Below are 69,181 nucleotides of genomic sequence, written 5' to 3'. Positions count from 1 at the left end.
CCCTTCCCTGTGTTGCACTCTGAGTGACTTCTATGTCGCTATTATCAATAGCAATTTAACTTGTGAGGTTACTAATCCTCTTACTGAGTGTTGCTGGACTGACTGTGGTATTGGCACTGGTATTCAAGGGGTCCAGTTGTCCTACCGATTTATTCTGAAATATTATCTACCGGAACACATGATTGGAGCATATTACTAGTTGTATTGTAGTTGAACCTACACATGGCAAGGAATGATTATTGTTGCCATTTGTTTTGGAGGTGGACAAGTCCACTGGACTTCCTTTACGACCAGTGTGGTACACCTCAGAACTATCTTAGATGTGTTCTAAGATAATCCCCGTCTAGGGGCCTGTCTGCTCCTCACTGTTCTCATAGGGGAGTTTACAACTAGATTTGATTTATGCTCTGGCGGCCTCGTACGGTGTTGTCCGTAGTCTCGACCCCCCCACCGGCCTCGATGAGGCTCATCATGGGTCTGGGCTACTATTCCCCCCCCTTTGTGTCTCGGGACCCCCCCACCCTCGGGTGGTGTTGGTGTCCGAGGCGCAAACGAAAAGGTCGGACCCTATGTACGAGTTGTCAGTGGCCGTGTTATTATGAGAATGGCTGTAACCTTTCAACCAAATCTCCTGGTGTTTGTGCTTCAACACCCTCAGTGGCTGTCGAGGTCTGTCAGTCACCACCGCGTCCGCGTGTGGCAACCTCTTCAGTACCTGCAAACTGAGACGAGGATATCGGTCTGTGATATCGCAAAGTGGGAGCCATCGGGTCCGTTGCTGGACTGACGCCATTAGTGTCATTGTAAGGGGGGACAGTCCCCAACAAAGCAGAAGGTGTATCATCGGAAGCAGAGTGTACTCTGCGCATCAATGTTTTTCTTGCTGAGACGGCCGCAGTGCTTGCGGAAGTGTCCGAGGGGCAAGAGAAGTTCATCTCAACTACCGTATTGCACGACTGTAAGAAGGAGGGAAGTTGCTCATTCACAGAGACAGCTGGCTCGAAATCATGAAAAGAATGGTCAATCAGATTGGCTGATGGAATGTGTCGAGATATCGTAATATCTCCTTGGATCGGATTCTGCACCAAGAGGTTTCTAAACGTCTTTTTCCCAAGGGGTGCTTTTGACAGATACCCCTCGTGAATGACTGCATTGCAGCTAGCGTTAGGGGAAGACAGTGTGGTCAGTGGAGAAGGCACTGTGGCCTGTGACCATACCTGGTTGGTTTTCCTATCCATCAATGGGAGTAACCGATCCATCAAGTCTGCTCCAAGTAGCAGGGTTACAGTTTCGAGAATGGTAACATACACAGGGTGAACGAGCGATACGTCCTGGAAGTGTAGTTTCAGCATGACTCTCATTGTGAGAGGCGAGGTAGTCTGAGTGACCCCTCGAAGTGTAGTGTCGCATCGTTCCACTTTTAACCAACGTTTAGTTGGCTTCAAAGCCCTTTTGAGATCATCAAACAATGTTTGAGAGATGAGTGATATTGTCGCACCCGAATCAATTAGCGCATGACAAGCTAAGCAGTCCTCCAGGACTGTTTCCAGGTATGGCCGTTTAGATTCGTGGTTAGTGGACATATTCCCCACAAAGTGGAGTGGTCGTTCGCAACGACGTGATGTGCCATGTCTGTTCAAGATGGAAGCAGATTGACTTTTCCGATTTTGAGTGGGCTTGGCTTTAACTAAGCGTTTGACCTTTATCTTCGCAACTTTTGTATCGGAGTCTATAGACAGAGCCCGGGGGCTTGTTTCTTGATCAAGCGGGCCCTGGATAGGGTCTTGAATGAGAGCGGGAGAAATTTGAACTTTAACGTCCTTGTTATGCGTGTTAATTTCTGCGGACCTGGTGTCCGGTAATTCCCCGTCTAGTCCTTGTGACTTATCTTTTACCCTTTTCTCAAATTGTTCTCGCTTTAGTTCTTCCCGCATTGGGACTTCTGGAGAACATTGGTCTACGTTTTGATCGTCCTTCAACCCTTTGTTACCCGTGTGCTCTGACACTTTTTGTGGGTTGGGTGCAGGAACGTAGCGAACGGGTCGATTGTAGCGGTAGTCATGTTGATGGCTAGGTACTTTACAGTTATTTCGACCGCGGAGGTTATTGGAACCATGGTTTCGTGGTAGAAACTGTTGTTATGCGTCTTCTCTCGACGCTCCAATACCTGATAAATCACCGTCTAACTGGAGTGAGTGCTCCTGGTCAAACTTCAAAACCGAGTGGTCAGGGCTCTTAGTGTTGCGAGCTTTTGATGCCTCAAAAGCTGTGCTTGCTAGCTCTCTGAGTTGTAAGATAGGCAAGCCAACGTGGGCTGCAGGGCCCAAGTAGGTAATGAAGGTGGGATACATGTTCGACAGAAACATTTGTTTGAATGGTAACAGCTCTTCCATTCCTGTTTCCGTGAGTAGGCCAAAGTAAGCTGAATGAAGCCTATGATAGAAAGCTTGTGGGTGTTCGTTCTGAGCTTGTTTGACCGTGTTAGCCAGTGAGCTATCGTGTTTGCGAGTCGCAGAACCACTGAATTCTAATTTCAAAGCTGTGGCAAGTTTAGCGTAGTCATTTAGCACGTGTTGCTGTTGTAGACGAATGAACCTCGTCACATGTCTATTCGACGTTCGCTTCAACAGGTAAACCCTGTCAGAACCCGTAGCGTTCGGGTAGCCATCCAACGCGTCCTCTATGTCAGCTAGGAACGTCTCAGTATCGTTTGGCTGACCTGGAACGGGGTCAAAGGTGGGGAAATTCTTGACGAGTTTGTCAAGGTATTCCGCGCCAAGCGGGCGGAGAGGGTTGGCTACATCCTGTGGAGAGATTGGGGCCGAAAGGCCAAGAGAGGAAGCCAAGCCTTGTTGTTCTTGGCCAAGAGGCGCCATATTACTCAGTGCCGAAGGGCCCAGAGGAGAAGACTGAGGGACACATGAGGGAGGCAAGGTCTGAAACCTATTGTCTTCACTCCTGTGAGTACAGGGCTCCGGTTGCTTGGATGGGTAGTCTCGCTGTAGAGCGTGACCATTCTGGATTTCCTCCAGATGGTACCTAAGGGTGGAATTCTGCTGCATTGCAGAGTCCACTTGAGCGCTTAGAGTACTGATTTTGGACACGTGAGTGTCACACCTGCTCCTTTCGGTCTCAAACTTATCTGTCATGGTTTGCAGATAGAGGTCTTGAGTACGGAGCGAGAGATTCAGTGAAGAGATTTCCTCTGCTTGCTTAGAAATCAATATTTCCAACCTCATGACCTGAGTTCTCTCATCATTCATTTGGTCAGCGACTTCAATAAGTTCTGCTGATTTATCTTCCAACTTTTTCATTGTGTTCATTAACTGATCGTCTTTGGTCTGCAGCGCTTTGAGGAGTACCGTGTTATTTTGAGTAACATTCAACAAAACAGCATGCATGTTGTCAAGTTGAGCGCTCCTGTTTGTAGATAACTCTTCAGATTTATCTAGTTTGGCGTGGACATCATCGTATTTAGTTTTGGCTAAATCGAGTTGTTCCTGTAGCATATGATTTTGTTGAAGAGCTTGTGCTCGTTCATCGTCATAAGTATTTGCAATTACTTTTAATTGTTCCGATTTCAAACGCAGTTCCTTGACTAGCAGAATGTTTTCATTTCCTGCTTTTGTCAATAGTTGCTCAGTTCTCTCCACCTGTGCCCTCATGTTAGCCATGTCTTGCACGTGCTTCAGCTGTGCACTGTGGTATTGGATCGATGCCAAACTTTGATGGCGATACATAAGTGCTAAAGTGGAGAGAACCGTCACAAAGCCTGTGTTTGATGGTTGATTTTGGACAGCGTTCGCAATTTCGGCTGATTTTTCACTAATGGCATAATTAGGGTTGGTATCGCTGCTGGGGTCAGAGATCAATCCTTTTATGGGTGGAGGTTCACTAATTAGCGGAGGAGTGGTGACCACCTCCTTTGGTAGCTTGCACATTATTAGAAAAATTTAGAAGAAAAATGTTCCTATTTCTTTTTCAATGTTTGGGTTTGGAATTCATTGGAAGCTGCAAAGACAAGTTTAATCTATTTATAGATGTTGACGAACCATCAGTACTGTACCAGTAATGTGGAAGTTGGATGTGAATGAATTTGCAAAAGCAAATTGAATGACTTAATCAATGCCGATGATTAATCCTACCTGGGTAGGCTATCTGGGTATTAAACTTGCTTCATCCAGGTTAATATGAGAAGTTTTAAAAGTGTCTCATTTGATTGGAAGAACATTAAGGTTTGTTCAACAATTTAACTTATTAAATTGAATGAGATGATAATCCATACAATCTCCATTGATTGGATGTCATAAGTGTAAACAGTAGATTAAATGTTGGGAACACTCCCCACTATGGTACACTTCTTCCTTGGGCCGAAGCCACATGGGATTCCCGCTGGGGCGGGACTTCTGTCAGTACTGGATTACTGAATGGGTTTGCAAAGACCAAATTTTACTGATTGATCAATTTTAATGATAAATCAAACCTGTATATGCTATTTGGGATTTAAACTGTAATTAACCTGAGAGGTTTATTCATCTAGGTTAATGTGGAAAAAAGATTACAATGTCTCATTTAGAAAACTCATCAATTTGGATATTATTTAAACTTGAGAATGTAAATCTGGCAATTTCCCTTATTAGTTCAATTGAATAAGACATCGATATCCGTCTGGATATCACGAGTAACGACTTGAGTGTCACCTGACTAATTATTCTTGAAGGAAAGGACTGGTGACTCTTCAGAGGTCCCTGCTGGCACACACTGAAATCAAACGAAAGTACCCAGGGCGGGACTTTCGTTCCGCAAGTCGGATGAATTACAATGTGGCACAAAACAACATGGCTGTTTTCCCTTTTGTTAGCTTAGCATCTCGATGCTACTTGATGCCTGAAAAATGCTCACATAGGATTCCCTTGGCAAGGGAAAGGTTTTACTTATAACGTATTATGTTCAAACCCTTTTCGGCGATATTTGACGATGTTTTAACCGGAACTCGCGGTAAACAACAAAATGCACCGTGGTCTACTCGCATCGAAACGCGAGAGAGACAGAGAGATACTTATCGCTGGTCAAGCTAATCTCTCCTAAATTTCAATCGGCTGGCTCTTTGTCCTCGCTCGAGAAATTAATAATGACCTAGCCCACACGCGTCTGAAACGCGCGAGGCAGAAATAGCCCAGCGTTTGGCCAAACGCGCTATTTATCAGATAGCTTTATCAGCCCTCATACAGAACTGTATAGTTTATGCTACCCACTGACTACCTCAGAGCACAACACGGAGGCGATTCTCCAGAGCACACACGCACCAATAATTCCGGTCTACAATTCCCATAATGAAAGTAATAAACTTGGTATATTATGTAATCTGCTTTTCAATTTTATATAGGCTGAATCAAAATGAAAGCTTCATCCTATTTTAGATTCCTCGCACGGGGCGTCATATGTCGTGTCTTTGGCTATGCCGGATTAAGTGATATGACATGCGAACCTATACAATTCTTTCTCTGTAATTAATATTACCTGATTAAGCTAATCATGTAAATGTAATTAACTAGAAAGTCGGGGCACCACGGAATAACGTTTATAGAGCGGTTATCTTACGAATAAACTCTTAAAATACTTAGTAATATTTTACATCGATAGCAGTCAATATTAACCCTTATCTGATTTTCAGTCTCATAATGAAAGTTGTAAATTCTTGGTTGTCTTCACGAACCCTGGCTAACAAGTTGAATCAGCAATACCAAATTGGGTTTAATTATTTATTTACTAAATACCTAAACTTATCACACAGAACTACAAATACACCGAATACAAATGATGTCATACATGATGGCTGGTTACACAAAGGAAAGGGGGTTGGGCTTGAATGAAAGAGCGTGAAGATTTAGGAACAGAGAAACAGCAGCTAGGCCATCGTAAATACATTATCTTATGCATTCTAAATTACGGCCCATTTGGAAAAGGAAAATGCAATAGATATTTACTCTGAGTTGTGCTTCGGTAGATTGGTCGTAGATGCTTGCCGGGTTGGCCAACAGATCTTCCGGTCCTTGGAAGAATGTCTCTGGTGGTAAATTGGATACGTGGTGGTATTTTCGTCCGTCTGTTAGACTGGATCCGTCGTCCTTCCTTTCCTAGCCCACGTCGACAGCGGCCGCTGCTAACTCAACGGTTAGGAAGTATCACTTCTGTAGTGAATAAGCTCAAAGTTCATACCAGTTCATACCATAGCTCACGCCAAGGTTGGCTTAGTTCTGTCCTTGACATGTGTGTCCTTCTAACGTAGAGGCTGCAGACCTCCCGTACTGGAACTACCTGGTTATCTTTTCGTCAAAGGCTTATATAGTGGAGAGGGGGAAGGAGGTGTTTCATCGTTTATAACCCCTGTCTCTTCACAGGGTTGGGCCACTGATCAAGCAGGGCACTTTCCTTATGAAAACCCAAATCTCTCATTTGGAAGCTAAAATTACATTTAATCTCCTAACAAACAATTTCAATATCAAACATTTCAATTGCATAACAATTCCATGTGACTCTGATAACTAGAGGGTGGATACTTTCCCAGGTACAGTTTATGTCGTCCTGTCATCAGTCATAATGTCACAGATAACAACGAACTGACATACATACTCATTACGTTATCAAGCATATTTCCAACTGGTTTTATTACCAAAATATGGTTCCTTTTCCCCATTTGTTTGATGTTCCCAGACTCTCTATATTTAACCTCTCTAGGCTAGGCGGGACGAATTCGTCCCACCTACGTAACAGCCACTGCTATCCTGTGGCGCGATTTTCAAAACCTTAAAAATCCTATTACTTCAATTTCTCAAACATATGACTATTTTACAGCCATTTAAAGACAAGACTCTCGTTAATCTAACCACACTGTCCGATTTCAAAAAGGCTTTACAACGAAAGCAAAACATTAGATTATGTCAGCAGAGTACCAAGCCAGAAATAATCAAACACCCATTTTTCAAGCCAGCATATAATGTCACCAAAACCCAGAAGACAGCTAAATGCAGCACTCACCTTTGATGATCTTCATCAGATGACAACCCTAGGACATTATGTTATACAATACATGCATGTTTTGTTCAATCAAGTTCATATTTATATCAAAAACCAGCTTTTTACATTAGCATGTGACGTTCAGAACTAGCATACCCCCCGCAAACTTCCGGGGAATTCGCTAACATTCTACTAAATTACTCACGATAAACGTTCACAAAAAGCATAACAATTATTTTAAGAATTATAGATACAGACCTCCTCTATGCACTCGATATGTCCGATTTTAAAATAGCTTTTTGGTGAAAGCACATTTTGCAATATTCTAAGTACATAGCCCAGGCATCACGGGCTCGCTATTTAGACACCCGGCAAGTTTAGCACTCACCATAATCATATTTACTATTATAAAAGTTTCATTACCTTTTGTTGTCTTCGTCAGAATACACACCCAGGACTGCTACTTCAATAACAAATGTTGGTTTGGTCCAAAATAATCCATCGTTATATCCGAATAGCGGCGTTTTGTTCGTGCGTTCCAGACACTATCCGAAATAGTAAAGAAGTGTCACGCGCATGGCGCAATTTGTGACAATAAAATTCTAAGTATTCCATTACCGTACTTCGAAGCATGTCAACCGCTGTTTAAAATCAATTTTTACGACATTTTTCTCGTAGAAAAGCGATAATATTCCGACAGGGAATCTCCTTTTCGGCAAACAGAGGAAAAAATCCCAAAGGCGGGGGCGGTCGGGGTCATGCGCATAAGCCAGTGTCCCTTGATCGGCCACTTGAGAAAGGCGATAATGTGTTTCAGCCTGGGGCTGGAATGACGACATTCTGTTTTTTCCCGGGCTCTGAGAGCCTATGGAAGACGTGGGAAGTGTCACGTTAGAGCAGAGATCCTTAGTAAATGATAGAGATGGAAAAGAAGTTCAACAAATGGTCAGACAGGCCACTTCCTGTAAAGGAATCTCTCAGGTTTTGACCTGCCATTTGAGTTCTGTTATACTCACAGACACCATTCAAACAGTTTTAGAAAATTTAGGGTGTTTTCTATCCATATGTAATAAGTATATGCATATTCTAGTTACTGGGTAGGAGTGGTAACCAGATTAAATCGGGTATGTTTTTTATACAGCCGTGTCAATACTGCCCCCTAGCCCCAACAGGTTAAGGTGCTTGATATGATGAAACAAGTACAGCAGTTTTTCCATCATTGTGAACATTTACATAGATGGTCCCTTCTGTCCTTAAGAAATAACTTGGGCTGAACGGCAAGAAGGTTTATCTATCGTGGAAAAGAAAACATACAAAACCTTGAAGGAAACGGAGAGCCTGCATGGAAGAGGCGATGTCTGAGGCCTCACAGCTTGAAGACAGGGATTTGGAGACTGATGGGGGTATCGGGTTACAACAGGCCCCTGAAAAGGAGAGACTGATGGTTTGTCGGGTTACACTAGGCCCCTAAAAAGGAGAGACTGATGGGGATTTGGGTTACAATAGGCCCCTGAAAGGGAGAGACTGATGGGGTGTCGGGTTACAATAGGCCCCTGAAAGGGAGAGACTGATGGGGTGTCGGGTTACAATAGGCCCCTGAAAAGGAGGAAAATGCTGATTCTTCTTTTCCTCTAAGGAAATAATAATAAACAGTCTTTCCTACAAAACATAGTTCTACATATATACTGTACATTTCCCAGTTATGAGGTTTGCATCTACAGTAATTGTTGTATAAAATGAATGATGAAGTATAATAATACTTTTGTGAAGATAACAATGTGATCTTAGCATTCTAGATGAGATGATTGTTTTCCATACTCACTTACTCTCAGTCAGTGGCAACGCCCAGGTGAGCACAAACATGAGGAAACATCAAACCTACATACGGTGTAAGTCGGGTGTTGCAAACGGTTGAATTTACATTAGGCCAGCCAAAGTACAGCGTAAGCATATGGTTTAAAACTACCAGACCAGAAAATGGTAATACCCTCTGAAACTCTATACACAAGAAGAAGAAACTCACTAGACCCCAGGCTGCAGCTGGTACATGTAACATATTCAAGGAAACTCGACCGAAGACAAGAGGAGAACAAATTCCTCCCACCGTGTGAAACTTTGATGTATCGATTTTAATGAACACTCCAGAACAAAAGCCTACTACAACTACAAAAGACGTTGCGAACTCTGGTGGACAACCAGAGACGTACATCAAAGGAGTTTCAACAGAGGGACAGACAAAGACATCCAGGTGTAAATATATGGGTTGCATTTCTAAATCTGAATGAGTGGTTGTTAGGGTGTTCAGTACAGCACAGCTTGCAAACGTCCCCATAGGTGAATTCCTTTGTCTCTCTCTTTCCCTCTCTTTTGAATCCGCCATTTTGTGTAACAAGCCGTCATATCGGTTTAGTCCACTAGGGACCTTTCATTGCATTGTGTTAGTGACCAATAACGATACCGCGTGTGTGTGTTTATGCATTTCTGTGTGACTATTTAGTTCGTTTGTAAATAAATAATTTAGCCAATTTGTATATCTCTGATTCATCATTTAGGCTAGGGTTCGTGCAGATTTGAAGTTAGCGACGTTCAGAATGAGACTGATATGAGGTAAACAATAACTTATGATTGATTGACTGGTATGATATCGATATTCTGATATTCTTGAGTTAATTCGGGAAACAGTAACTCGTTAAATGAACTTTTCCCGTGGTGCCCAGGTTACTAATGAGTTAATTGTTGCATGATTAATTTAATCACGTAATAATTAAAAGTTAGGTAATCGATTTGATAAACAGCATGTCATCACATTAATAGTAGTCTACGTAGCTGCGGTTGGAACCAAAAATCTCACATTTGGGCTCATCAGACCAAAGGACAGATTTTCACTATTCTAATGTCCATTCCTCGTGTTTCTTGACCCAAGCAAGTCTCTTCTTCTTATTGGTGTCCTTTAGTAGTGGTTTCTTTGCAGAAATTCGACCATGAAGGCCTGATTCACACGGTCTCCTCTGAACAGTTGATGTTGAGATGTGTCTGTTACTTGAACTCTGTGAAGAATTTATTTGGGCTGCAATCTGAGGTGCAGTTAGCTCTAATGAACTTATCCTCTGCAGCAGGTAACTCTGGGTCCTTAGTTCCTGTGGCAGTCCTCGTGAGAGCCAGTTTCATCGTAGCGCTTGATGGTTTTTGCACTTGAAGGAACTTTCAAACTTCTTGACTGACCTTCATGTGTTAAAATAATGATGGACTGTCGTTTCTCTTTGCTTATTTGAGCTGTTCTTGCCAGAATATGGACTTGGTATTTTGCCAAATAGGGCTATGTTCTGTATACCACCCATACCTTGTCACAACACAAGCTCAAACGCATCAAGAAGTAAAGAAATTCCACAAATTGACCTATAACAAGGCACATCTGTGAACTGAAATGCATTCCAGGTGATTACCTCATGAAGCTGGTTGAGAGTATGCCAAGAGTGTGTCTCTCCGATCTGTTTATCTCTCTCTCTCTGTCAAGTGTCAGTGTGCAGCGGGTAGGACAGAGTCAGGCGCAGGACACAGAACTGAGTAAAAAATGTACTTTACTTGAATAAATCACAAACTAATTCCATACAGGGAAAACAATCCAGCTCGACACAAAAGAGCGACCACTTAACAAAGTACAAACACGCACAAAACCATGTGGGATCCAGAGGGTTAAATAGGGAATAAATTATAACGTATTGGAAACCAGGTGTGTACAATCAAGACAAAACAAATGGACAAAGAAAAGTAGATTGGTTGGCAGCTAGAAAGCCGGTGACGTCGACCGCTGACGAACGAACAAGCAGAGTGTCATGACGTTGGCCTGTGGGTAAGGTTTATGACCCCCCCCCCATAAATACCTTTCTCCCTTCCCCTCTCTTACTGACCCTACTGAAGGACTGCTGTCCTGTTAAATATAGAGAGTCTGGGAACATCAAACAAATGGGGAAAGGAACCATATTTTGGTAATAAAACCAGTTGGAAATATGCTTGATAACGTAATGAGTATGGATGTCAGTTCGTTGTTATCTGGGACATTATGATTGATGACAGGACAACATAAACTGTACCTGAGAAAGTATACACCCTCTAGTTATCAGAGTCACATGGAATTGTTATGCAATTGAAATGTTTGATATTGGAATTGTTTGTTAGGAGATTAAATGTAATTTTAGCTTCCAAATGAGAGAATTGGGTATTCATAAGGAAAGTGCCCTGCTTGATCAGTGGCCCACCCCTGTGAAGAGACAGGGGTTATAAACGATGAAACACATCCCTCCCCCTCTCCACTATATAAGCCTTTGACGAAAAGATAACCACGTTGTTCCAGTACGTAAGGTCTGCAGCCTCTACGTTAGAAGGACACACATGTCAAGGACAGAACTAAGCCAACCTCGGCGTGAGCTATGGTATGAACTTTGAGCTTATTCACTACAGAAGTGATACTTCCTAGCCGTTGAGTTAGCAGCGGCCGCTGTAGACGTGGGCTAGGAAAGGACGGACGACGGATCCAGTCTAACAGACAGACGAAGATATCACCACGTATCCAATTTACCACCAGAGACATTCTTCCAAAGTACAGGAAGATCTGTTGGCCAACCCGGCCAGCATCTACGACCAATCTACCGAAGCGCAGCTCAGAGTAAATATTTATTGCATTTTCCTTTTCCAAATGGGCGGTAATTTAGAATGCATAAGATAATGTATTTACGATAGCATAGCTGCTGTTTCTTCGTTCCTAAATCTTCCCGCTCTTTCATTCAAGCCCAACCCCCTTTCCTTTATGTAACCAGCTTTCATACAGGTTCCGTCCACCAGGACGTTTTCTGTATGACATCATTTGTATTCGGTGTATTTGTAATTCTGTGTGATTACTTTAGGTATTTAGTAAATAAATAATTAAACCCAATTTTGTATTGCTGATTCAACTTGTTAGCCAGGGTTTGTGAAGATAACCAAGAATTTACAACTTTCATTATGAGACTGAAAATAAGGGTCAAGGGTTAATATTGACTGCTATCGATGTAAAATATTACAATGTATTTTAAGAGTTTATTCGGAAGATAACGGCTCTATAAACGTTCTTCCGTGGTGCCCCGACTTTCTAGTTAATTACATTTACATGATTAGCTTAATCAGGTAATATTAATTACAGAGAAATGATTTTATAGGTTAGCATGTCATATCACTTAATCCGGCATAGCCAAAGACACGACAAGAGGCTGTCACGTCCGTCGTATGAATTGGACCAAAATGCAGCGGGTACGTGAATGCTCATTTTATTCACCAAAACAAACACGAAAAAACTATAAACTGACAGACGATAAACAGTCTTGCAGGCAACACACAGCTATGCTAAGAACAATCTCCCACAATCCCCCAAAACAAACAAACTCCTAATTATAGGACCTTCAATCAGAGGCAACGATAACCAGCTGCCTCCAATTGAAGTTCCAACCCCAATTAACTAAACATAGAACTACAATGGAGTAGACAGAACATAGAAATACACTAACATAGAACATAGACTAACAAACCCCGGACCACATAAACCAAACACCCCTCTACCTAAATACATAGCCCGAACCACATAAAACAAATACCCCCCTGCCACGTCCTGACCAAGCTATAATAACAAATAACCCTTTTACTGGTCAGAACGTGACAGAGGCACCAACTTCTGCGGAAGTCGTGACAATCAGTGACTCCTTGATTCACCAAAGGTTCTTGTTCTCTACAGTTTAACATAAACAATATATCCCTCCCCTCTAAAAACATACTTTTGTATTATAAACATGTAAATTAAAAAGGAATACTAAAATAGCCAATGTATCGTCATGTTGTATACATCATAACTCGAAGGGGGGGTCGAAGTTGTTCAAATGTTGCATATACATTTTTTAGTATCTGGATATTATGTTATATGTTAGAATGTCTAATACACAGCAATATTGTAAACATGAATAATATTGTTTGTCAGAAATACCTGCAGATATGCAGACGGTACAGTTGTGTACTCCATTACCCTGCTGATCAGGATCTATCTGAACTACAGTATGTTTTTGTTATTTGCAGAAAACCTTTATTGACCTTAAATTATTATTGAATAAAAAAGTATTTGTTGTTTTCTAGAGTTCACAAAAATGATTCTACTGATTGAAGTGTACATACCTAGTACGGTGTATCTGTATAGACGTTAAGCTGCCTTTAAAAATATATTTATATATTGATGAGTTAATTAAGTACAGCTGTTCCTGATTGAGAGCCATACCAGCCAACACAAGGAAATACACAACATAGAAAACATAGACAGAGCATAGAACTAAAATACATAGAACATAACCAAAAACCCCGGAATACTCTAAACAAACACCCCTCTACATAAACACACATCCCAACAAACCCCGAACCACATAAAACAAACACCCCCCTGCCACGTCCTGACCAAACTACAATAACAAATAACCCCTTTACTGGTCAGGACGTGACAAAATATTAGATCTCCACCCTCCCACTTCGTGTCTGTCATCCCCCAGTTCTGCTAAGCCTTCCTCTCATTGAACTGGGCCTCATTCTAAATGGTCACTTTGTATTCATAGTCCATACTGGGCTTGACTATGGTTCTACATACAGTACCTGTATTGATAGTCCATACTGGGCTTTACTATGGTTCTACATACAGTATCTGTATTGATAGTCCATACTGGGCTTTACTATGGTTCTACATACAGTATCTGTACCTGGAGGGTTTCTGCTCACATATTCCTTTATCTCCACAACTTTATCTGATTCTCTCTCTCTCCCACTTCCCTTCATGGATTTAAAAGGAAATGACTGGTATATGTAAACTCCCTCTACCCCATGCCAACACCAATCCAATGATTTTACACTTGTGAGGAGTAGAGAAGGAAAGCTACACTTCAGGAGGAAGGAGATATTATTGGGACGCCCCCATGGAGAGATGATAGAGGGATGTGAAAGAGGAGAGAGGATATGGTTGTACTCCCCCATGGAGAGATGATAGAGGGATGTGAAAGAGGAGAGAGGTAATGGTTGTACTCCCCCATGGAGAGATGATAGAGGGATGTGAAAGAGGAGAGAGGTAATGGTTGTACTCCCCCATGGAGGGATGATAGAGGGATGTGAAAGAGGAGAGAGGTAATGGTTGTACTCCCCCATGGAGAGATGACAGAGGGATGTGAAAGAGGAGAGAGGTAATGGTTGTACTCCCCCATGGAGAGATGATAGAGGGATGTGAAAGAGGAGAGAGGTAATGGTTGTACTCCCCCATGGAGAGATGATAGAGGGATGTGAAAGAGGAGAGAGGTAATGGTTGTACTCCCCCATGGAGAGATGATAGAGGGATGTGAAAGAGGAGAGAGGTAATGGTTGGACTCCCCCATGGAGAGATGATAGAGGGATGTGAAAGAGGAGAGAGATAATGGTTGTACTCCCCCATGGAGAGATGATAGAGGGATGTGAAAGAGGAGAGAGGTAATGGTTGTACTCCCCCATGGAGAGATGATAGAGGGATGTGAAAGAGGAGAGAGGTAATGGTTGTACTCCCCCATGGAGAGATGATAGAGGGATGTGAAAGAGGAGAGAGGTAATGGTTGTACTCCCCCATGGAGAGATGATAGAGGGATGTGAAAGAGGAGAGAGGTAATGGTTGGACTTGAATACTTTGAGCATTTCCTTTAGTCTTCCAGGTGGGCGGGGTTTGTTTGTACTTTTAGGACTTTTCTATTGGTTCCATTACAACAAACTAAATCAACCTCTGCTCATTAAGTATTCAACATTATTTAAAATAATATTTGACCACATCTGTTTCCACATGCAATAAGCCTGTAACGTCTTGTACGATCTCAGGTAAAGGTGTTTCAAATGGAAGGGCAAGTCTCACCACTGAGAGGAAAACATCACTGGTCCACCTCTGCATCAGGTCAGCTATGTTGATCAGTACTGTCCCAGGGATCCTGGGAGCAGAGATGAACTCCCCTGACCTGGTACCATCTATGGAGTTGTCATTTTAATATCAGTTTAACCCCATTACTGCTATAACACACATCAACCATGTTAATAGAATGAAATGGATCCAGGTTCCATTTATTCTACAATAGATTTCATCACAGGTCACTTGGTAAGTTTGTTAATATCATCATCATCATCAAATGTATTTATAAAGCCCTTTTTACATCAGCCGATGTCACCAAGTGCTGTACAGAAACAGTCTATGTTATGGAAAGAGCAGGTGTCCTTAATGTTTTGTACACTCAGTATATGTACTGCCTGTGGAACACTTCTCCAAAGTGGTCTGAAATCAAGATGACTGCAGGTCAATCTCCTGGCCCTGATGAACTAGACCCCTGCTTCCTACATCTAGCTGCTGACATCATTGCTCCCCCCTATATTTTTAACCTCACGCTTGACGTTAAGGAAATCCCCAAGTTGAAACCTGTTTGGGAAAGGCATTCCGCTAGTGGCACACCTGGCCAACATCCGATGAAATTGCAGCGCGCCAAATTCAAAAACAGAAATACTCATAATAAAAATTCATAAAACATACAAGTGTTATACATCAGCTTCAAGATTAACTTCTTGTTAATCCAGCCGCTGTGTCAGATTTCAAAAAGGCTTTACGGCAAAAGCATACCATGCGATTATCTGAGGACAGCGCCCAGCACACAAAAACATACATACATTTTCCAGCCAAGTAGAAGTAGTCACAAAAGTCAGAAATAGCGATAAAATTAATCACTTACCTTTGACGATCTTCATATGTTTGCACTCACAAGTCTCCCAGTTACACAATAAATGTTTGTTTTGTTCAATAAAGTCCCTCTTTATTGTTCAGTAATCCATTGGCTCAAAGGCGGTCACAACAGGCAGACGAAAAATCCAAGTAGTACCAATAAAGTTTGTCGAAACCTGTCAAATGATGTTTATAATTAATCCTCAGGTTGTCTTTTGTCCAAATAATCTATAATATTTCAACCGGACAATAGCGTCCACTGTCCACTCATTCAATGTGGTCATTCTTCCTCATTCTTCAGAATACAAGCCTGAAACAATTTCTAAAGACTGTTGACATCTAGTGGAAGCCATAGCAAGTGTAGTCTGAGTCCTAAGCCATTGGATACTGTGTAGACATTCATTTGAAAACTACAAACATAAAAAAATCCCACTTCCTGGATGGATTTTTCTCAGGTTTTCGCCTGCCATATCAGTTAAATGCTCATTGCTATTTTAACAACAGATCCTAAAATAGATCATGATAGGTTTCTCACAGCCTTTTACAGGGCTCTAAAATCCAGAGAGGTTCAGCTACACAAACGTATGGTTGCTTTACTAAAGCGTCAATACAGTCAAGATCTATCCTTCTGGCATAGAACAATGCCCCGCTTGTTAAAAACAAGCGCTAAAAAACTATCTAACATGGATCCTTCCAGAATACCACAAGAACACATATCCTTAATTAATCAAATGAATGAGACAGGGGCAACATCTCCGCCAATAATTCAGACGCTTGAAAATCTGTTATCACAGATACCTGCAGAACTCATATCCTTAATTAACCAAATGAATGAGACAGGGGCAACATCTCCATCAATAATTCAGACAGATGAAAACCTGTTATTGCAGATACCTGCAGAACTCATATCCTTAATTAACCAAATGAATGAGACAGGGGCAACATCTCCATCAATAATTCAGACAGATGAAAACCTGTTATTGCAGATACCTGCAGAACTCATATCCTTAATTAACCAAATGAATGAGAGCACAACATCTTCAACACCCTCCCACACCCACACACCTCCTTTAACTCCCATGTCCGAGGAGTCTGAGCAACCAAACAATGTTTTTGAGGAATTGGAAAATTGTGTAATAAATCAGAGTGGCGATGGTATTGATAGAAGTGTTCGTGTTGTGTACTGAAATAAATACAGCAATACAGAGATTCAGCAGTTTTTTAATTTCACAGGGATGAATCAGAACCTTGATTCAGCAGTTTTTTATGTTGTGATATTGGATACTCTGAGAGAACTTTTAGAAAGGACTACAGATTTTGCCGAACCTCGTGATGTCTGACAACTTGAAATGTGTGGAGATAGTATGCAAAACACCGTATCTCTTGTTTTACCCAATGGCCAAGCAGATCTTGAACAATTTATAGCCCTGCTCAACCCCTAGGTGGAGGGGGTCAGAGAAGGAAACTTGATAGTCTCATGCAATCAGAAATCATAGACAATAAAATGGCATATCTTATAAATTTTCACAATCCTGGTAATCAGTTATGCTTTGCAATAGGCCTATCACATTTACTCAACCCTGGATGTACTGATCTAGAGGCTTTACAAAAAGCTCGGGAGCTCCAAAATGCAGTCGGTCTAGGTATACAGGAGGCTGTGGCTTTCTCTGACATAGTCAAATTTGAAAACTTTCTGAACATCAAGATTGTGGTTTTGTACCACAGTAGAGCTAATTCAGCTCTCTTGAAATTCCAGAACAGCCCACAACCTCATCCTCAGATTCTGTACTTTTATGTGCAAAACAACCATTATTATGCTATTACCAACATCACAGTGTTTTTAGGAGCGCCATGTGTGTGTCCATCATGTCATACAGGCTACACCCGAAAGGGGGGGCACTCTTGTCATTATAACTGTTTAGTATGTCAGGATGAAACATGTCCGATGCAACCCTTAAACCTGACACCCTGTGCGGATTGTCAACGCACATGTCGTTCGGCCTACTTCTACGAAACTGCTAAAAAATGTCCAAAATGCCATTGCAATTACAACCTTAAAATAGACAGCCCTAAATCTCACATGTGTGGGATCATACATTGCCCAATCTGTAAAGGGCCTTTGAGCAGAGACGCTGAAGTGGTTCAAGAAGTGCCACACGAGTGTTATATTCAGCCCTTGGCTGAAGATGAACATTCAGAGAAATATGTGTTTTATGATTTTGAGACTAATCAGCAATCAGGGGTTTATTTGCCTGTTTTTGTATCTACCATGACTTTCAAGGGTGAAAAGTGTTCGGCACAGGGACCCAATTGTGCACTACTCTTTCTAAAACACTTTAGAAAACCCCAGTACAGAAACTTCACGTTTATAGCTCACAATTCTAGAGCCTATGATTCCTATCTTCTTTTGAACCCCTTGATACAACAAGGCGTTGCACCCAGTGTCATAGCTCAAGGTAGTAAAATCTTGTGTTTTGTAAACCCCGCCTTCAACCAGAGATACATTGACAGTTTAAGTTTCTTACCCATGAGATTGGATCAAATGCCTGAGGCCTTGGGCTTTGAAAACTCTGTGAAAGGTTGGTTTCCTCATTTCTTCACTTCTGAGGAGAATCTACATCATATTGGATCTTATCCCAGCCCCGAAATGTGATCAGATGTCTCCCAAAGAGCGAGAGGGATTCATGACATAGTATGAGACAGTACATCATAGCACTTTTGATTTCCATAAAGAGATGGAGTCATACTGTGACAATAATGTGGTTATACTTCGTGACGGATGCCTCAGATTCAGAGAAGAGGTAAACAAAGATGACGGTATTGACCCCTGGAGTTGTAAAACTATTGCATCGGCATGCATGAAAACCTATTGTACACACTTTTTACCTCCAGCATCTATAGCTATTCCATCGCCTGAAAACTACCGACGACAATTCAATTCATATTCTAGCGGGTCCATTCAATGGTTGGAGTACTTGGCCCAGGATAAAACATTTTTATTCAACATGCTTTGAATAGTGGTGAGAAGGCTGTTGAGCCGTATCACGTAGATGGATACACACAGATTGACGGTGTTGAGGCAGTGTTTGAGTACAACGGTTGTTTCTTCCATGGTTGTAAATCATGCTTTGTGCCCCAGGCCATGTGTGTCCTAACCCAAAAGACTTTTGGGGAAATGTACCAGGAGTTCCAAGACAAATTGGAATCTTTACAGGCTACTTATGGGTTGAAAGTGAATGTGATGTGGGAGCATGGGTGGACCAAACTCAAACAGTCTGATCCTCATGTTCGAGCTTTCCTTTCCAGCTTTGACACACCAGAACCCTTTGAACCCTGACAGGCGTTGTATGGAGGTCGTACCAATGCTTTGACGTTACGGTATGTAGTGCAACCTGACGAGACAATAGGATATGTAGATTTTACATCCCTTTATCCTCATGTAATAAGTTCCTCTTGCTGTCCTATGGGTCATCCTGAAATTATTTACCGTGACTTTGACTTACCACAAAACTATTTTGGTCGGATTAAAGCAACTGTTTACCCTCCCCGGGGTTTGTTTCTGCCAGTGTTGCCTTACAAGGAACCTCAAGGAAAATCTTTCTTTCCCTTTTGTCGCACCTGCAGTGAAAACAACAACCAGGAAAAGCCTTGTGATCATTCAGATCAAGAAAGAGCCCTGACAGGTGTATGGGTCACAGTTGAATTCTCTAAGGCTCTAGAGAAGGGATATCGTGTGGCCAAAATCTTTGAATTGTGGAACTTTTCCAGGAAATCAGACAGTCTTTTTAAAGAGTACATCAAGACCTTTTTGAGATGCAAGCAAATGGCTTCAGGCTATCCTGCATCGGCCACAGATCAGGAGAGCAAAGACAAATACATTCAGGACTATCACGACAGAGAAGGTATGCGTCTTGACCCTGACAGAATAGAGGTCAACAAAACCAAAAGAAATCTGTCGAAATTGTATTTAAACTCACTTTGTGGCAAACTTTCCCAGAGAAGCAATATGCTAACAACATCGGTCATTAACCTCTATGGGCTAGGCGGGACGAATTCGTCCCACCTACGTAACAGCCACTTGAAGCCTGTGGCGCGATTTTCAAAACCTTAAAAATCCTATTACTTCAATTTCTCAAACATATGACTATTTTACAGCTATTTAAAGACAAGACTCTCGTTAATCTAACCACACTGTCCAATTTCAAAAAGGCTTTACAACGAAAGCAAAACATTAGATTATGTCAGCAGAGTACCAAGCCAGAAATAATCAGACACCCATTTTTCAAGCTAGCATATAATGTCACAAAAACCCAGAAGACAGCTAAATGCAGCACTAACCTTTGATGATCTTCATCAGATGACAACCCTAGGACATTATGTTATACAATACATGCATGTTTTGTTCAATCAAGTTCATATTTATATCAAAAACCAGCTTTTTACATTAGCATGTGACGTTCAGAACTAGCATATCCCCCGCAAACTTCCGGGGAATTCGCTAACATTTTACTAAATTACTCACGATAAACGTTCACAAAAAGCATAACAATTATTTTAAGAATTATAGATACAGAACCCCTCTATGCACTCGATATGTCCGATTTTAAAATAGCTTTTTGGTGAAAGCACATTTTGCAATATTCTAAGTACATAGCCCAGGCATCACGGGCTAGCTATTTAGACACCCGGCAAGTTTAGCACTCACCAATATCAGCTTTACTATTATAAAAGTTTGCGATCTTTAAAGACAAGACTCTCGTTTATTTAACCACAGTGTCTGATTTCAAAAAGGCTTTACAACGAAAGCAAAACATTAGATTATGTCAGCAGAGTACCCAGCCAGAAATAATCAGACACCCATTTTTCAAGCTAGCATATAATGTCACAAAAACCCAGAAGACAGCTAAATGCAGCACTAACCTTTGATGATCTTCATCAGATGACAACCCTAGGACATTATGTTATACAATACATGCATGTTTTGTTCAATCAAGTTCATATTTATATCAAAAAACAGCTTTTTACATTAGCATGTGACGTTCAGAACTAGCATACCCCCCGCAAACTTCCGGGGAATTTACTAACAATTTACTAAATTACTCACGAAAAACGTTCACAAAAAGCATAACAATTATTTTAAGAATTATAGATACAGAACTCCTCTATGCACTCGATATGTCCGATTTTAAAATAGCTTTTTGGTGAAAGCACATTTTGCAATATTCTAAGTACATAGCCCAGCCATCACGGCTAGCTATTTAGACACCCGGCAAGTTTAGCCTTCACCAAAATCAGATTTACTATAACAAAAATGTTATTACCTTTGTTGTCTTCGTCAGAATGCACTCCCAGGACTTCTACTTCAATAACAAATGTTGGTTTGTTCCCAAATAATCCATCGTTATATCCAAATAGCGGCGTTTTGTTCGTGCGTTCCAGACACTTTCCGAAATGGTAAATCAGGGTCGTGCGCATGGCGCATTTCGTGACAAAAGATGTCTAAATATTCCATTACCGTACTTCGAAGCATGTCAACCGCTGTTTAAAATCAATTTTTATGCAATTTATCTCGTAAAAAAGTGATAATATTCCGACCGGGAATCTCCTTTTCGGTAAACAGAGGAAAAAACAGAAAGACGGGGGCGGCCAGTGCACGCGCCTAAGCCCACTGTCCCTTGATCGGCCACTTGAGAAAGGCGATAATGTGTTTCAGCCTGGGGCTGGAATGACGACATTCAGGTTTTTCCCGGGCTCTGAGAGCCTGTTGGAGCCGTGGGAAGTGTCACGTTACCGCAGAGATCCTAAGTTTTGGAATGAGATGTCAAAGAAAGACAATAAATGGTCAGACAGGCCACTTCCTGTAAAGGAATCTCTCAGGTTTTGACCTGCCATTTGAGTTCTGTTATACTCACAGACACCATTCAAACAGTTTTAGAAACTTTGGAGTGTTTTCTATCCAAAGCCAATAATTATATGCATATTCTAGTTACTGGGCAGGAGTAGTAACCAGATTAAATCGGGTACGTTTTTTATCCAGCCTTGTCAATACTGCCCCCTATCCCTAACAGGTTAACGAGAGTCCTATCTTTAAAATGGTGTAAAATAGTTGATTGTTTGAGAAATTGAAATTATTAGATTTTAGCTGTTTTGAATTTCGCGCCATGCTATCTTGTCAAGCAATCCCGGTAACGGGATGAGAACGGGAAGGGGTCCCATAGAGGCTAATTCATTCAGCTGCAACTAGGCCAGCCTTCTCTGAATGTCTTTTCCTTGTTCAATCTGTCTCTGTTCGTCCTTATGTTTTTCCACAGCATGAATCACATAGTCACAGAACTCTTTGTAAGGTTTTGAAGTAAGTCCCACCACATCCTCCATTCGACTCCTTACCGGCTGGGGCATGGCTTCCATCACAGAAGTTCGGAACATTGCTGTCATTAGTTCATTTCCTTCTGGATCTTGTTCTGTTTCCATTCTCCATCTTTTCAATTGTCCATGTAAGTATGTGGCCGGGTCTTCTGTAGCTCCAATAGCTTCACCTCTCAGAGCTTTGGGGTCAACCATTGTTGGGTATGTTGCCCATAACCTGTTAGGGCTAGGGGGCAGTATTTACACGGCCGGATAAAAAACGTACCCGAATTAATCTGGTTACTGCTCCTGCCCAGTAACTAGAATATGCATATAATTATTGGCTTTGGATAGAAAACACCCTAAAGTTTCTAAAACTGTTTGAATGGTGTCTGTGAGTATAACAGAACTCATATGGCAGGCAAAAACCTGAGAAGATTCTGACCAGGAAGTGGCCTGTCTGACAAGTTGTTGTTCATCTTGGCTCTTTTTATTGAAGACTGAGGATTTTTGCTGTAACGTGACACTTCCTACGGCTCCCATAGGCTCTCAGAACCTGGCAAAAAGCTGAATGACGTAATTCAAGGCCCAGGCTGAAACACACTAGCACGTTTGGCAAGTGCTCTATCAGAGGAGGGCCTTTAGACTGAGGCTCGTGCATGAGGGATAGCATGCTTTTACTTTCTCTCTCGTTGAATGTAAACAGGCTTTGCCGGTCGGAATATTATCGCTTTTTTTCGAGAAAAGTGGCATAAAAATTAATTTTAAACAGCGGTTGACATGCTTCGAAGTACGATAATGCAATATTTAGATTTTTTTTGTCACAAAATGCGCCATGCTCGTAACCCTTATTTACCCTTCGGATAGTGTCTTGAACGCACGAACAAAACGCCGCTGTTTGAACATAACTATGGATTATTTGGGACCAAACCAACATTTGTTATTGAAGTAGAAGTCCTGGGAGTGCATTCTGACGAAGACAGCAAAGGTAATAACATTTTTCTTATAGTAAATCTGACTTTGGTGAAAGCTAAAACTTGCTGGGTGTCTAAATAGCTAGCACAGTGATGCCGGGCTATCTACTTAGAATATTGCAAAATGTGCTTTCACCGAAAAGCTATTTTAAAATCGGACATATCGAGTGCATAGAGGAGTTCTGTATCTATAATTCTTAAAATAATTGTTATGTTTTTGTGAACGTTTATCGTGAGTAATTTAGTAAAAAGCTGTTTTTTGATATAAATATGAACTTGATTGAACAAAACATGCATGTATTGTATAACATAATGTCCTAGGTGTGTCATCTGATGAATATCAAAGGTTAGGGCTGCATTTAGCTGTCTTCTGGGTTTTTGTGACATTATAAGCTAGCTTGAAAAATGGGTGTCTGATTATTTCTGGCTGGGTACTCTGCTGACATAATCTAATGTTTTGCTTTCGCTGTAAAGCCTTTTTGAAAATCGGACTGTGTGGTTAGATTAATGAGAGTCTTGTCTTTAAAATGCTGTAAAATAGTCATATGTTTGAAAAATTGAAGTTTTCGGATTTTAGAGGAATTTGTATTTCGCGCCACGCCCATCATTGGATATTGGAGCAGGTGTTCCGCTAGCGGAACATCTAGATGTAAGAGGTTAATCCTCTACTCACAACTCTGTCTGAAAACACCCTAAGAGATCCAGATCAGTGATTCTGCACCTTGCCTTGCTCAATCTGACCACTTAAACAAACTGATGTCTGTTTCTCACTATAGAGCAAAGTCAAGCCAAGCAGGGCCAAACTGGCCTGGTTACACATCCACCATAGTTGCTGGAACTGAAATATAAAATATCAGAGCCAGTACAGTTGGGGCCCTATTGTGTGAATCAGGCTTGATTGTTGTTGTCCCCTGCAGGTGATGAGAACAGCAGAACCCTGAGGTCTCTGTATTACCCCCCGGTGAGGAGTGACAGGGTGAAGGAGGGCCAGCTGTGCTGTGGAGAACACTGACTACGGCAGCATCACCCTGGTCTTCTAGAACCAAGAGGGTGGCCTGCAGGTAAACAAGACACCACTGAATCCTCTGGTCTTCTAGAACCAAGAGGGTGTCCTGCAGGTAAACAAGACACCACTGAATCCTCTGGTCTTCTAGAACCAAGATGGTTGCCTGCAGGTAAACAAGACACCACTGAATCCTCTGGTCTTCTAGAACCAAGAGGGTGACCTGCAGGTAAACAAGACACCACTGAATCCTCTGGTCTTCTAGAACCAAGAGGGTGGCCTGCAGGTAAACAAGACACCACTGAATCCTCTGGTCTTCTAGAACCAAGAGGGTGTCCTGCAGGTAAACAAGACACCACTGAATCCTCTGGTCTTCTAGAACCAAGATGGTTGCCTGCAGGTAAACAAGACACCACTGAATCCTCTGGTCTTCTAGAACCAAGAGGGTGTCCTGCAGGTAAACAAGACACCACTGAATCCTCTGGTCTTCTAGAACCAAGATGGTTGCCTGCAGGTAAACAAGACACCACTGAATCCTCTGGTCTTCTAGAACCAAGAGGGTGGCCTGCAGGTAAACAAGACACCACTGAATCCTCTGGTCTTCTAGAACCAAGATGGTTGCCTGCAGGTAAACAAGACACCACTGAATCCTCTGGTCTTCTAGAACCAAGAGGGTGGCCTGCAGGTAAACAAGACACCACTGAATCCTCTGGTCTTCTAGAACCAAGAGGGTGTCCTGCAGGTAAACAAGACACCACTGAATCCTCTGGTCTTCTAGAACCAAGAGGGTGGCCTGCAGGTAAACAAGACACCACTGAATCCTCTGGTCTTCTATTAGGGGCAGGAGTTTTCCTGGCTACGTCTCCTGGCAGTAAAAACTTTGTCTCTAGTTATATTATTGCTCACAGAGTGAGTCCATGTAACTTATTATGTGACTTGTTAAGTACATTTTTACTGGACTATGTATGTTAATGGAATGTGTTCACCCCAAAGTGAAAAAGCAAAGTTTGTCAACAAAAAAAAGTCCATACCTCTAGATACCATCTTAGTTTGGGATTCAGACCTGCAGTCATCTTGATTTCAGACCACTTTGGAGATATTAACAAACTTACCAAGTGACCTGTGATGAAATCTATTGTAGAATAAATGGAACCTGGATCCATTTCATTCCATTAACATGGTTTATGTGTGTTATAGCAGTAATGGGGTTAAATTGATATTAAAATGACAACTCCATAGGTGGTACCAGGTCAGGGGAGTTCATCTCTGCTCCCAGCATCCCTGGGACAGTACTGATCAACATAGCTGACCTGATGCAGAGGTGGACCACTGATGTTTTCCTCTCAGTGGTGAGACTTGCCCTTCCATTTGAAACACCTTTACCTGAGATCGTACAAGACGTTACAGGCTTATTGCATGTGGAAACAGACCTGCGTTCAATAACTATTTAAAATAATGTTGAATACTTAATAAGCAGTGGTTGATTGAGTTTGTTGTAATGGAACCAATAGAAAAGTCCTACAAGTACAAACAAACCCCGCCCACCTGGAAGACAACAAGTCACCATTTAGAATGTGACCCAGTTCAATGGGTCTGAACAGAACTGGGGGATGTCAGACATGAAGATACCTAAACACAACTGGAATATTCACCCACACCACTAGCTCACCTCCACACAATCCATTTACAAGTTAAAGACACACCTTGGAATAAATAACAAAGGAAAACTATTACTAGATGAAGTTTAGTGTTGTATTTTTTATTTCTCATCACCATAAATCATATTTAATCACTGAACAGTAGCAGACCTAACTTCATCTGTTCCTGACTCTGGATAGTGGATTAAAAAGACCATCAATCTCCAATGATATTAAAGTACTATTCTGAACATGACTGATATACTGAGTGGCAAGTCAAGATATCTGCTGGTTTTATTGTTTGGTCAATACACCACCTGCTGGACAGGTTTAATGTTGATGGACTGAGCAGTATGGGAGGATGAAAGATGACACATTTAGGGCCGGTTTCCTGGACATCTACATTGAACATTGTTTTTTCACACTCAATCTGTTCCATGTCCAGGAAACCAGTCCATATAGTTTAGTTACTATCTGTTCCATGTCCAGGAAACCAGTCCATATAGTTAAGTTACTATCTGTTCCATGTCCAGGAAACCAGTCCATATAGTTTAGTTACTATCTGTTCCATGTCCAGGAAACCAGTCCATATAGTTTAGTTACTATCTGTTCCGTGTCCAGGAAACCAGTCCATATAGTTTAGTTACTATCTGTTCAACGCCACTACGGAAAACTTGACCAATTGAGAAAACATATCAATGGTTCTGAATGACAACCAATATACATCAACACCATACATCATGATTCATGGAAATGTACAAGATTAAATCATTGTAGATAAAACAGAGCAGAATGAATCATCACATCTGGGGACCATCACCACCAGCATGACTAGTATCTATGTGGACCCTACTACAGTTTAACCAGCTCAGCTATAGAATACACCAGCATGACTAGTATCTATGTGGACCCTACTACAGTTTAACCAGCTCAGATATAGACTACACCAGCATGACTAGTATCTATGTGGACCCTACTACAGTTTAACCAGCTCAGGTATAGACTACACCAGCATGACTAGTATCTATGTGGACCCTACTACAGTTTAACCAGCTCAGCTATAGACTACACCAGCATGACTAGTATCTATGTGGACCCTACTACAGTTTAACCAGCTCAGCTATAGACTACACCAGCATGACTAGTATCTATGTGGACCCCACTACAGTTTAACCAGCTCAGATATAGACTACACCAGCATGACTAGTATCTATGTGGACCCTACTACAGTTTAACCAGCTCAGGTATAGACTACACCAGCATGACTAGTATCTATGTGGACCCTACTACAGTTTAACCAGCTCAGCTATAGACTACACCAGCATGACTAGTATCTATGTGGACCCTACTACAGTTTAACCAGCTCAGCTATAGACTACACCAGAATGACTAGTATCTATGTGGACCCTACTACAGTTTAACCAGCTCAGCAGTACCTCCTACATAGAGCCAAACCCCAGGATAGAGGGGCTGAGTGAATGTGGTCTGGGCTCTGTGGAGGAGGGTCATTGTGTCAGAGACACTGTAGAAGGACAGAGTACCTGCCTTGTGATCCAGGTACACTCCTACTCTGGAGGACTGAGGGCCTGATACTTTAGTCTTAATATTATTGTGTCTGAACCAATAACCACCTCTAGAGCAATGTAAACTCCATGACTTGTTATTGTCTCCAAATCCACCACCTCTCTCTGTTCTGCTGATGTCTTCATATGAGACTGCTGTATCAACATCACCAGTCCACTCCACCTCCCAGTAACAGCGTCCAGACAGACCCTCTCTACACAGAACCTGACAGTAGTTGGTGAATCTGTCTCCATGGTCAGGATATGGTTGGACTTGGCCTGTATTGGTCACCTTTCTGTTCCCTTTAGACAGAGAGAGGAGGGTGCCTGCTGTGTTTGGGTCCAGTGTGAGCTGACAGGAATCTGGGAGAGGAGCAGAGCAGAGACCAATGAGGGGAGTCAGAACAATAAGTTAAGTCAGATACTGTATCTACCCTGTCTTTGATTAGAGCACAGCAGAGATCAAATCAGAGAAATATGAGGAGTCAGATAGATACCCAGTCTTTGATTAGATCTACTATTGCTATATATTTCTAGCGGGATTGTTAGGAGTGTCAGTAAAAAGAGACTGTTAGTTACTTCACAATAAAGAGACTCACATTGTAACAACTGTTCTCTGGTCTTGGGCTCTGGAGGCAGTCCAACATCCACTATATTCACTACAGACACACAAACACATTGACAGAGAGAGGGAATGTTATCATCATACCATATTCCACATGTATATGACTAGTAGGGAACTTTCAATGGTCTAAAGTTGATGTTCTTATTGTTTTCAACACACCTGTAGTGGAGATCTTGGTCCATTCTCCTTTAAGGAAGTCTTCTACTTTCTCTCTCAGTTCAGACACAGTCTTACTCACATCTCCAAAGTACTGAAGAGGACGGACAACGATGCTGGGTAAGTTTGAAGATACACTGATACTGGAGAGAGACTGATAACTCTGGAGAGAGAGAGAGAGAGAGAGATAGACAGAGAGAGGGAGAGAGAGAGACAGAGGGAGAGGGAGAGGAGGGAGAGAGAGAGGGACAGAGAGAGAGAGGTACAGAGAGAGGGGGACACAGAGAGAGGGGAGGGACACAGAGAGAGGGACACAGGGACACAGAGAGCGGGACACAGAGAGAGGGACAGAGGGACACAGAGAGCGGGACACCGAGAGAGGGACAGAGAGAAACACAGAGGGACACAGAGAGACACAGAGGGACAGAGAGAGAAACACAGAGGGACAGAGAGAGAGAGGGAGAGAGAGAGAGAGAGAGGGACAGAGAGATAGAGGGATAGAGAGAGAGAGAGGGACAGAGGGACAAAGAGAGAGAGGGACAGAGGTACACAGAGAGGGACAGAGGGACACAGAGAGGGACAGAGGGACAGAGAGAGAGAGAGGGACAGCGAGAGAGAGAGAGGGACAGCGAGAGAGAGAGGGACAGCGAGGGACAGCGAGAGAGAGGGACAAAGAGAGAGAGGGACAAAGAGAGAGAGGGACAAAGAGAGGGACAAAGAGAGAGGGACAGAGAGAGAGGGACAGAGAGAGAGGGACAGAGAGAGAGGGACAGAGAGAGAGAGGGACAAATAGGGACAAAGAGAGAGAGGGGGACAGCGAGGGACAGCGAGAGAGAGAAGGGGACAGCGAGAGAGAGCGAGAGGGACACAGAGAGAGGGGGGGACACAGAGAGAGAGGGGGACACAGAGAGAGAGAGGGAGAGAGGGGGACACAGAGAGGGGGACACAGAGAGAGGGGGACACAGAGAGAGAAGGGGACACAGAGAGAGAAGGGGACACAGAGAGAGAGAGGGACAGGGAGAGAGAGAGGGACAGCGAGAGACAGGGACAGCGAGGGACAGCGAGAGAGAGAGAGAGGGACAGAGAGAGAGGGACAAAGAGAGAGGGACAGAGAGAGAGGGACAGAGAGAGAGGGACAGAGAGAGAGGGACAGAGAGAGAGGGACAGAGAGAGAGGGACAGAGAAAGGGGGGGACAGCGAGAGAGACGGGGACACAGAGAGAGAGGGACAAAGAGGGACAAAGAGAGCCGGGGACACAGAGAGAGACGGACATAGAGAAAGAGGGACAAAGAGGGACAAAGAGAGAGAGGGACAGAGACGGACAAAGAGAGAGAGGGACAGAGAGAGAGAGGGACAGAGAGAGAGAGAGGGACAGAGAGAGAGAGAGGGACAAAGAGAGAGACGGGGACAAAGAGAGAGAGGGACAGAGAGAGAGAGGGACAGAGAGAGAGAGAGAGAGAGGGACAGAGAGAGAGAGAGGGACAGAGAGAGAGAGGGACAGAGAGAGAGGGACAGAGAGAGGGAAGAAGAGAAAGAGAGACAGAAAGAGAGGGACAGAGGGAGAGAGGGACAGAGAGAGAGAGGGACAGAGAGAGAGAGGGACAGAGAGAGAGAGGGACAGAGAGAGAGAGGGACAGAGAGAGAGAGAGGGACAGAGAGACAGAGGGACAGAGAGAGAGAGACAGAGGGACAGAGAGAGAGAGACAGAGGGACAGAGAGAGAGAGAGAGAGAGAGACAGAGGGACAGAGAGAGAGAGAGAGAGAGAGAGACAGAGGGACAGAGAGAGAGAGAGAGACAAATAGAGGGAGGGACAAAAAGAGAGAAAGAGAGGGACACAGAAAGAGAGGGACACAGAAAGAGAGGGAAAAAGAGGGACAAAGAGAGAGAGGGACAAAGAGGGACAAAGAGAGAGAGGGACAAAGAGGGACAAAGAGACCCAAGAGAGAGGGGGACAAAGAGGGACAAAGTTAGAGAGGGACAGAGAGAGAGAGGGACAGCGCGAGAGAGGGACAGAGAGAGAGAGGGACACAGAAAGAGAGGGACAAAGAGGGACAAAGAGAGAGAGGGACAAAGAGGGACAAAGAGACCCAAGACAGAGAGGGACAAAGAGGGACAGAGAGAGAGAGGGACAGAGAGAGAGAGAGGGACAGAGAGAGAGAGGGACAGAGAGAGAGAGCGACAGAGAGAGAGAGAGAGAGGGACAGAGAGAGAGAGAGGGACAGAGAGAGAGAGAGAGAGAGAGAGAGAGGGAGAGAGAGAGAGAGAGAGAGGGACACAGAGACAGGGACACAGAGACAGGGACAGAGAGAGAGGGACACAGAGAGAGAGGGACACAGAGAGAGAGGGACACAGAGAGAGAGAGACAAAGAGAGAGAGGGACACAGAGAGAGAGGGACACAAGAGAGAGGGACACAGAAAGAGAGAGAGAGGGACAGAGAGAGAGAGAGAGGGACAGAGAGCGAGAGAGAGGGACAGAGAGAGAGGGACAGAGAGAGAGAGAGAGAGAGAGAGAGAGAGAGAGGGACAGAGAGAGAGGGGGACAGAGGGGGACAGAGAGAGAGGGGGACAGAGAGAGAGGGACAGATGTACAGAGAGAGGGACAGATGTACAGAGAGAGAGGGACAAAGAGGGACAGAGAGAGAGGGACAAAGAGGGACAGAGAGAGAGAGGGACAAAGAGAGAGAGGGACAGAGAGACAGAGAGAGAGAGAGGACAACATAATGATTGAGATGAATAGTTTCACGTTAAGTTAATTTCATATCACATGTAACAAGAGAGTTTAGGTACCTGGAGGAAATGGATGTGATCCTCTGTGTGTGAGAGCTGCTCCAGCTCAGTGCTTCTCTTCCTCAGCTCAGCTATCTCCTGCTTCAGTTGCTCCAGGAGTCCTTCAGCTTGACTCACTTGAGCCTTCTCTTGGGCTCTGATCAGCTCCTTCACCTCATAGCTCCTTCTCTCAATGGAGCGGATCAGCTCAGTAAAGATCTGATCACTGTCCTCCACTGCTGCTTGTGCAGAGCGCTGTTAAGAGACAGAGAGAGAGAGACACACAGAGAGAGAGACAGTAGGTACAGTAGCCTCTGCATGTCATTGAGTCAGAACGCTGCCACCCTGATCTCCAGGTCCACCAGGCCTTGTCCCCCCTCCTGGACAGGCAGGTACAGAACACCGCTTGGCCCTGCTCTACTCTCCTTTTTTGACGTTTTTTTTTACATTTTTTTAGTCATTTAGCAGACGCTCTTATGCAGAGCGACTTACAGTAGTGAATGCATACATTTCATACATTTTTTTTTGCTGGCCCCCCATGGGAATCAAACCCACAACCCTGGCATTGCAAACACCATGCTCTACCAACTGAGCTACAGGGAAGGCTGGTCACCCCTCCAGTAGCCTGCCCCGTAGCAGAGCTAGACCCAGCCTCTGTCCCGAGTCCTAGTAGGCTGGACAATAGAACGAGTCAAAACGGCCAAAGAACGTTGTCTGAGCTGGAACACTAGCGAGGCCATAGCAAATGAATTGAAACGAACCTTCACAGAGCCTCTTCTGACTGGAATGATCCTTAGAATTCCATTTCCCCTAAATGGCACCAAAAAATGTCTACCTTTTTATTTGACCACTAAAACCTGTTCTTAGGACCAAACTGAAAAATAACAACTGGTGTAGAAAGTAAACATCCGCACCTCGATGGTGCCAAGTGTGTTTATATCTGCATACCAGGAAGTAGGAAAAAACGGTCAACTTCTGACTATTTCTGGTCTAGAGATCGATGACAGCAGAGGACGCTGCCCAACCTTATGTCATTAGAAAGAGGAGATTCTCCTGATTAAAATGGTGTCTGACATGAAAACATCTAAATTTACACATTGTGAGATATTTAGTGAAATAAACAGACATACCATAACTAAGCTGCTCAAACTTACATCATTAGAAACAATAAGTTATCCTGATTAAAATGGTGTAGAACTACAAACCATTAAAATAAATACATCTATTACAGATAATTTGAGAAATAGACATGTCCCTATTTCCCCAAAACAATGGCAGTCTGAAAGTTATAACAGCAATCTTTCATTTAACCAGCTTACCATTTATCTAGGACCATTTGACTTTGTGTTTAACATTTAGTGGTTTGTAATCTAGTGGTTAAGAACGTTGGGCAGTAACTGAAAGGTGGCTGGTTCCAATCCCCGAGCAGACTAGGTGAAAAGTTCTGAAAATATCCTTTTTTTAGGCAGATTTGGGCTCTTAACCCTAGTGGCTCTGGATAAGAGTGTCTGCTAAACGACTCTCATGTAAACGTAAACAAGACCTCTGTGAAAGGGCAGCAGGTAGTCTAGTGGTTAGAGTGTAGAGGTGGCAGGTAGTCTAGTGGTTAGAGTGTGGAGGTGGCAGGTAGTCTAGTGGTTAGAGTGTAGAGGTGGCAGGTAGTCTAGTGGTTAGAGTGTAGAGGTGGCAGGTAGTCTAGTGGTTAGAGTGTAGAGGTGGCAGGTAGTCTAGTGGTTAGAGTGTAGAGGTGGCAGGTAGTCTAGTGGTTAGAGTGTAGAGGTGACAGGTAGTCTAGTGGTTAGAGTGTAGAGGTGACAGGTAGTCTAGTGGTTAGAGTGTAGAGGTGGCAGGTAGTCTAGTGGTTAGAGTGTAGAGGTAGCAGGTTGTCTAGTGGTTAGAGTGTAGAGGTGGCAGGTAGCCTAGTGGTTAGAGTGTAGAGGTGGCAGGTAGTCTAGTGGTTAGAGCATTTGGCTGGGCAGCAGGTAGTCTAGTGGTTAGAGCGTTTGGCCAGGCAGCAGGTAGCCTAGTGGTTAGAGCGTTTGGCCGAGCAGCAGGTAGTCTAGTGGTAAGAGCGTTAGGCCGGGCGACAGGTAGTCTAGTGGTTAGAGCGTTGGGCCAGTAACCGAAAGGTTGCTGGATTGAATCCCCGAGCTGACAAGGTGAAAAGCTGTCATTCTGCCCCTGAACAAGGCAGTTAACCCACTGTTCCCTGGTAGGCTGTCATTGAATATAAGAATTTGTTCTTAACTGACTTGCCTAGTTAAATAAAGGTTACATTTAAAATATAAAAATGGCAGTAGCTTATTAACTTTTCATTATTCACAGACAGAGTCCTCTGAAGGCAGGCAGGCAGCACACTCCTGAAAACTGCTCAGCAAAGCAAAGGCTCTTTTGAGAGCTACCAGATTTATATTAAAAAAGCTCATTTTCAGTGTCTGTGTCCAGTGTCTGTGTTTATATGTTAAGGGGGTTTTACTTTGGCAGATAATGTCACCCATCTAAATATATACATTTTTATATAATTAACTAAATGTATGATGTTTTTAGTTTATGTCAGTTTCATTATGCTATAAATGGTTATTTTATGGCTGTTAGTGATAAAATGAACTATAACACTTTATATTTTGTAATTATGAGTAATTACTACTTTAGTAAGGATATCCACTGTATTCAGTACTGCTGATAATGCTAAATAATTCTGCAGTTTTCTCCCAATATGACATTAACATGATTTTATAATGCATGTTTACTAGGGTTGAGGTCAGCACATCTGACAAGTGGTTATTTGACCAGGGTTCAATACCTGCTATAGTTAATATTGTTTTGATCACCCCAAAGCAACACAGGACTGATGCTTCGTGGTCAGTAAAGATCTGATCACTGTCCTCCACTGCTGCCTGTGCAGAGCGCTGTTGAGAGAGAGACAGAGAGACAGAGAGAGAGAGACAGAGAGAGAGAGACAGAGCGAGACAGAGAGAGAGAGACAGAGCGAGAGAGACAGAGCGAGAGACAGACAGATATATAGCTAACTGTAAAGTAATGAGTGACCATTTTAGAAAATCATGGGACATATAGTCTTTGGTTGCATGCTATTTTATGTCAATCATATTGCTGCTTGTAGCCTATAACTGATGCTACGTGGTCTTATGCTTCCATCTATTGGAAATATTTACCAATTAAAAGTTATTAATTCACGTAAAGACATTGGTGAGGCAGCTGAGAAATAAAGTGTATTTAATTCGAGAGATCAGTCTCAAACCTGCCCCACCTGTCCCACGCCAATTGCTGGACTTTCACATAGAGGTTACTATGTCACCCAGTTCAAACCACATTTAACATATAAAACAAATGAGTCTTGTTTATCAAGTGTTCTGCCTTGCAATAATAAATATAATAAAATAACTAATAAAAAGCAAATGCTTACATAGGTTTTATTTAAAAAATAACAAATGTTATTTAGTAGTAAAATGGTATTTACTAACATAATATTATTACTAAAATAGTTGTAGGCTACCCTACCCTAGAATTAGGGTTCAGGCTAAAATAGGTTATACGTAGGGTTAGAGTTTCTGTACAGCACTTTGTGACATCTGCTGATGTAAAAAGGGCTTCATAAATACATTTGATTGATTGTTAGGTTCAGGGTATTTAAAGAGAAAAACTGTATGGGTTTATATCTCTCTTGCTCCTCCCTGTGGTCTTCTGTGGGTACTACATACCTCATTCACCACACTTGATAGACTCATAATCTGAGGTAGCAACTGAGTCAGAGCTACAAATCAATGAGCTCCACCTATCCATTTGGTTTACAACTCAGTGAACCTGCGCAGCATTCTCTCTATTTGATGCCTACGAACCAACAGATTTCAACGATTATCATATTACCCAGCAGCCATTTAGAAACAACAAATCAAAAAAAGAAAAATCTATATTTAAAAAAAAAAATTCTGTCTGTTTAAAATCGGCCACATCTTGAAAAAGACGACAGGGACATACGTTTTGTTTAGGTTTTAAACCTTTTTCTGAAATAAAATATGTTTAAACATGTTTAACGTTTGATGTCTTTGCACCAACCATCTGTTCTACTCACCAACACTGTAGGTCACTGCAACGTGTAACCAGGTGAACAGTGAGCTTCCTCACCAAGTAGCTGTAACCTAGTTAACAATAAGTTACCTGAGGTAAACCTACAAGGTTAACGTGGGCTGGAAGATAATTACTTCAAAACCACATCAAACAGCTGTTACATATGCTAATATTATATACTGCTCAAAAAATAAAGGGAACACTTAAACAACACATCCTAGATCTGAATGAAAGAAATAATCTTATTAAATACTTTTTTCTTTACATAGTTGAATGTGCTGACAACAAAATCACACAAAAATAATCAATGGAAATCCAATGTATCAACCCATGGAGGTCTGGATTTGGAGTCACACTCAAAATTAAAGTGGAAAACCACACTACAGGCTGATCCAACTTTGATGTAATGTCCTTAAAACAAGTCCAAATGAGGCTCAGTAGTGTGTGTGGCCTCCACGTGCCTGTATGACCTCCCTACAACGCCTGGGCATGCTCCTGATGAGGTGGCGGATGGACTCCTGAGGGATCTCCTCCCAGATCTGGACTAAAGCATCCGCCACCTCCTGGACAGTCTGTGGTGCAACGTGGCGTTGGTGGATGGAGCGAGACATGATGTCCCAGATGTGCTCAATTGGATTCAGGTCTGGGGAACGGGTGGGCCAGTCCATAGCATCAATGCCTTCCTCTTGCAGGAACTGCTGACACACTCCAGCCACATGAGGTCTAGCATTGTCTTGCATTAGGAGGAACCCAGGGCCAACCGCACCAGCATATGGTCTCAAAAGGGTCTGAGGATCTCATCTCGGTACCTAATGGCAGTCAGGCTACCTCTGGCGAGCACATGGAGGGCTGTGCGGCCCCCCAAAGAAATGCCACCTCACACCATGACTGACCCACCGCCAAACCGGTCATGCTGGAGGATGTTGCAGGCAGCAGAACGTTCTCCACGGCGTCTCCAGACTCTGTCACGTCTGTCACGTGCTCAGTGTGAACCTGCTTTCATCTGTGAAGAGCACAGGGCGCCAGTGGCGAATTTGCAAATCTTGGTGTTCTCTGGCAAATGCCAAACGTCCTGCACGGTGTTGGGCTGTAAGCACAACCCCCACCTTAGAACGTCGGGCCCTCATACCACCCTCATGGAGTTTGTTTCTGACCGTTTGAGCAGACACATGCACATTTGTGGCCTGCTGGAGGTCATTGTGCAGGGCTCTGGCAGTGCTCCTCCTGCTCCTCCTTGCACAAAGGCGGAGGTAGCGGTCCTGCTGCTGGGTTGTTGCCCTCCTACGGCCTCCTCCACGTCTCCTGATGTACTGGCTTGTCTCCTGGTAGCGCCTCCATGCTCTGGACACTACGCTGACAGACACAGCAAACCTTCTTGCCACAGCTCGCATTGATGTGCCATCCTGGATGAGCTGCACTACCTGAGCCACTTGTGTGGGTTGTAGACTCCGTCTAATGCTACCACTAGAGTGAAAGCACCGCCAGCATTTAAAAGTGACCAAAACATCAGCCAGGAAGCATAGGAACTGAGAAGTGGTCTGTGGTCCCCACCTTCAGAACCACTCCTTTATTGGGGGTGTCTTGCTAATTGCCTATAATTTCCACCTGTTGTCTATTCCATTTCCACAACAGCATGTGACATTTATTGTCAATCAGTGTTGCTTCCTAAGTGGACAGTTGAATTTCACAGAAGTGTGATTGACTTGGAGTTACATTGTGTTGTTTAAGTGTTCCCTTTATTTTTTCGAGCAGTATATATATATATATATATATATATATATACACATCACTGGGCTCCTTGGCGGATAGTTTCATCAGAAAATATTTGTAAAAAATGTCCACACTATCTGTGCTAACAAACCCTGTGTACCACCCCTCCCCTGTTTAACCTTGAATTTAGTTCAGAAAACCACTTGGAAATTGACCAAAACGAACCAACTCTTTACGGATCTGTTCGTCCGTAATAAACGGAGGCAGATTAGACACCACTACTCTTGTCGAAGTCAGCACCAACAGACCCCTCACATAAATCATACTGGTAACTAGCCGGGCAACAAGACTCACCTTTTACATTACCACAACCACCGCCTTGTTCATTCTGGATACAGAGTGTATATATTCCTCTCCCACCTGTTCACCGACCATGATCAATAATTCCTCCACACCATTCTCCAGAACGCACCTGAAGAGACAGCGTTTCTTCTCCACTCGGTTGAGGACATCACACCTCCCAAACAAACTACCCTACTCCCCCCTCAACTCTAACCGATAAACAGTGGAAACTAATATATAAACCCTTAACAACTACAAAATACATTTGGAAAATACGCAAAAAGAATAGTAGCCCTCCTCAGGAACCACAAAACCCTCACACAACACCTTCTTCTTCTATTATATAATGGCGGTCCGCAAACCAACGTTAAAGGTGCATGGCGCCACCAACTGTGCTGGAGTGTGTTCAATCGCGGTTTACACCATTTCTAAATCCTCCTACCTAACTCAGTACTTCGGAGAAAATAAAAAAGAACCCTAGTAACTTCTAATAGACCCTCCCCCATCCCCCAAATCCCTTCCAAACCCCCCCAACCCCATCCAACCTCAATGACCCTACACTTCAATCTTTCCCTCTCTTCAACATCCTTACAACAATATAACAACACATGCTCCACCGTTTCATTGACAATACCCTCCAGACACAAACCATTCACATGCTGCCAACCAGATGTAAGGACCAGTTCAATGTACAATGTCCTAAGCACAATCGAGTAAACACCACCTCTTCCTTCCTAATCTGACCTTTGAACCTTGGACCACCGACCTTTAGAGGACATATAAATGCCGTCCCTTGTGCTCAGAGTCCCATCTCTTCTGCCACACATCTATCAAAATGTCTCTGATCTTACATTTGTCCTCACCTCTACCCAGTGGAACATTAACATATATTATATCTTGTTTTAAAGCGCTTTTAGATAACTGGTCTACAATTTCATTCCCTTCCACACCTGAATGTGCTATGACCCAGCAGAATCTCACTACTACACCCATTCTCTAATTTCTCCATAATAACATTGATACCTACAACTGTCCAACCGAAACCACTGCCTTGTCTACTAGTATATTCCCAACAGTCATCTAGAACAGTAGCAGTGGGATGCTCAACCTCACAGCCTTGCAACCCAATAAGATAATGACAATTTATTACGCTGTATACCCAAAGGCATCTCACCTGTCTCCACTAGTAAGACACATACAGATGTTGATTTAAATGCACCAATACATATCCTTAAAGATATATACTGGATTGCTTGTTGTTTGGGGTTTTAGGCTGGGTTTCTGTACAGCACTTTGAGATATCAGCTGATGTAAGAAGGGCTATATAAATATAAATAAATCAGATTTGATTTGATTTGATTCTGTCCAGCTTAAGTCTTTGCTGCTATTCCATAAATTATTCACCCGTAATCAATTGTCGTCCTGATCAGAGCTCTATAAATATCCATCAACGATTGTCTGTCAGCACCCCATTCATAACCAGAAACCCACACAACCCACTACCATGAAAGTGATGGAATGAGAGAGAGAGACATCGTTACAACACTGTACATAGACATAATATAACGTTTCTTCTTCTTTGGAGTTTAACGGCGGTTGGCATCCAATATGTTGCATTACCGCCCCCAACTGGACTATAATATAAATATATTTTACTTTGTGATACAAATAATAAAACACCCTTCCAACTAACCCTACACTCATTAAAAACCCACTACCCCATTCCACTGCTTTGACCCTATCTGCTTCTGCACCATGCCAACTAACCCTACACTCATTAAAAACCCACTACCCATTCCACTACTTTGACCCTATCTGCTCCTGCACCATGCCAACGACCTGGGAGGACGAGACACCACCACTCAACACACCCTGTAACAGCAGTCTGATAGGGGTCCAGACATAGTAGGATTGGAGAAGGTCCCCTCTATTTCTCTCTCTCTCTCTGATTGGAGGAGACAGGTAAAATGGTGTGTCTCCTCTTGTCAACAATACTCACCTTGAGAGACTTCACAGCTTTTTGGAGATTCTTCAGCTCCTTCTTTCTCTCCTGGAATCTCTGCTGGACCTTCCGCTGACTCATCCCCAGCTGACTCTGTGGAGAATCACTCTTCAATGAGCTATCAAGCTTTATTTGTCCAGTAGATCAATAGTATAGTAATGTGACACAGGGCCCATAGAAGATAAGGATACAAATATTGAGGAAGTGTCTGTCTGAAATTATATCATTATGTAGTCATGTGAATGATTATAGTTTTAACAGAACACAAATCAGGGAGTTGATTGGGTGTTTGATAACGAATGATAATGATGTTTGATAACTAATGATAATGAAGTTTGACTTGTTGGATTCTAGCTAGAAATATACTTATTCATGTTACCATACTATAACGTATTGATGAATTTACATGTATAAGGAATGTATATGTTGGGGTTAATGAAGGGTGGATAGGAACTTGGTGTATGGAAAGTTACTGAGAGAGACACGGGGAAGTGCTGAAATATTCTGTTTAAACGTGTTGTTGTTGAATATCAATGTTCCTAAAGAGGGAGACAAAGGGCAACTAGTTTCAGTTTCTGATAAGGCAGGCCAGCTGCAGAACTAGAGAGTAGCCAGGAATTCAACAGTCTAGTTAGTCTCTGATAAGGCAGGCCAGCTGCAGAACTAAGGAGGAGACAGGAATTCAACAGTCTAGTTAGTCTCTGATAAGGCAGGCCAGCTGCAGAACTAGGGAGTAGCCAGGAATTCAACAGTCTAGTTAGTCTCTGATAAGGCAGGCCAGCTGCAGAACTAGGGAGGAGCCAGGAATTCAACAGACTAGTTTCAGTCTCTGATAAGGCAGGCCAGCTGCAGAACTAGGGAGGAGCCAGGATATTCAACAGTCTAGTTAGTCTCTGATAAGGCAGGCCAGCTGCAGAACTAGAGAGGAGCCAGGAATTCAACAGTCTAGTTAGTCTCTGATAAGGCAGGCCAGCTGCAGAACTAGGGAGTAGCCAGGAATTCGTCTCGAGGTCGAGTCAACAGATGAAGTGAGAAGAAATCTCTGGGAGGGGGGCCAGAGGGGCCCACCATCACAACCCTCATACTACAGTCCTATCTCTCACATATACACTTCCACACCCACCAAGGTTTTAGCATCAGGCAGGGCCATGACTACACCAGTGAGAGGAACCAATTCAGTTCCTGCCTAGCAACAGAGATGTATTGGCCGTCTAGATGTGTAAGGAGTTGATCTCGTCTTGTATGAGGTTATAAATATATGTTTTTGTCTTTGCAGCTGTATGACCCAGTGGGTGAATAAACTTGGTTTGTGTAACGGTTGTCGTCGGGAATAGAGGACCAAAACGCAGCAGGAATGTGGATGCTCATCTTGTTATTTATTTTAACTAAAGCGAACACCAAAATAACAAAAACGAAGAACTCACGAACAACAAAACAGTCTTGTCAGGATCACACACGCAAAACAAGAAACAATCTCCCACAAACACTACACCAAACAATTACCCATATATAGGACTCTCAATGAGAGGCAACGAGAAACACCTGCCTCCAATTGAGAGTCCAGCACCCAAACCTAAACATAGAAAACCTAAACTAGACAGAATGCAGAAATACAACCTAGAACATACTAACCTAGAACATACACCCAAAACCCAGGAACACATAAATCAAACACCCCTCTACAACACACACAAAACCCCCACCATACAAAACAAACATCCCTCTGCCACGTCCTGACCAAAATACTAAACAACTACTCCCTCTGCTGGTCAGGACGTGACAGTTTGAGTCTTTAAAAAAATGGTGATAAATATATTTTTTTGATATTTAACTAGGCAAGTCAGTTAAGAACAAATTCTTATTTTATTTTTTACCCCCTTTTTCTTCCCAATTTTATAGTATCCAATTAGTAGTAGTTACAGTCTTGTCGCTGCAACTCCCGTACGGACTCAGGAGAGGCGAAGGTCAAGAGCCATGCGTCCTCTGAAACACAACCAAGTCACACTGCTTCTTGACACAACGCACATCCAACCCGGAAGCCAGCTTCACCAATGTGGAAGCCAGGAATCACCGTGCAACATGGTCAGCATGTACTGCACCCAGCGCGCCACAGGAGTAGCTAGTGCACAGTGAGACAAGGATATCCCTGCCGGCCAAACTTTCCCTAACCCGAACGACGCTTGGGCAAATTGTGGGATTAGCTAATTTAGCCAGCTAAACTAAAGACCCTCAAGCCAACAACAGGTGCCTTTGTTCATGTCACGGATCGTTGGAAAGCTCTCTATCAACCAAATATGTGGATAAACGTTGGTCATTTGATTCGATGTAATGTTTACATGGGTAACGTTATATAGTAGTCGTTGGCTGAATATCAACGACATTTAATTTCACCTGTAAGGTAAACTAACAGTCAACTAGGGGTCTGTTCCTCGAAACATCACAGGAGTCGGAGGTTCACAACTTTTATGGGGGGGCGATGACATGGTTAACTTGGCTATCTGAAGAAAAAAAAACATTATGGCGATGAACTAGCTTCACAGATGCAACAGAGCCTGGGTTCAAACCCAGAGTCTCTGGTGGCACAGCTAGCACTGCATTAGACCCCCTGTGCCACCAGGGAAGCAAGTCAGTTAACCTGTTGGGTCTAGGGGGCAGCATTTGCACGTCTGGATAAAAAAAATGTACCCGATTTAATCTGGTTACTAATCCTACCCAGTAACTAGAATATGCATATACTTATTATATATGGATAGAAAACACTCTAAAGTTTCCAAAACTGTTTGAATGGTGTCTGTGAGTATAACAGAACTCATTTGGCAGGCAAAACCCTGAGACATTTTCTGACAGGAAGTGGATACCTGATGTGTTGTATTGACTTTAAACCTATCCCATTGAAAAACACAGGGGTTTAGGAATATTTTGGCACTTCCTATTGCTTCCACTAGATGTCACCAGCCTTTACAAAGTGTTTTGAGTCTTCTGGAGGGAGATCTGACCGAACAAGAGCCATGGAACGGTGATGTCCCATTAGACACCTGGCGCGCTACTTCATGTTGGGTACCCTCGTTCCAATACGTTATAAAAGACTATGCATTCGTCCACCTTGAATATTATTCATGTTCTGGTTAAAAAAGGCCCTAATGATTTATGCTATACAACGTTTGACATGTTTGAACGAACGGAAATATATTTTTTCCCCTCGTTCATGACGAGAAGTCCGGCTGGCTTACATCATGTGCTAACGAGACGGAGATTTTTGGACATAAATGATGAGCTTTTTTGAACAAAACTACATTCGTTATGGACCTGTGATACCTGGAAGTGACATCTGATGAAGAGAATCAAAGGTAATGGATTATTTACATAGTATTTTCGATTTTAGATCTCCCCAACATGACGTCTAGTCTGTATCGCAACGCGTATTTTTCTGGGCACAGTGCTCAGATTATTGCAAAGTGTGATTTCCCAGTAAGGTTATTTTTAAATCTGGCAAGTTGATTGCGTTCAAAAGATGTAAATCTATAATTCTTTAAATGACAATATAATATTTTACCAATGTTTTCTAATTTTAATTATTTAATTTGTGACGCTGACTTGACTGCCGGTTATTGGAGGGAAACGATTTCCTCAACATCAATGCCATAGTAAAACGCTGTTTTTGGATATAAATATCAACTTGATAGAACTAAAAATGCATGCATTGTCTAACATAATGTCCTAGGAGTGTCATCTGATGGAGATTGTAAAAGGTTAGTGTATCATTTTAGCTGGTTTTATGGTTTTGGTGACCCTGTCTTTGACTTGACAAAACATTACACACAACTCTTGTAAATGTACTGTCCTAACATACTCTAAATTTATGCTTTCGCCGTAAAACCTTTTTGAAATCGTAAAACGTGGTTAGATTAAGGAGATGTTTATCTTTCAAATGGTGTAACATAGTTGTATTTTTGAAAAATTTGAATTTTGACATTTATTTGGATTCAAATTTGCCGCTCTTGAAATGCACCTGCTGTTGATGGAGTGCACCACGGGTGGCACGCTAGCGTCCCACCTAGCCCCAAGAGGTTAAGAACAAATTCTTATTTTCAATGAAAGTCTTGGTCAGGGGCAGAACGACAGATTTGTACCTTGTCAGATCTTGCAACCTTTCGGTTACTAGTCCAACGCTGCCGCCCTGGAGTTTGTGTTCATATTTGTTCTGCCCTGGATCGATTTCACTTGAATGATCTCATATTCAAACAGCCTTAGTTCCTACTGCTTCTTTAATTCTTTGTTTATCAGACAGTCACCAACACGTTGTTCTGGTCTTACCTGTTTATCATTCCTCTCTGCTGCAGCTGACACTGTATCATGGCCTTTATGTTCATCCATCACACACAGCAGACAGATACACTGCTGATCGGTACGACAGTAAACCTCCAGCAGTTTGTCATGATGAGAGCAGATCTTCTCTTGTAGTTGTGCGGTGGCTTTGACCAGCTTGTGCTTCTTCAATGCAGGAAATTCATAGTGAGGTTGGAGGTGAGTCTCACAGTAAGAGGCCAGACACACCAAACAGGACATGAGGGCTTTCTGCTTTCTGGTCCCAGTGCAGAAATCACACACCACATCTCCAGGTCCAGCATAGCACAGAGCAGGAGGGGGAGCAGCCTGGAGTCTTGTCTTCTTCAGGTCCTCCACCATATCAGCCAACATGTTATTTTTCCTCAGATTAGGCCTTGGAATGAAGGTCTCTCTGCACTGAGGACAGCTATAGACCCCTTTCAGAACATCCTGATCCCAGCAGCCCTCAATACAGATTCTACAGTAATTGTGTCCACAGGCAGTAGTGACTGGTTCCTTCAGTAGATCCAGACAGACAGAACAACAGAACTGGCCCTGGTCCAGCAGAACTCCCTTCTGAGCCATTTTGATGGTTGTTCACTCTCACAAAGACAGACGACACAGAGACTCAGATACGTTTTGTTTCCACAGAAGTTAGTTTTTGGGAGGTATGGACTTTCTGGTTCTGCCAGATAGGTGAGTTTAGAGGGAGGGAAGGAGGGAGGGGTTAGAGGAAGAGAGAGAGAGAACTGCATGCAACGTCGAGAAGGAGACAAATATTTTAGTTCCTAGGTTAGGACCCTTAATATTAAATAGAGTGGTTAGAATATATAAAGGGTAACAGTTTCTATGAAGTACATATTCTAACTATTTTAATGACCTTTAAAATGTCTTATAATACACTTATGTGTTATAACACTGATTTTAAATGTCAATAATAATTCATAAGTGGTTGTAATGAGGAGGGGACTTGATATTGATCCAATGTTCTGTAGTTGAAATTAATACTGTATGTATTGACTGATCATTGAGAATGGGGTAATACTTTACATTACAGTGTGTTTAGGGTTAGAGGTACTACATTCAGCAGTAACCCTAACCCTAGACATATCTAAGACTAAAAAGAGAAGACGTTTTACAATCAGAGTTCTTTGTATCTCTTCTTAGTCATACAGATCCCCCCCACATCTTATAGGTGGACGGGGTTATGAACATATCCAATACATTATTTCTGAAACCAGATGAAATGAAACTGTCTTTCAGCAGGAAAAGCTTCTCTAATAATCCTAACCATGGCTGGGTGTCTTCAGATGCTGAGAGGTATAGAGACACACTGTCAAGGTGGCAGGTAGCCTTGTGGTTTAGAGACTGAGAAGTGTAGAGACACACTGTCAAGGTGACAACTATCCTAGTGGTTTAGAGACTGAGAGGTATAGAGACACACTGTCAAGGTGGCAGGTAGCCAAGTGATTTATAGCGTAGGGACAGTAACTGAAAGGTCGCTGGTTTGAATCTCTGAGCTGTCTATGTACCCTTGAGCAAGGCACTTAACCATAATGCTCCTCTAAGTTGCTCTGGATAAGAGCTTCTGCTAAAGGACTAAAACATCTGGCTGGGCTTTCATGTCAAAACTGTTATTCTATTCTAGTCATTATATTGTATTATATGATAATATTATCAGGTATGAAGGTAAGACCCAGATGCAGACAACGTCGAATTAACAATGTTTTAACCTGTTATGGCTAGGTGGCAGTATTTTCACGGCCGGATAAAAAACGTACCCGATTTAATCTGGTTATTACTCCTGAGCCTATGGGAGCATCAGAAAGTGTCACGTTACCGAAGAGATCCTTTGTTGTGGAAAGAGATGGCAAAGAAGGCCAAGAAATGGTCAGACAGGGCACTTCCTGTATGGAATCTTCTCAGGTTTTGGCCTGCCATATGAGTTCTGTTATACTCACAGACACCATTCAAAAAGTTTTAGAAACTTTTGAGTGTTTTCTATCCAAATCTACTAATTATATGCATATTCTTGTTTCTGGGCAGGAGTAGTAACCAGATTAAATCGGGCACGTTTTTTATCCGGTCGTGAAAATACTGCCCCCTATACCACAACAGGTTAAGTTATTACATTATAATGAGTTATTACACTAATTTTTGTTTATTACATTATAATTTGCAGTATGCCTGTCGGGCCCTTCACTCCAGCTGCCACTGACAAGGGGCCAATGTGTCACCAGAGGAAGGACTGATAAAAAACTAATGACTGTTTCATGTTGAAAGTCCAAGTCAGCATCATGCATTTGCTGCTCAAGTTATTCCATATACTTTGACTAGTCTAGTCATTCCATAAATGTTTTTGTTTATTGTACCTTGACTAATCAAATTCTTCCATGTATTAAAACAACAGTTTGGTGTGTTATTAATTGATCAATCAAGTCATTCTGTACATTTCACCTTTTTTTATTTACAGTTTTAACCTGACATCATTCCATAAAAAACGTTCTCTGTCAAATCCACCATCCCTTCTGTTTAGCCAGATAATACTTCCTGCTGACCAGCCAATCACATCAAAGTGCTGTTTGCTGCCTGGTGTGCTCTCTGGGGAGGCCATCCCTATGATCAAAAGACGTTGAAAATACATATATACAACAACAAAAAATGTCAATTTTGCTCACTTGGATCCTTCCAAATCTCCTTTAGTTGATCTTGAGCGAAGCCTGGGCATCGAAGATTACCACTGTGGAGCCCTGGTTGGTGGTGATCACGGGTCAATGCTGTTTCACATTGACGTTGCCACAGGATCCTGGATGGTAATTCCTGAATGAGAAGAATCAGAGGGGGTTGATTAGGTTGGAAATGTCATTACATGTTATCAGCTGTAACATTGTCTCAACAGTGATGAATACCAAGTGCTGTACAGGACTTACAACACATTGAGACAGTACTGAAGCTTTGTGATGGGAAGATATGGCTGTTACTGCAGTGGTGTGGAGGCTGCATTGTGGGGCCTGCTGGACTGACAGAGTTGGTGGGATGAGATGAGGGAATCTGGAGGTCAAAACATGATGAACAAACAAAACAAGAAAACATCAGAAAAACTGATTTAATACCAACTGTTAAAGTCTCAAATATATGTCAGGAAACTTTAGACACAGTTTGTAATGATAAAAAAAGATTTACAACAGGTAAAACTGGGATCAGCTGGATTAGACTGAAGAACAGTATGGTTGACACCAATGCAATTTGTTAAGCAGTTGTGTTCCTTGTTGGCAGTGGAAGATGGAACACACATCACCCCAATCATAACACCTACAGTACATTCTGCTACTTGTAAATCAAGTTCCTCTAGATCTAGGATATGTGTTCAGTGTAGCAGAGGTAGTATCACGTTGGCATTGGCGTCACTGGAGAAGATTCTGTACTTACCTGCTCTGTGGTCCCGCCTGGTTCCTCCCAGAAGTGGAGGTGGAACAACGTGGGGGATAATGGGAGAAGGGTGATACCAGCCGCTCAACAACAGCCCAACAGGCAGTTCTGGGAAACAGATGAACATTTCTGAGTCACACCCTTAACTTGACATACTGTCTTTATGATTGATTGGTTATGTACAAGCTATGCTATGCAGATGCAGCATTCAGTGGGCTGAATAAATTTGGTTTGAGCTTTTCTCTGCATCCGTTTCAGTTCATACTCTGTTCACAACCTAACACCTTGCTTCAATGTATTTACTCTAATGCCTAAATGTTCTTATTCATCTTCAGAATTAGAATTACATGAACCTTGTTTTCACATTAAACTAACATAAAGAAAAGGGTGGTGACATGCTCTAATCTTCCCATGCAGTCACATGATGACAAACACAAGCAGTATCTGTAACAGCACCGTTTCTAGACAGACAACAGAGGATGTTCATGATGTTTTGATAAACAGACTATTAGAATTAGAATATATATTATAACAGAGCCTTTCATTAAAAAAAAATCTAAATGAGTTAGAAAGTAATCTTATCCCTATTTTATGCTCCACCTCCACAATTAAAAACACTTGATAAAATGTCATTGTGAACAGATTCAATTTGTGAAATGCACTCATTTGGGATCTGGTGTTACACTAAAAGGGCATTATCCTCTACGGGATCAGTATCCCCCCGTCAGACGGTTGAGCTAACGTAGGCTAATGTGATTAGCATGAAGTCTTATGACAATCAGAAATCAGACATTGCCAAATGGGAACTTTCCTACATCTGAATGCATTCTGGAGAGAGACGGACCATAACTTCACCCACTTCCCCTTCTTCTTGATTCAAAATGTTACATTATTCTCATGACACATTATCTTCACGCATCCTAACAGTGCACTGTGAATGCGCTATCTTTCCTTTCCATTTCGCAAGAAGCTGAAACCAGAGATCCGTATATAATGATGAGATGCTCATGTCTCCGCCCTAACAATGGGGGTCTTAGACTCTACACTGGTTATAAAGCGGATTCATGTGCTTCATTTGAAGGAGTCATTTGGCCACTTTAGTACAGGCCTTATCAAAACATATATGACTATGGGCTAGGCTACATGAGGTGTGATACTAACCTTATAAAAACATATAGGACTATAGGCTACTAACCTTATTAAAACATATAGGACTATGGGCTAGGCTACATGAGGTGTGATACTAACCTTATTAAAACATATAGGACTATGGGCTAGGCTACATGAGGTGTGATACTAACCTTATTAAAACATATAGGACTATGGGCTAGGCTACATGAGGTGTGATACTAACCTTATTAAAACATATAGGACTATGGGCTAGGCTACATGAGGTGTGCAACTGTGAATTGAAAAAGTCGCCAAAAAAAGGCATGCAGTGTTTCTTGCCTTACTGCACACAAGCTGGGCATCATTCACAAGTGGTATTCTAATATTGTCACCCATCAGACTAATCCAGTGGCTGAGGAGAGGAGTGAGGGGCAAATTAATCACTACACACGCACATCCTGTTTGATCACATGTGTCACGCCCTAACCATAGAGAGCCCTCTGGGTTCTCTATGGTGTATAGGTCAGAGCGTGACCAGGGGGGTTTCTAGCTTTTGTATTTCTATGTTGGTGGTTTGTATGGTTCAAAATTAGAGGCAGCTGGTAATCGTTGCCTCTAATTGGGGATCATATTTAGGTAGCCCTTTTTCCCACCTGTGTTTGTGGGATATTGTTTTGTGTGAGTGCATTCAGCACCACGTAGTTCACGTTCGTTGTATGTTTATTGTTTTTTGTTTAAGTTTTCACTGCAAATAAAGATGTGGAACTCAACACACGCTGCACCTTGGTTCGTCCATTATCACGACCGTGGCAACATGATTCATCTAATAAAGTCCCAACATCAGTTTAAAGTACATTTCACAATTTTTTGTCTGTTTATATTGACATCTTATAGAGCACAAAATGAGGGTATGATTATTTAAAACTCATTTCCAGCATTATTTTAGGAAAGTTAACTGAAGAGGCAATGTTTGTAAACCTATATTCTAATTATAATAGTCTGTTTATCAAAACATCATGAACATCCTCTGTTGTCTGTCTAGAAATGATGCAGTTTAAAATACTGCAAGAGAAAACATGGTATGTGTATTTAGACAATTGTATTCAAGACAGCTTCAGTTTCCACCGGAGTATACAGGTTCCAGTACTCTACTAACACTTCACACAACTAATTGTTGTCTAAATTAAAGACCATGATAATATGAATAAGATTTTGATGCTAGGCAGTAATATAACCTGTTAGGGCTAGGGGGCAGTATTGACACGGCTGGATAAAAAACATACCCGATTTAATCTGGTTACCACTCCTACCCAGTAACTAGAATATGCATATACTTATTACATATGGATAGAAAACACCCTAAATTTTCTAAAACTGTTTGAATGGTGTCTGTGAGTATAACAGAACTCAAATGGCAGGTCAAAACCTGAGAGATTCCTTTACAGGAAGTGGCCTGTCTGACCATTTCTGGAACTTCTTTGCCATCTCTATCATTTACTAAGGATCTCTGCTCTAACGTGACACTTCCCACGTCGTCCATAGGCTCTCATAGCCCGGGAAAAAAGAGAATGTCGTCATTCCAGCCCCAGGCTGAAACACATTATCGCCTTTCTCAAGTGGCCCATCAAGAGACACTAGCTTATGCGCGTGACCCCGACCGCCCCCGCCTTTGGGATTTTTTCCTCTGTTTGCCGAAAAGGAGATTCCCTGTCGGAATATTATCGCTTTTCTACGAGAAAAATGACGTAAAAATTGATTTTAAACAGCGGTTGACATGCTTCGACGTACGGCAATGGAATACTTTGAATTTTATTGTCAGGAATTGCGCCAAGCGCGCGACACTTCTTTACTATTTCGGATAGTGTCTGGAACGCACGAACAAAACGCCGCTATTCGGATATAAGGATGGATTATTTTGGACCAAACCAACATTTGTTATTGAAGTAGACGTCCTGGGTGTGCATTCTGACGAAGACAACAAAAGGTAATGACATTTTTATAATAGTAAATATGATTATGGTGAGTGCTAAACTTGCCGGGTGTCTAAATAGCGAGCCCGTGATGCCTGGGCTATGTACTTAGAATATTGCAAAATGTGCTTTCACCAAAAAGCTATTTTAAAATCGGACATATCGAGTGCATAGAGGAGGTCTGTATCTATAATTCTTAAAATAATTGTTATGCTTTTTGTGAACGTTTATCGTGAGTAATTTAGTAAAATGTTAGCGAATTCCCCGTAAGTTTGCGGGGGGTATGCTAGTTCTGAACGTCACATGCTAATGTAAAAAGCTGGTTTTTGATATAAATATGAACTTGATTGAACAAAACATGCATGTATTGTATAACATAATGTCCTAGGGTTGTCATCTGATGAAGATCATCAAAGGTGAGTGCTGCATTTAGCTGTCTTCTGGGTTTTGGTGACATTATATGCTGGCTTGAAAAATGGGTGTCTGATTATTTCTGGCTTGGTACTCTGCTGACATAATCTAATGTTTTGCTTTCGTTGTAAAGCCTTTTTGAAATCGGACAGTGTGGTTAGATTAACGAGAGTCTTATCTTTAAATGGCTGTAAAATAGTCATATGTTTGAGAAATTGAAGTAATAGGATTTTGAAGATTTTGAAAATCGCGCCACAGGCTGGCAGTGGCTGTTACGTAGGTGGGACGAATTCGTCCCGCCGGTCCCATAGAGGTTAATGGCGTCAGACCGAGGCTCTGCATCTGTCCTCATGCTCCTAGACCGTAGTGCTGCTTTTGCTACCATCGATCACCACATTCCTTTGGAGAGATTGGAAACCCAAATTGGTCTACACGGACAAGTTCTGGCCTGGTTTCGATCTTATCTGTCGGAAAGATATGTTTGTCTCTGTGGATGGTTTGTCCTCTGACAAATCAACTGTAAATATCGGTGTTCCTCAAGCTCCGTTTTAGGACCACTATTGTTTTCACTATATATTTTACCTCTTGGTGATGTCATTCAGAAACATAATGTTAACTTTCACTGCTATGCGATGAAACCCAGCTGTACATTTCTACATTTAAAAAATAATAATAATTTTACCCCCTTTTTTCTCCCCAATTTCGTGGTATCCAATTGTTAGTAGTTACTGTCTTGTCTCATCGCTGCAACTCCCGTACGGACTCGGGAGAGGCGAAGGTCGAGAGCCATGCGTCCTCCGAAACACAACCCAACCAATCCGCACTGCTTCTTGACACAACGCACATCCAACCAGGAAGCCAGCCGCACCAATGTGTCAGAGGAAACACCGTACACCTAGCGACCTGGTCAGCTTGCACTGCGCCCAGCCCGCCACAGGAGTCACTAGTGCGCGATGAGACAAGGATATCCCTGCCAGCCAAACCCTCCCTAACCCTGACGACGCTGGGCCAATTGTGAGCCGCCCCACGGGCATCCCGGTCACGGCCGGCTCGAACCCAGAGTCTCTAGTGGCACAGCTAGCACTGCGATGCAGTGCCTGAGACCACTGCGCCACCCGGGAGTCACTCAGCTGTACAATTAGATGAAACATGGTGAAGCCCCAAAATTGCCCTCCCTCGAAGCCTGTGTTTCCGACATAATGAAGTGGATGGGGGCAAATGTTCTACTTTTAAACTCGGACAAACAGATGCTTGTTCTAGGTCCCAAGAAACAAATAGATCTTCTGTTGAATATGACAATTATTCTTGATGGTTGTACAGTCGTCTCAAATAAAAAACTGTGAAGGACCTCGGCATTACTCGGCGTTACTCTGGAGTTGATCTCTGTTGACGAACATATCAAGACTGTTTCAAGGACAGGTTTTTTGCATTTACGTAACATTGCAAAAATCTGAAACTTTCTGTCCAAAAATGATGCAGAAAGATTTATCCATGCTATTGTCACTTCTAGGTTAGACTATTGCAATGCTCTACATTCCGGCTACCCGGATAAAGCACTAAATAAACTTCAGTTAGTGCTAAACACGGCTGCTAGAATCTTGACTAGAACCAAAAAATGTGATCATATTACTCCAGTGCTAGCTCCTCTACACTGGCTTCCTGTTAACTTCTTACATCTAGACGTTCCGCTAGCGGATCACCGCTCCAATATCGAATGATAGGGCGTGGCGCGAAATACAAATACGTCAGAAATGCTATAACTTCAATTTCTCAAACATATGACTATTTTACACCATTTTAAAGACAAGACTCTCCTTTATTTAACCACACTGTCCGATTTAAAAAAGGCTTTACAACGAAAGCAAAACATTAGATTATGTCAGCAGAGTACCCAGCCAGAAATAATCAGACACCCATTTTTCAAGCTAGCATATAATGTCACAAAAACCAAAACCAAAGCTAAATGCAGCACTAAGCTTTGATGATCTTTATCAGATGACACTCCTAGGACATTATGTAATACAATACATGCATGTTTTGTTCAATCAAGTTCATATTTATATCAAAAACCAGCTTTTTACATTAGCATGTGACGTTCAGAACTAGCATTCCCACCGAACACTTCCGGTGAATTTACTAAATTACTCACGATAAACGTTCACAAAAAACATAACAATTATTTTAAGAATTATAGCTACAGAACTCCTTTATGCAATCGCGGTGTCCGATTTTAAAATAGCTTTTCGGTGAAAGCACATTTTGCAATATTCTGAGTAGTTAGCCCGGCTATCACAGGCTAGCTATTTTGACACCCACCAAGTTTGGTACTCACCAAACTCAGATTTACTATAAGAAAAATTGGATTACCTTTGCTGTTCTTCGTCAGAATGCACTCCCAGGACTTCTACTTCAACAACAAATGTTGGTTTGGTTCCAAATAATCCATAGTTATATCCAAATAGCGGTGTTTTGTTCGTGCGTTCAAGACACTATCCGAAGGGTAACGAAGGGTGATGCGCTGACGCTTATCGTGACAAAAAAAATCATCATTCAATGTTCTGGCGCCTTCTGAGAGCCTAGGGGAGCCTTAGAAAGTGTCACGTTACAGCAGAGATCCTTTGTTTTGGATAGAGATGACAAAGAAGGCCAAGAAATGGTCAGACAGGGTACTTCCTGTACAGAATCTTCTCAGGTTTTGGCCTGCCATTTGAGTTCTGTTATACTCACAGACACCATTCAAACAGTTTTAGAAACTTTGGAGTGTTTTCTATCCAAAGCTACTAATTATATGCATATTCTAGTTTCTGGGCAGGAGTAATAACCAGATTAAATCGGGTATGTTTTTTATCCGGCCTTGAAAATACTGCCCCCTATCCATAACAGGTTTTAAGGCAAAGGCTGATTTCAAGGTTTTACTGCTAACCTACAAAGCATTACATGGGCTTGCTCCTACCTATCTTTCCGATTTGGTCCTGCCGTACTGTTACGCACGCTTCTTGGAAGAGGGAACGCAACACCCTGCTACAACTCAACTCCCCGTTGAGGGAAAGAGATATGGGATTGTAGGTACAGGTAAGGATGACAGAGGCAGAGATTAGTGCCGTTTACAGGGGATTTATTTCGTTCACACGGTAATTTGGGGAAAAGGGGCTGGACGGAACCAAAGCAAAGAAAGTAAAAAATAAAGAGCCCCTTCTCCTACCTTACCTACCTACCCACTACTTACGTAACTCGGACCACCTGGCACACTAACCAAAATAGAGGGGATGGTCTGCACAGGTCTTACCTAGTATGCATAGACATAGTACATACTACAGGTATATGTATGCCCGCAGGCCTCTTGCCTAAGCAATCCCAAGGTGCCTTTCCCTTCCCCCCTGGGAACAAATGAAACAGAATAATACAAACATAAAGTGACCAATTTCACTGTTTTTGATTACAGTATCAAACGTCAGCAGGACCGGCTACAAAATACTTAACAAAAATTTATAAAGACCATCAATGAAACACAGGACATACCAAGAAGCTCTCTCCTAACAAAGGAACACTGTCATTTAAAGCTGCCTAAGGAGTCGGTAATTGCAGACAACTGTATCTTCTAACGAGAGGGCGGGGTCAGAGCTCCAATCTGCAATGGGGCCGACCAATCAGCTGCTTAGAATTTCAGAAAGCCATCCTGAAACACACACATACAAAGAACCTGGGGAACGTAACACGTACATACCTACACGTACGCTACGGTCACAAGACGCAGGCCTCCTTACTGTCCCTAGAATTTCTAAGCAAACAGCTACAGGCAGGGCTTTCTCCTGTAGAGCTCAATTTTTATGGAATGGTCTGCCTATCCATGTGAGAGACGTAGACTCGGTCTTGACCTTTAAGTCTTTATTAAAGACTCATTAATTCAGTAGGTCCTTTGATTGTACTCTGGCCCAGGAGTGTGAAGATGAACGGAAAGGCACTGGAGCAACAAACTGCCCTTGCTGTCTCTGCCTGGCCGGCTCCCCTCTCTCCACTGGGATTCTCTGCCTCTAACCCTATTACAGGGGCTGAGTCACTGGCTTACTGGTGCTCTTCCATGCCGTCCCTAGGAGGGTTGCGTCACTTGAGTGGTTTGAGTCACTGACGTGATCTTCCTGTCCGGGTTGGCAACCCCCCTTGGGTTGTACCGTGGTGGAGATCTTTGTGGGCTATACTCGGCCTTGTCTAAGGATGGTAAGTTGGTGGTTGAAGCTATCCCTCTAGGGGTGTGGGGGCTGTGCTTTGACAAAGTGGGTGGGATTATATCCTGCCAGTTTGGCACTGTCCGGGGGCCCTGTCCGGGGCCACAGTGTCTCCCGACCCCTCCTGTCTCAGCCTCCAGTATTTATGCAGTAGTTTATGTGTCGGGGGGCTTGGGTCAGTCTGTTATATCTGGAGTATTTCTCCTGTCTTATCCGGTGCCCTGTATGAATTTATGTATGCTCTCTCTAATTCTCTAATTCTGTCTCTCTTTCTCTCTCTTTCTTTCTCTCTTTCTTTCTCTCTCTCAGAGGACCTGAGCCCTAGGACCATGCCTGAGGACTACCTGGACTGATGACTCCTTGCTGTCTCCAGTCCACCTGGCCATGCTGCTGCTTCAGTTTCAACTGTTCTGCCTGCGGCTATGGAACCCTGACCTGTTCACCGGATGTGCTAGCTGTCCCAGACCTGCTGTTTTCAACTCTCTAGAGACCGCAGGTGCGGTAGAGATACTCTGAATGATCGCCTATGAAATGCCAACTGAAATTTACTCCTGAGGTACTGACCTGTTGCTGGTCATCTTTGAACAATTGAACATCTGGGCCATGTTCTGTTATAATCTCCAACCGGCACAGCCAGAAGAGGGCTGGCCCCTCATAGCCTGGTTCCTCACTAGGTTTCTTCCTAGGTTCTGGCCTTTCTAGGGAGTTTTTCCTAGCCACCGTGCTTCTGCACCTGCATTGCTTGATGTTTGGGGTTTTAGGCTGGGTTTCTGTACAGCACTTTGTGACATCAGCTGATGTAAGAATGGCTTTATAAATACATTTGATTTGATTTGATTTAGATGTACTGTGTATAGACAGCCTGGTCTCATAGACTAGACGCACTGTGTCACTGTGTGTAGACAGCCTGGTCTCATAGACTAGATGCACTGTGTCACTGTGTGTAGACAGCCTGGTCTCATAGACTAGATGTACTGTGTCACTGTGTATAGACAGCCTGGTCTCATAGACTAGATGCACTGTGTCACTGTGTATAGACAGCCTGGTCTCACAGACTAGATGCACTGTGTCACTGTGTGTAGACAGCCTGGTCTCACAGACTAGATGCACTGTGTCACTGTGTGTAGACAGCCTGGTCTCATAGACTAGATGCACTGTGTCACTGTGTATAGACAGCCTGGTCTCATAGACTAGATGCACTGTGTCACTGTGTGTAGACAGCCTGGTCTCATAGTAAATGTAAATCCAGGACACTCAGATAGATTAGTATGATATGTTATGTTTGTATGGTTACATAAGACAGAAGGTTACTTAAAGGTGCAATATGCAGAAATTGCTCTGCCATTTACTGGTTGCTAAAATTCTAATGGTAGGCCTAATTTCAGTTTGTGACAACACAAGCAGTAATTGTGTAGAGAATCATTATACCATATGAACCGCTGTGAAATATATTTTCCATAACCAAAAATATTGTATTTTCATATGTTCGAAGCTGGTGTACAAAACTGACAGTAAGATGCAGAAACGAAACTTAAGAACAGGAAACATAGAAATAGTGCATATAGAACACATCTACAGCTGATTAGACTTGCTTTAAATTAGAAATGAAAGATCTATAACTCAATGTTTCTATGTGAATTTGTTCTGGTCGCCCAAAAAGTTACATATTGCTGGTTGGTAAGGCAACAACATATTGTATGTTTCTAGGCTAAAAGATATGAGGTGCTCCGTGTTCCTGCTGGTAGCAGGCCTCAACCTGGATGTGGGGAAATGTCCTGCCTTGGAGTATGGTTGTATCTATCTTGGAAGTCAGATGACAAACCTGCATGGATTAGCAAGAGAAAACATTGTACGTGTATTTAGACAATTGTAGTCAAGACAGCTTCAGTTTACACCGGAGCATACAGGTTCCAGTACTCTACTAACACTTCACACAACTAATTGTTTTCTAAATTAAAGACCACGATCAGATGAAATAGATTTTGGTGCTAGGCAGTAATATAAACATGCACACAGTCCAGTAAGTTTCCCAAAATCCCCAGTTTTCAAAAATGTCCTGCTTATTCCTTCCCGATACTGTGAATCTCCCAACTGGGTTTTCAAAGAATGTTGGGGAAAGTTACCAGATTTTTGCATCTACCTGGGACAGAACTCACCTACTGTCTGTATAATAGACCGAGCTCCCTAAGTAACAATGAGATGACAACTGGGACCGACCAGGCTCGATTCGACGTAGCAAAATTTGAAATTGTGTTTTTTACATTGAATAAAAGTAGAGACACAGAGATAGAAAATGGTGTATCATACATTACAGTTGAGGAACAATGGGAAAGTAATTCTGGCGGGCAGGCAGCTCTGGGGAAAGTAATTCTGGCGGGCAGGCAGCTCTGGGGAAAGTAATTCTGGCGGGCAGGCAGCTCTGGGGAAAGTAATTCTGGCGGGCAGGCAGCTCTGGGGAAAGTAATTCTGGCGGGCAGGCAGCTCTGGGGAAAGTAATTCTGGCGGGCAGGCAGCTCTGGCGAGTCATTTTGTTTTTCCCTGTGGATGCTTTTCATTTTCCAATTAAAAGAATGAGTATCCACATACCCGCTGCGCCTTGGTCCTTCTCTATCCAGTATGACATTTTCAGCGACGAGTACGACATAATCTGTGACAATGTCACCACCCTTTTCTTTATGTTAGTTTAATGTGAAAACAAGGTTAATGTAATTCTAATTCTGAAGATGAATAAGAACATTTAGGCATTAAAGTAAATACATTGAAGCAAGGTGTTAGGTTGTGAACAGAGTATGAACTCAAACAGATGCAGAGAAAAGCTCAAACCAAGTTTATTCAGACCACTGAATGCTGCATCTGCATAGCACAGCTTGTACATAACCAATCAATCATTTATTACAGTATGTCAAGTAAAGGGTGTGACTTCTCAGAAATGTTCATCTGTTTCCCAGAACTGCCTGTTGCGCGGTCGTCAAGCGGCTGGTACCACAATGACAATGGATTCCTGACATAGTTGGAGAGACTTCAACCAGCACCTGCCACCTCTATCTGGGGAACCTGGGAAATAAACCCGAGTACTTTCCCAAATGTACAAAACAACTCATGCTTTTTTTTCAATAACATTTTCCGCAACATTGTTCTGAAATAAATTCTCAGTGAAATGTGAACATTTGATTGATTAATTTAATTTATTGAAAAAGTTTCAAATTCAGTCTGTAAGAGAACAAAATGTGTAAAAATTCAAGGTGTGTGAATACTTTCTGAAGGCATTGTATATGAAATGGGAAGGCCATTGTGCAAACATTGTGCAAACACCTGTAATCTCAGAAATAGCCGTCTGTCTGTCGTGGGTTATCAAACAGTATGCTGTTATTCCTGTTTGAAGACAGGAAAGTGATCCTGAAGATTAAAATAGTGTTCTTCAATTATTTTAATGCCTAATCTTTTACGTGAAGTGTGTAGTGATTTTACAAATACATTTAGCTCTGTCAGGAAACTGAACAGACAGGCAAGATGGAACACGCATCCACACCCGACACACCCACATCCTGTTTGATCACCTGATTAAGCTGATAAATACCCAACAGTACTCCCAAGTGAACAACACGTTATGGAAATTTTTGACATAAACTGGTGTTCAAAGATTATCCTTTTCAGTAGAGTCACATCTAGAACTTATCCGGGCGTTTTAATACAAACATTTGCGGAGTTGGAGCGTGATGAGGGTAAGATTATTTTAAAACTAATTTGGAGAATTTCTTATGAAAGTTAATAACTGAAGAGGTAATGTTTATGTTAACCTATATTCTAATTCTAATAGTCTGTTTATCAAAACATCATGAACATCCTCTGTTGTCTGTCTAGAAACGGTGCTGTTACAGATACTGCTTGTGTTTGTCGTTGTATGATTGAAAATCATTTCACTCACTTCCTCTTTGTGTTTAATGTAAAAACAAGGTTAAACAAATTCTGTTCTGGTTTTTTTATTCATTTTTTTCAGGATAATGAAGATGAAAACCAACATTTTGGCATTAAAGTAAAAGTTGAGGAAAATGTCAAAGAAAAATGTGTCATTATAACAATGAAGTACGGAAAAAAAACAAAAGAAATTCATATTTCTACACTTAGCCTAAAGGAGAAATTCTCGAAAGAGAAGAGAGCCTTATTAGACTTTATAGGTCCTTTTAATGAAAATACTGTATTTAAAAAAATTACTTTCCAAAAACCAAATAACACATTTGAAAGTAACTATGTGATTTACATCACTAGTTTCTATGATTATGTCAACGTAATTGAGTATTTCTGGAAAAATAAGGAAAAAATACAAAATATAACGGACCCAATTTATATAATATCAGGGTGTTATATTTCTTTAATAGATAGGAATGATTTCTACATTAAAACTGAGCTCAGAATTAATGATAACGATATTGAACTTGCAATTCAGGAAGGAAAACTTAATGTATCTGATATTGTAATTAAAGGAAAACATTTAAATCATGTCCCATATAGTACATTAGATAATAAGGTATCGATGAACCTAGATTTCTGTCTTGCTCTCACTGATATAATCTTTGGAAATCAAGAAAAACTTCTTTGTATAAATAATCATTTTAACATCACTGCTTTAGTTGCGGTATTATTTTCAGAGGTAATCAGAAATCCAGAGATGATATTTATTAACCTAATTGCAATGACAATGGATTCCTTAAATACTTGGAAAGACTTCCGCCAGATTATGCCACCTTTAGCTGGGGGAACCTGGGAAAATAAACAGGAGTGCTGTCCCAAATTTATGAAACGACTAAACCTATTTTTTTCAAAAACATTTTCTGAAACATTTACTGAAATAACTTCTCATTAATTTTCTTTCATTAATTTAATTAACAATGAAACATGTATCATTATGATAATGCAGTACGGTAGACAAAATAAACAAATTACTATGAATATTACTAAACCAAACTTTAACCTGGATTTCTCGAAAGACAGTTGTAAACTCAAATTAGACTTCATAGGTCCTTTTAATGAAAATACTGTATTTAAAAAAATAATAATCCTAAAACAAAATAACATCTTTCAAGAAAGTAACTATGTGATTTACATTAATAGTTTGTATGATTATGTCAACGTAATTGTGTATTTCTGGAAAAATAAGGAAAAAATACAAAATATAACGGACCCGATTTATATAATATCAGGGAGTCATATTTCTTTAATAGATAGGTATGACTTCTATATTAAAACTGAGCTCAGAATTAATGAACACACTATCCCGTATGCTATTCAGGGAGGCAAACTTAATGTATCTGATATTGTAATTAAAGGAAAACATTTAAATCATGTCCCATATAGTACATTAGATAATAAGGTATCGATGAACCTAGATTTCTGTCTTGCTCTCACTGATATAATCTTTGGAAATCAAGAAAAACTTCTTTGTATAAATAATAGTTTTGACATCACTGCTTTAGTTGCGGTATTATTTTCAGAGGTAATCAGAAATCCAGGGATGATATTTATTAACCTAATTGCAATGACAATGGATTCCTTAAATACTTGGAAAGACTTCCGCCAGATTATGCCACCTTTAGTTGGGGGAACCTGGGAAAATAAACAGGAGTACTGTTCCAAATTTATGAAACGACTAAACCTATTTTTTTCAAAAACATTTTCTGAAACATTTTCTGAAATTATTTGAACATGGAAATTCTTTGATTAATTGAATTTATTTTAAAAAGTTGTCCTTCATGGAAGGGGCGGGTGGTGGAGGGTCCAAATAAAACAAAATAAAACATCCCAAAATGTTATAAAATATCAACAAATTCATCTTCATTATCCCCCACGTTGTTCCACCTCCGCTTCTGGGAGGAGCCAGGCGGGGCCACAGAGCGGGTAAGTACAGATTATTCTCCAGTGACACCAATGCCAACGTGATACTACCTCTGCTACACTGAACACATATCCTAGATCTAGAGGAACTTGATTTACAAAAAGCAGAATGTTCTGTAGGTGTTATGATTGGGGTGATGTGTGTTCCAGCTTCCACTGCCAACAAGGAACACAACTGCTTAACAAATTGCTTTGGTGTCAACCATACTTTCCTTCAGTCTAATCCAAATGAACCCAGTTTACCTGTTGTAAATATTTTTTTTATCATAACAAACTGTGTCAAAAGTTTCCTGACATATATTTGAGACTTTAACAGTTGGTATTAAATCAGTTTTTCTGATGTTTTTTTGTTTTGTTTGTTCATCATGTTTTGACCTCCAGACTCCCCCATCTCATCCCACCAACTCTGTCAGTCCACCAGGCCCCACAATGCAGCCTCCACACCACTGCAGTAACAGCCATATCTTCCCATCACAAAGCTTCAGTACTGTCTCAATGTGTTGTAAGTCCTGTACAGCACTTGGTATTCATCACTGTTGAGACAATGTTACAGCTGATAACATGTAATGACATTTCCAACCTAATCAACCCCCTCTGATTCTTCTCATTCAGGAAGTACCATCCAGGATCCTGTGGCAACGTCAATGTGAAACAGCATTGACCCGTGATCACCACCAACCAGGGCTCCACAGCGGTATCCTTGGACACCCAGTGAATCCAGAGAGAGCACACCAGGCAGCATTGAGCACTTTGATGAGATTGGCTGTTCAGCAGGAAGATTCATCTGGCTACACAGAAGGGATGATGGCTCTGACCAATAAAATTCTATTTTTGAAACTATATAACTGAATAAACTATGATTTAACTAAAAACATATTTCTGTTTTGGTTAGTAATTATTGCCTTATTTCACTGTAGAGCCTCTAGCCCTGCTGAATACGCCTTATTTATCCATCCTACAAGTGTTTAGCAGATGTTATTGCGGGTGTAGCAAAATGCTTGTGTTTCTAGCTCCATCAGTGCAGTAATATCTAACAATACACACAAATCTAAGTATAGGAATGGAATTAAGAATATATAAATAAATGGGCGAACAATGTCAGAACGGCATAGACTAAGACACAGTAGTATAGTATAGAATACAGTATATACATATGAGATGAGTAATACATAGACTAAGACACAGTAGTATAGTATAGAATACAGTATATACATATGAGATGAGTAATACATAGACTAAGACACAGTAGTATAGTATAGAATACAGTATATACATATGATATGAGTAATACATAGACTAAGACACAGTAGTATAGTATAGAATACAGTATATACATATGATATGAGTAATACATAGACTAAGATACAGTAGTATAGTATAGAATACAGTATATACATATGAGATGAGTAATACATAGACTAAGACACAGTAGTATAGTATAGAATACAGTATATACATATGAGATGAGTAATACATAGACTAAGACACAGTAGTATAGTATAGAATACAGTATATACATATGAGATGAGTAATACATAGACTAAGACACAGTAGTATAGTATAGAATACAGTATATACATATGAGATGAGTAATACATAGACTAAGACACAGTAGTATAGTATAGAATACAGTATATACATATGAGATGAGTAATACATAGACTAAGATACAGTAGTATAGTATAGAATACAGTATATACATATGAGATGAGTGTGTATATACTGTAGTGCAAATCAATCCCAGAACAACAGCAAAGGACCTTGTGAAGATGATGGAGGAAACAGGTACAAAAGTATCTATATCCACAGTAAAACGAGTCCTATTTCGACATAACCTGAAAGGCCGCTCAGCAAGGAAAAAGCCACTGCTCCAAAACCGCCATAAAAAAGCCAGACTACGGTTTGCAACTGCACATGGGGATTGAGATTGTACTTTTTGGAGAAATGTCCTCTGGTCTGATGAAACAAAAATAGAACCGTTTGGCCATAATGACCATCATTATGTTTGGAGGAAAAAGGGGGAGGCTTGCAAGCCGAAGAACACCATCCCAACCAAGAAGCACGGGGGTGGCAGCATCATGTTGTGGGGTGCTTTGCTGTAGGAGGGACTGGTGCACTTCACAAAATAGATGGCATCATGAGAAAGGAAAATTAGGTGGATATATTGAAGCAACATCTCAAGACATCAGTCAGGAAGTTAAAGCTTGGTTGCAAATGGACAATGACTCCAAGCATACTTCCAAAGTTGTGGCAAAATAGCTTAATAAGGACAACAAAAGTCAAGGTATTGGAGTGGCCATCACAAAGCCCTGACCTCAATCCCATAGAAAATTTGTGGGCAGAACCGAAAAAGCGTGTGTGAGCAAGGAGGCCTACAAACCTGACTCAGTTACACCAGCTCTGTCAGGAGGAATGGGCCAAAATTCACCCAACTTATTGTGGGAAGCTTGTGGAAGGCTACCCGAAACATTTGACCCAAGTTAAACAATTTAAAGGCAATGCTACCAAATACTAATTGAGCATATGTCAACTTCTGACCCACTGGGAATGTGATGAAAGAAATACAAGCTGAAATAAATCATTCTCTCTAATATTATTCGGACATTTCAAATGAATTAAAATAAAGTGATGATCCTAACTGACCTAAAACAGGACATTTTTACTTGGATTAAATGTCAGGAATTGTGAAAAACTGAGTTTAAATGTATTTGGCTAAGGTGTATGTAAACTTCCGACTTCAACTGTATATAGGCAGCAGCCTCTATGTGCTAGTGATGGCTATTTAACAGTCTGATGGCCTTGAGATAGAAGCTGTTTTTCAGTCTCTCGGTCCCGGCTTTGATGCACCTATACTGACCTCACCATCTGGATGATAGCGGGGTGAACAGGCAGTGGCTCGGGTGGTTGTTGTCCTTGATGATATTTTTGGCCTTCCTGTGACATCAGGTGCTGTAGGTGTCCAGGAGGGCAGGTAGTTTATCCCCGGTGATGCGTTGGGCAGACCGCACCACCCTCTGGAATCTCCTGCGGTTGCGGGCGGTGCAGTTGCCATACCAGGCGGTGATACAGCCAGACAGGATGCTCTAAATTGTGCATCTGATAAAGTTTGTGAGGGTTTTAGGTGCCACGCAAATTTCTTCAGCCTCCTGAGGTTGAAGAGGCACTGTTGCACCTTCTTCACCACACTGTCTGTGTGAGAGTACCATTTCAGTTTGTCAGTGATGTGTACACCGAGTAACTTGAAGCTTTCCACATTCTCCACTGTGGTCCCGTCGATGTGGATAGGAGCTGCTCCCTCTGTTGTTTTCTGAAGTCCACGATCATCTCCTTTGTTTTGTTGACATTGAGTGAGAGGTTGTTTTCCTGACAACACACTCTGAGAGTCCTCACCTCCTCCCTGTAGCCTGTCTCGTCATTGTTGGTAATCAAGCCTACTACTGTTGTGTCGTCTGCAGACCTGATGATTGAGTTGGAGGCGTGCATGGCCACGCAGTCATGGGTGAACAGGGAATACAGGAGGGAGCTGAGTACGCACCCTTGTGGGTCCCCAGTGTTGAGGATCAGCGTGGCGGAGGTGTTGTTTAGGATCCAGTTGCACAGGGCGGGGTTCAGACCCAGGGCCTCCAGCTTAATGATGAGCTTGGAGGGTACTATGGTGTTGAATGCTGATCTAGTGCGTGTGAGCCCTCGTCAACGTCAGCCATCTTCAAAGACAAGCTTTTGTATACTCTGTTCTGCCCCTGTTTCTACACATCTGCCAACTGTCATATTGATAAAAGGAGAGGTAGAACTCTGACCGTTGGTCCTTAACAACTCAGCAGGTTAATTGCTCCATCTTATAATTCAATTGTTGTTTGAAAGATTCTGCAGTCTCCCTTTCTGGTTAGAATTTCTATGACACCGCCCCCTGGTGGTAAGAGTAGGTAACAACACATCTGCCACACTGATCCTCAATACGGGGACCCCTCAGGGGTGAGTGCTTAGGCCCCTCCTGTACTCCCTGTTCACCCATGACTGCGTGGCCGGGCACGACTCCAACACCATCATTAAGTTTGCTGACAACACAACTGTGGTAGGTCCCGTGTGGCTCAGTTGGTAGAGCATGGTGTTTGCAACGCCAGGGTTGTGTGTTCAATTCCCACGGGGGACCAGTACAGAGAAAAAAATGTATGAAATGTATGCATTCACTACTATAAGAGTGTCTGCTAAATGACTTAATTGTAAATGTCAATGGTAGGCCTAATCACTGACAATGATGAGACAGCCTATAAGGAGGAGGTCAGAGAACTGGCAGTGTGGTGCCAGGACCACAACCTCTCCCTCAATGTGAGAAAGACAAAGGAGATGATCGTGGACTATAGGAAAAGGAGGGCCGAACACGCCCGCATTCACATCGACGGGGATGTAGTGGAGCGGGTCGAGAGTTTCAATTTTCTTGGTGTCCACATCAACAACAAACTATCCTGGTCCAAACACAGTTGTGAAAAGGGCACAACAAAACCTATTCCCCCTCAGGAGACTGAAAAGATATGGCATGGGTCCCCAGATCCTCAAAAAGTTCTACAGCTGCACCATCGAGAGCATCCTGACTGGTTGCATCCCCGCCTGGTATGGCAACTGCTCGGTATCCGACCGTGAGAAACTACAGAGGGTAGCGCGTACGGCATAGTACAAGCGGTACCGGAGCACCAAGTATAGGTCCAAAAGGCTCAGATTCTACCCCCAAGCCATAAGACTGCTGAACAATTAATCAAATGGCTACCCGGTCTATTTACATTGACACATACCCCCCTTTGTTTTTACGCTTCTGCTACTCAATGTTTATTATCTATGCATATTCACTTCACCCCTACCTACATGTATAAATTACCTTGACTAACTCGTACCCGCACCGGTACCCCCTGTATATAGCCTCGTTATTGTTCTTTTATTGTGTTACTTTTTTTATTTTTTTTTACATTCGTTTATTTTGTAACTTTATTTTCTTAAAACTGCATTGTTTGTTAAGGGTTTGTAAAGTAAGCATTTCACGGTAAGGTCTACACCCGTTGTATTCGGCGCATTTGACAAATACAATTTTATTTGATTAGATTTGATGCAGGCAAGAGTGTGCAAGGTCGGTTTTTAATGTGTCACTGGCGTAATCAAGGTGATAAGACAATTTGTCTCTCGACCTGCGTGCACCTACATTGTAATCTTTGATTCATCGCCTAGGTTGTAGCAACCTCATGATGGGTACAGGGAAAATTTGAGTGTCATGTAGTAGCCTAAACCTATCGATGTTAACATTGAACTGGGTCAATGGAATATGAACGATAATATGCTGTATAGAAACAAGCCCATGCTCATAAAAAACAAAACTATTATCCCTTCCAATCGTAAACAGGAGAAATGCGTTGAGGTGCTGACACGTTTAGCTAATGTTACAGTCAACGAGCGGCGTAGACCGGACGCCATCACGACATTTACTGAGATTAGAAAACGGACCGTTCATTAACCTGGTCCCAGATCTGTTAGTGATGTATTGCAAAATTCCAGTTGGTAAGACATGAGTTGACAAGGCAGCACAAACTGACCTGGACCAGGTTAACTATTCATCGGTTTAATGGACCAGGTTAACTATTCATCAGTTTAAGGGACCAGGTTAACTATTCATCGGTTTAAGGGACCAGGTTAATTAACTATTCATCAGTTTAAGGGACCAGGTTAACTATTCATCAGTTTAAGGGACCAGGCTAACTATTCATCAGTTTAAGGGACCAGGTTACCTATTCATCAGTTTAAGGGACCAGGTTAACTATTCATCAGTTTAAGGGACCAGGTTAACTATTCATCGGTTTAAGGGACCAGGTTAACTATTCATCGGTTTAAGGGACCAGGTTAACTATTCATCAGTTTAAGGGACAAGGTTAACTACTCATCAGTTTAAGGTGAATAATAAATACACAATCAAGTTCAAGCTCAAAATGACATTTTTTAATAAAGTATAAAAAGTTTATAAAAAAGTAACAATTTATCACCTGAAACAGAGGTATTTAAAACATCTGAAACACAAGATATATCTTGGAAACACTGTAGAACAGTGATCAATGTTGAGAGACATACTTGAAACATCTGTGGATTTTATGTTGTGTGGAGTCAAAGTGGGGCGGCAGGGTAGCCTAGTGGTTAGAGTGTAGAGGTGGCAGGTAGCCTAGTGGTTAGAGTGTAGAGGTGACAGGTAGTCTAGTGGTTAGAGTGTAGAGGTGGCAGGTAGCCTAGTGGTTAGAGTGTAGAGGTGGTAGGTAGCCTAGTGGTTAGAGTGTAGAGGAGGCAGGTAGCCTAGTGGTTAGAGTGTAGAGGTGACAGGTAGTCTAGTGGTTAGAGTGTAGAGGTGGCAGGTAGCCTAGTGGTTAGAGTGTAGAGGTGGCAGGTAGTCTAGTGGTTAGAGTGTAGAGGTGACAGGTAGCCTAGTGGTTAGAGTGTAGAGGTGGCAGGTACCCTAGTGGTTAGAGTGTAGAGGTGACAGGTAGTCTAGTGGTTAGAGTGTAGAGGCGGCAGGTAGCCTAGTGGTTAGAGTGTAGAGGTGGCAGGTAGCCTAGTGGTTAGAGTGTAGAGGTGGCAGGGTAGCCTAGTGGTTAGAGTGTAGAGGTGACAGGTAGTCTAGTGGTTAGAGTGTAGAGATGACAGGTAGCCTAGTGGTTAGAGTGTATAGGTGGTAGGTAGCCTAGTGGTTAGAGTGGAGGGGTGGCAGGGTAGCCTAGTGGTTAGAGTGGAGGGGCGGCAGGGTAGCCTAGTGGTTAGAGTGGAGGGGCGGCAGGGTAGCCTAGCGGTTAGAGCGTTGGACTAGTAACCAAAATGTTGCTGGATCAAATCCCCGAGCTGACAAGGTACAAATCTGTCGTTCTGCCCCTGAACTAGGCTGTCATTGAAAATAAGAATTTGTTCTTAACTGACTTGCCTTGTTAAATATAGGTAAAAAGTCACGATTGTCTCCTGTTTATAACAAATGTGAATGGAACATTTCAATAAAACACATAATTTGAACAAGAAAAAGGTAACAGATTGCAAACAGGTAACTGACAAAATAAACACTTGAGTAAATGAGGGATACAACATTTATTGAAAGTAGGTGCTTCCACATAGGTGTGGTTCCTGAGTTAATTAAGAAATTAACATCCCATCATTCTTAGGGTCACGTATAAAAATTCCCAGTTGCCCATTATGGCTAGAAGAAGAGATCTCAGTGACTGAAAGAGGGCTCTCAAAGGAACATAGAGGGTGTGTCTCAGTGACTGAAAGAGGGCTCTCAAAGGAACATAGAGGGTGTGTCTCAGTCACCAGATCTCAACCCAGTTCAATACTTGGTCCCGTGTAGCTCAGTTGGTAGAGCATGGTGTTTGCAACGCCTGGGTTGTGGGTTCGATTCCCACGGGGGACCAGTACGGAGAAGAAAAAAAAAAAAAAATATGAAATGTATGCATTCACTACTGTAAGTCGCTCTGGATAAGAGTGTCTGCTAAATGACTAAAAATGTAAATGTACTTATGGGGAGATTCTGGAGTGGCGCCTGAGACAGTGTTTTCCATCAACAAAAAACACCAATTGATGTAATTTCTCGTGGAAGAATGGTGTCGCATCCCTCCAATAGAGTTCCAGACACTTGTAGAATCTATGCCAAGGTGCATTGAATCTGTTCTGGCGGTTGGTGGTGGCCAAACGCAATATTAAGACACTTTATGTTGGTGTTTCCTTTATTTTGGTAGTTACCTGTATACGACAATGTCACAGAAATAACTACGTAACTCTTTCAAACATCACAAACAACCTCTCTCCTTCTCCCTGATTATTTATCTGGACCCTTCCGTGTCTGGCTGTTGTGCTGTTTGTCCCTGGATGTTCTGGTTCTGGTCGTCGAGGAGGAAGACAGCTTCTTCTTCAGCTTCCCAATGTCGTCCTCATCCTCCCCCCGTCCCTCCCCCCTCCTCCGAGCCTCCCCTCTTCTCCTCCGCTGGCCTCTACCTCTGCCAACCTGGACTCCTGCTTCCTGTTGTAGCTCTCCTCTCTGCTGCTTACCAGCAAATGTCTCACTTCTGTTCCACACTAGGATGTTCACTCCTGTGGTGGAACACAAAAGCCTTATTGTCCCAAATGGCACATTATTCCCTATATCGTGCACTACTTTAGACCAGAGCCCTATTCCCTATGTAGTACACTACTTTTGACCAGGGCAGGCACCCTATTCCCTATGTATTGCACTACCTTTGACCAGGGCTGCTACCCTATTCCCTATATAGTGCACTACTTTTGACCAGGGCTGGCACCCTATTCCCTATATAGTGCACTACTTTTGACCAGGGCAGGCACCCTATTCCCTATATAGTGCACTACTTTTGACCAGGGCTGGCACCCTATTCCCAAGTTGAACACTGATTTTTTAGCAAAAGAATCAAACGCTTTAGAATATTTCCAGCTACAAACATAGTTAGTCTCTTAGCTGATTTGATCCTGGGTGCTGAGACTACAAATATAGTCCAGTATTTAAAAAACACAGACTCACCCATTCCAGATCCTAAAACATCTCCCATCGGATTGAACTTGTTGACCTGGAAAGGAAGGTGTGCAGAGATTTAAAAATTGGCATTATTTTTGACCCAATGATGGCTTGAACAATAGTGCAGCACAAATACATCATTGAAGACTTGTAACAAACAGCTTCATCACTTTCCATATCAAAGTCCAAGGGCTACAGGCTAACATTGACATTAAACTAAGGCTACAGGCTAACACTGACATTAAACTAAGGCTACAGGCTAACATTGACATTAAACTAAGGCTACAGGCT

At 42.2% G+C, this 69,181-nt stretch overlaps 1 protein-coding gene and 3 long non-coding RNA genes across 4 annotated transcripts; 1 reads left to right on the top strand and 3 right to left on the bottom strand.

Annotated features, from left to right (window-relative positions):
- Positions 1–25,855: 25,855 nt before the first annotated feature.
- LOC106596484 (tripartite motif-containing protein 16) lies at positions 25,856–39,113 on the bottom strand. Its single transcript, XM_082968274.1, has 5 exons — positions 38,997–39,113; positions 30,881–31,114; positions 28,096–28,186; positions 27,911–27,970; positions 25,856–27,674 (listed from the first exon to the last, which is right to left on the bottom strand). Exons 1-5 carry the CDS (start codon positions 39,078–39,080, stop codon positions 27,160–27,162), a joined length of 984 nt encoding a protein of 327 aa, XP_082824400.1. The 5' UTR covers positions 39,081–39,113; the 3' UTR covers positions 25,856–27,159.
- Positions 39,114–45,819: 6,706 nt separating this feature from the next.
- LOC123732510 (uncharacterized) lies at positions 45,820–46,882 on the bottom strand. The gene is made up of 3 exons (XR_006763181.2): positions 46,755–46,882; positions 46,256–46,376; positions 45,820–46,145 (listed from the first exon to the last, which is right to left on the bottom strand). It is a non-coding gene; the product is annotated as an uncharacterized LOC123732510 (long non-coding RNA).
- Positions 46,883–57,965: 11,083 nt separating this feature from the next.
- On the top strand, positions 57,966–61,233 carry LOC123724011 (uncharacterized). Its single transcript, XR_006762813.2, has 4 exons — positions 57,966–58,190; positions 58,466–60,360; positions 60,739–60,859; positions 60,970–61,233. It is a non-coding gene; the product is annotated as an uncharacterized LOC123724011 (long non-coding RNA).
- A 5,078-nt stretch (positions 61,234–66,311) lies between these two features.
- Positions 66,312–68,942, bottom strand: LOC123731732 (uncharacterized). The gene is made up of 2 exons (XR_006762812.2): positions 68,897–68,942; positions 66,312–68,454 (listed from the first exon to the last, which is right to left on the bottom strand). It is a non-coding gene; the product is annotated as an uncharacterized LOC123731732 (long non-coding RNA).
- Between the last annotated feature and the right edge of the window lie 239 nt (positions 68,943–69,181).

The sequence above is a fragment of the Salmo salar genome, chromosome 23 (assembly GCF_965601325.2).
Source record: "Salmo salar chromosome 23, fSalSal1, whole genome shotgun sequence".
NCBI classification, from domain to species: Eukaryota; Metazoa; Chordata; class Actinopteri; order Salmoniformes; family Salmonidae; genus Salmo; species Salmo salar.
The sequence above is the reverse complement of the archived record's forward strand: the minus strand, read 5'-3'. Positions and strand labels throughout refer to the sequence as shown.

Bases quoted from the DNA above. Each gene is read 5' to 3' on its own strand.
- LOC106596484 (XM_082968274.1), bottom strand. From the start codon at position 39,080: ATGAGTCAGCGGAAGGTCCAGCAGAGATTCCAGGAGAGAAAGAAGGAG. The intron at 27,971-28,095 runs GTGTGTTGAAAA...GTGTGTCTGTAG, and splicing joins GACCAAGATCTCCACTACAG to TGAATATAGTGGATGTTGGA. The intron at 27,675-27,910 runs GTGAGTCTCTTT...CTCCTCTCCCAG, and splicing joins CAGAGAACAGTTGTTACAAT to ATTCCTGTCAGCTCACACTG.